The sequence below is a fragment of the Polyodon spathula genome, chromosome 9, assembly GCF_017654505.1.
Source record: "Polyodon spathula isolate WHYD16114869_AA chromosome 9, ASM1765450v1, whole genome shotgun sequence".
NCBI classification, from domain to species: domain Eukaryota; kingdom Metazoa; phylum Chordata; class Actinopteri; order Acipenseriformes; family Polyodontidae; genus Polyodon; species Polyodon spathula.
The window spans coordinates 43,036,047-43,108,135 of NC_054542.1; the positions used below are offsets into that span (position 1 = coordinate 43,036,047).

At 35.5% G+C, this 72,089-nt stretch overlaps 1 long non-coding RNA gene across 1 annotated transcript; it reads left to right on the top strand.

Annotated features, from left to right (window-relative positions):
* The first annotated feature begins 12,681 nt into the window (after positions 1-12,681).
* Positions 12,682-35,765, top strand: LOC121320588. Its single transcript, XR_005950863.1, has 3 exons — positions 12,682-12,789; positions 24,551-24,671; positions 35,592-35,765. It is a non-coding gene; the product is annotated as an uncharacterized LOC121320588 (long non-coding RNA).
* Positions 35,766-72,089: the final 36,324 nt, after the last annotated feature.

A 72,089-nucleotide genomic window follows, 5' to 3' on the forward strand; every position in this document is an offset into this window, starting at 1 on the left:
TAATAATAATAATAATAATAGTGTGTGATATAGTATGCATGATTATAGCACCTACGTCTACAGAGATGTTATGTTTTCAGAGTCAGAAAATTATAAATTAATTGCTGAAATCAAAGTGGTACTTAGCAAAAACACAGACCCGAGCCTCACTCAGTGGAATTAAACGTACTCTTTGTAGGAACTTGGCAGTTTTGCTCCTTAAAGAAAGCAATGATCATGCGTGTGATGCAGCACTTAAACAACCTTTTCAAATCTCACTGATTTTACCTTCTCTGTACACTGATTGGGTTTCCTATAGTTTTTACTTCAATTTGTATGCGTGTGTATTTGATGTGATCGATGAGCCCAATAAATCACGCCATGATTGAAGCAAACACACGCAAAGCGTATTATTTTCCTAAAATGACTGGAATCTAAACATTATAATGCTATTAATTTAATTGTTTGTGATATTTGGAAAGCACACAACCCTATAAATGTTCTCTCTCTCTCTCTCTCTCTCTCTCTCTCTCTCTCTCTAGTAACACTATACAGGTGCATAATTGTTTAGAAGACTGTCCCTAGCAAACCTCCACATTATTGCTAGTGCTACTTATAATCTTAAATCTCACTGTTCTAAATGTTTCAGTTCCTAAAGTTTGTACGGAATTTGGAAAGCATGCATTAAATATTTCTAGCTCCATGGTCTTGGAGTAAACTTCAGTAAGAACTCAAAAACTCACTGTCTGGAGTTCAAAGTAAAAACTGTAGCCTTTGGCTGGTGCTCCAAAATTGTTTCTTGTAATTTGATTAACTTGTTTGCATTGGTCATGCTCATTTTAATTTGTGTTGCTGTTTTTGTTTTGTTTTGTTTTTCGATTAATATACCACCTTCTTGATGTTATATATATACATACATATATATATATATATATATATATATATATATATATATATATATATATATATATATATATATATATATATATATATATATATATATATTGATGTCTGTTACTTTACCATTACAAAATAAATCCTAATACATGTTGACATGTAAAAAGCAGTATTTACTTAATGAAAAGCATGTTTATTTTACCTCGTTTTTAATGATGTGTTAATATATTAAACTGAAATTTACAAATGCATGTGGACGCAGATCTGTGATAGTAGCTACAGTTAATATTTGTATGTTACTTGAATTCTAATTGTTCAATTTTAGACAATATTATCATCAAACTAATGGTACACAGTTTGCAATTCTTGAATGTAAGAGAAACTCCCTTGAAAAAAAAGCGGTAGACACAATTAGTATTATTTCAGAATTGATTACAACAAAACCCAACTGATATGATTAATATCTTGTTAGAGTAAAGTATTTTAATGTATCCTATAGCAACCCTGAGTTTAATATTAGTTCAAGAGCGAATGGCTTCCTATGTAATTTACATTGCTTTATTTACACCCTCCTGCTTTTTAATGGAGTGCCTAAAAGGTTGATAATAGCAATAAGAATTAAATAACATAATTTACAAATTTGATTGCTTTGGAAAAAATTGTACTCTTATATAAAAATATAATATATAAACACATGTTACATAGTTAAGCCAAGACATATCAAGTGTTTGATCCATATCTTTTATCATATACTGTATGCTTTATAGTAGAAATAATCCACAGCAGATCGTTGATTCTCAGCCATTCAGAGACAACCATGTGGTTTTGTCCTTTGTGTCAAAGTGGAAGGTTATGGGTACCAAAGGTCATCTAGTCAAAGTTGCCATTGTAAAACTGAAAGTAATTCACGGTAACATCTTAGTTTTGTTTATTGTGTCTTCCAACCAGCAGAGTCTGATAAAAACCAATAGAAACTTAAGGGTCTGTGTGAAACAAATGCAAACTGCGTTTATCAAACACAATATATTGCTTCCTATCAATATTGGAACAAGAAAAAGTTTATTGGAAAACAGTATTATATATCATATAAAATATAATGAACAATTATATCTAATCAAGACTAGTAGGACCTTAAAGTTAAACACGATCCAAATAGCTATATTATTTAGAAATATTATTTATATTTTGTTTTCTATTCAGACTGGCAGCTGAATAAGTTAATTGAATGTAACTCTAAAAGATTCATTCAATATATTTTCTAGTTGAAAACATGTGCTCAATTGAATTTTTCAGCATTTTAAGACCAGTATAGAGAACACATAACCAATTTAATGTGGTGCTTGATAGGTTGAGGTGTTCTATTGACCCTCAGAAGACCCGTAACATAGCGTTAGGGGAGAAATAGTGTTTTTTCTAGCCATGTATATATTTTAATATCTTTGTGACTGTTTTAAATTTTGTTTTGGATGCAAAAATAGTAGCCTTCAAAACCTGAATCCTTCACAGAAGGCAGTTAGTGTGGCTCCTCCCACAATGGGGGCCAGAAGACCTTGTTTTTCTTTTTAAACCAAGGCCTTCAATTGTCTTGATGTGACCTTGGGGCAGGACATTCCAGCTCATTCTGCCTTAATCCATCCATCTGTAAAATTAGACACAGGAAAAAGGCCACAAGTAACAAGATATTGGAGCAGTTTTTAAAAAAAAAATTAAATTTTTCTATATGTAAATTTGAATATAGATTTATTTTGTATCTACTAAATGATTTTTCAACAGTAACTTATCACTGGTCTCGAAAAGTTTCGAGTTTTGACCCTGTGTACACAAGTAATTAACTATTCTGGATAATTAATAAATAATAATAATAATAATAATAATAATAATAATAATAATAATAATAATAAAATCTAGGTTAATTATATTATTTAGTAATAATCATTAAAAAATACATTAAGTTTTGGCATTTTTCTTTTTTTTTTACTCCCTGCACCAGGCTCTATTTATTGACGTTGTTTTGTTGATGTGCTTGCAACCTGTTGTTGCTCTGCCTAGTGTCTGGGATAAACCCTGCAAGAACTCAACAGCTACGAAATTACCATGCTACACACAATTCTAGATTAATATTGAATAAATAAACTAAATGAAAACGCATGGCCACTGAGGAATAAGCATATGTCTGTGTTAATCCCGTTATAAAAAGTATGTTCTTGATTACCCTAGTACCTGCATTTTATCTTATTTTGTTTTCACTGCAGGTGCCATGAACTACAAGCGGTTGTTTATGGTATGTAGAGTGTGTCGTGCCACAGGAAGTGGCTGAAAACCGTGACACCGGGCCTCTGATGGAAAACCGGGACTGTCCCGGCTAAATTGGGACATCTGACCAGCCTATCATAGAAACATATTGCTTACTAGTGCACTGTATTGGGAGAGTATTACTGTAATTCCCCCAAAAAGCAAGCATATAAATATAAAGCTGAGATCCAGTCTATAATGCCTACATTATTTTAGCTGCTTTTTGGTTAATATGTGCTTGAATTAAAAAAATGCTGGCGGCATAAAATTGGCCCAAAAAAAACAAAAAACATAAAAATGTAAAATAGCTCCTCGCTGGCTCCACATGATATCAGCTGCATATATTTAGAGCATTTCACTTTGCTGTTTGTCAACTACCCTGTGAAGATAAACGTTGGTTGAAGGCAACATTTTACAATATAGGGTTGAGAACAAGGTATTTTTTACAAGCTAAAAATCTGGAAATTGTGGGATTTCACACTTTTTTGCTTGTTCTAATGCAAGTGGACTCATGTTTGGCAGTATCTGTAAACACATGATCATTACCAGCACTACGAAAACAGGGTGGGTGCCAAATACCCTAGGATTACATTTCAATTACACTGTCCTTACAGCTGCTTTAAAAAGTACTAAATGACAAAACAAACAACAGTGATAAAATAACTGATGGTTTTTGGCATTAAATACACCATTATCATACTTTTTAAATAATACTAGAAGGATAGCATCACCATATTTCAATTTAATCGCAGGGTTAGGGTGATTTGGATAAATTCTATTTCAATTTCAATGTATTTTATTTATATATGGCTTATTATACCACAGTACCTGAAATCGATTTACATGTTTGTTAAAACAGAAAGAAGTATATCAATATCAAGAAGCAGTAAAAATTACAAAGCAATAATAATAATAATAATAATAATAATAATAATAATAATAATAATAATAAAGAAAAACAATAACAATTCAAATATTCTATATAATAAAACATATGCTATAAAATAACATTTTCATTGTATACTGAGAAAAGACCCACTAAAAATATGACTACAAAAGTTTTAGCACAGGATGAGCCTCATGGAATAGTGTGGCTTTCAAACAGGAGAACAGTACTGATGAACATGCTCATGTAGAGCAGTGCAAAGCGCATGCTGGGGGAGTCAGGTAACATCTTATTTGACATCTTTTTAGTCATTTCTATTTTTGTCCACTGTAACTTAATTATTTTTTCTTTTACTTTTACTGATTTTATGTGTTTATTTACCAAATAAAACTTCTTAAATGAGAACTGAATCAGAGTCAGCTATACTCTTCAGATTATGTATCTGACAAACCAATCTTTTCCACAAGTCTGTTGATAATTTAAAATATTAATGTTAAAGACACATACACTTGGTGTGGACGGTGGATTTCACAATCAGGGCAGGTTTGTGTCCTGGCTTTGCGATTCCACAAGGAGAGTTGCATTCGATTTGGCAGTCCTGCAGGTTCAGGGACTATCTCCGCTCTGTGCTACAGTGCCCCCTACTGGCCAAGCACACAGTGAGCTCAAGTGGACACCTGCAGTGTTGACGTTCATCCTCCGGGGGGTGGTAGCTCAACGGTGAAATAGGAGGACAAGATATATACTGAGTTATACTGAGCTGCTATGGGGTGATACAGAGGTATGAAAACATAATTGGACATTCTATGTACGGATTAAGTAATCAGGCACAATAAACTGGTAGGTATTTAAAATTTTGATCATATATACGTTACATCTCTACCACTGCTCAACATAGAAATACAAATGCAAATTTACAGTACCTTAAGACTTCGACATTACTGTATTTTAGCATATAAACTCACCATATTTGAGCAAATATTCATGCATAACCCTTTTCTTAGTGTTTATACTGTTTCTGTGAGCTGCATCATTGTGTATGTTTTGTTTTAATACAGGATTTACAAAGCCAAAGAAAGTTACATTTAAGCATACTGATTATTTGACTTATTGAAACAGTCTAAGAAAGTTTAAGATATTCCTCATTTTTACACTGCAAACTCACTCTTCCTTTGATATAGTTTAATAAAATCAAGATATGTAAGTTATTAGCCTACCACCTATATACATAAAGAACAGATAAAAAATTATCTTTATTTATCATTATATACAAAATAAAAAAGTACACTGTTAGATATACTTTTAATTAAGAAAACTAGGGGGAGGGATTGACGTAGGATTTGTTAGTTCTACATAACGTATTAGCCACACCCAAGCACTTTTACTTTTCATTGTGAACACACTAATGTGGCAGTTACTGATGTGGAATTCCTTCTGTTTAGGGTTAGTATCCAAATTATGACATAGATAAATGACAGCAGTTTATTATAGTTACCTAATAATATACACATACTGTACATTGCAATTTTTTAAGGGAATCTGAGGGGAAAATATAGAAAATGCATATTGATCTTAAACAAACTATAATTTAAAGACTTGCTAAAGCAGTTTCTAGCCACACTAGCAATAAAGGCCACAACAGGTACATTGTATTGAGCAGTAATGCATTGGAGACATGGTGAATGATCAATACCAATCCATGTTAAAAGCTCTGACAAATCATTTAAAGTAAGTATCTTTACTTTGTCTAGGGTTGGACTCAATCAAAATTATGATGGCATCATAGACTTTAATTCAGACCAAAATAACAATTTTTTTTGTATTAGTCAATAACTATTGTCAATGCCAGTTGAGTTTGGTCAATGAAAATCCCCATACAGATGCTCATTGTAATATTTACAGAGAGCTGGTAGGTACCAGGCTTTATCATTCAGTATTTGAAACCGTATACTTTCTATATCGATTCAACATTTTCCACCTTTTTAATGTATCCTAGTTGTAGTCTGCATGGTAATGTGCACCCAGATTAAAAACATTTACTGTAAGGATTTGTTAAACGTGTGTTGTTTTTATCACTTTTAAATGTACACTTATTTTTGATCACACTAATTTAAATATTGTGCAGGGATCCCAACAGACAAATCTGCAAGATGGGTTAAAACACTTTTTATATTTAAACTTGGAAAATGGAATTAAGTAAGGATGCACAGCATTTCTGGAAAACCTGTTAAAGTGTAGAACAATTCTCTTGATGGTTGTTGTAGGTTCAAAGGTATGCATATTTATGGATATAAAACCGAACAAACCTTGTAATAATGCATAAAGTCATTCTGAGTAGTTCCAATTTCGAGTTTTAAAAATAGCATTGTTTTTGTAATTATTTTGTTCCACAAGGTGTTCTGTTGAAGGTTATATATATATATATATATATATATATATATATATATATATATATATATAATATTTCTTTTCTTCACACATCATTGTCATGAATTGCATTCCTATGTTATCTTTACAGTTGATAAATATTTCTGTTTTTGCTCCCTAAAGGCGTAGCTTTGCAGACCCCTGAGGGATCTATGATAAGTATCTTCTAGAGTCCACTAATTACTGAATAAGCAAAATATTGTATATGTCTTCATTTTGTGTCATTGTTTTAATACTCTGTGTAGTTCAACTACATCTATCTGCAAAAGTTGTGTGACCTTATGATTTTGTTATAAGGAGTTTTGATCTAAGACTCCATTTACAAAATATAAATTTGAATCTGTTTTTATTCAGGGCACTGTTTATGACATGTATGATATATATATTTTATATATATATATATATATATATATATATATATATATATATATATATACACAGTACTGTGCAAAAGTTTTAGGCAGGTGTGAAAAAATGCTGTAAAGTAAGAATGCTTTCAAAAATAGACATGTTAATAGTTTATATTTATCAATTAACAAAATGCAAAGTGAGTGAACAGAAGAAAAATCTGCATCAAATCAATATTTGGTGTGACCACCCTTTGCCTTCAAAACAGCATCAATTCTTCTAGGTACACTTGCACACAGTTTTTGAAGGAACTCGGCAGGTAGGTTGTCCCAAACATCTTGGATAACTAACCACAGTTCTTCTGTGGATTTAGGCAGCCTCAGTTGCTTCTCTCTCTTCATGTAATCCCAGACAGACTTGATGATGTTGAGATCAGGGCTCTGTGGGGGCCATACCATCACCTCCAGGACTCCTTGTTCTTCTTTATGCTGAAGATAGTTCTTAATGACTTTCGCTATATGTTCGGGGTGGTTGTCATGCTGCAGAATAAATTTGTGGCCAATCAGATGCCTCCCTGCTGGTATTGCATGATGGATAAGTATCTGCCTGTACTTCTCAACATTGAGGAGACCATTAATTCTGACCAAATCCCCAACTCCATTTGCAGAAATGCAGCCCCAAACTTGCAAGGAACCTCCACCATGCTTCACTGTTGCCTGCAGACCCTCATTCGTGTACAGCTCTCCCGCCCTTCGGCGAACAAACTGCCTTCTGCTAAATATTTCAAATTTTGACTCATCAGTCCAGAGCACCTGCTGCCATTTTTCTGCACCCCAGTTCCTGTGTTTTCGTGCATAGTTGAGTCACTTGGTCTTGTTTCCACGTCGGAGGTATGGCTTTTTGACCACAAGTCTTCCATGAAGGCCACTTCTGACCAGACTTCTCCGGACAGTAGATGGGTATACCAGAGTCCCACTGTTTTCTGCCAATTCTGAGCTGATGGCATTGCTGGACATCTTCCGATTGCGAAGGGAAGTAAGCATGACGTGTCTTTCATCTGCTGCAGTAAGTTTCCTCTGCCGACCACTGCGTCTACGGTCCTCAACGTTGCCCGTTTCTTTGTGTTTCTTCAAAAGAGCTTGGACAGCACATCTGGAAACCTCTGTCTGCCTTGAAATTGCTGCCTGGGAGAGACCTTGCTGATGCAGTATAACTACTATTATTGATTAACCTGTTAAATTAAAGAAATCTTGTTATTTTTAGTGCCATCTAGTGGTTAAACAGAAAAGTATTTTAGCACACTAAAGTCTAGATCTAAAAAATTGTAAGCGCTAGTGTCACTTTACTGCACATTTTTCTTGAATGAACAATTTAAGTTTATTTATAATGTCCTTTTTTTCCAACAGATTTTAAATAAATAATAACACAAAACATAGTCCTTCCGCCTTGTGCTACAGATCAGGCCACTGCCTGGCTTCACAAGGAGGTCACAGTGTACCACCTATCTTAATCTACAGTGTAGTGCATAACGCATATACACACCCTAATTAAAGTGAAAGAGGAGGAATTAACTATTTCTTATTGCTCCAGAACTACTGGTTTCATTGGGGTTGGTTCAATTAAACAAAACCATGGCACATCCAAATAGTCTTTAGAGACTTTATATTTGTTTAAATTTACAAAACAAAACAAATAGATTTTTAAAACAGGATGGCAGAAATGGTAGTTAATTATGATTTTAGTGTTTATTTCTGATGACATACACACCCTATGTCATTATTTCTTATTCACTGAGTTTTATGGATGCATTTTTGCATCATTTTCATTGCTACAAGGCATTTAATAAAGGGACAGAATAGTATTGATGACTAATGATTTGGCACGGCATTAACTTAGTATAATATGGATAACGCACAATTGGGTGTAGCTCATAAAGACAAAGTTTACTACAATAGAAAATGTTTGATATTTAAATATCTCCTTATTTCTTAAAGAGGCATAATAGATTCAGTCTAGAAAAAAGACAAGTAAAACATGATGAAACATCTAGTGACTCAAATACAGTAATTATTTCTATTCTAAAAAGGAAAATATTCAAAATAATTTCTTAGTGATGAGACAAAGCTTTGTTGTTACATGAAGAAATGGTCCTAATTTGTACTGTACTCTGCCTTACTGATTAACAGAAACATAAGTTTGATTGCATCTTTTATTCTGCATTGAGAGATGTACAGCTATGCCCAAAAGTTTTGCATCACCTCAAATTTTAGCATTGAGACATCATTAAAATAAATATATGAACATCATTTTGATCTTTTATGTAACATCATTGTAATTCAAGAAACTACAAAATGATATCGCTAATGTCTACCTAAAACTAAAATAGTTGTACAGAATTTCATGTTAGATTTCAAAATATCACATTTTTTAATATTTGTGAGTTTTTCATTAAGTATATGGAAAACTCCCAAGCAGTATATGATTCAATATGTTAACATAACATTACATTATCACATCACACCCCGTCTTGCCCAGCTGTCCTGGCTACCTGTAAAGTTCAGGATTATGTTCAAAACTCTCCTGCTCACCCACAATGCCCTTCATCACACAGGTCTCGAGTACCTCCTCAACCTGCTGATTCTCTATGTCCCGACCCGCAAGCTGAGGTGCTCCGACTCTGGTCTGCTTGTTATCCCCAAGCAAAAGTGCACCACACTTGGACAATGGTCATTTAGCTTCATGGCTCCGGCTCTTTGGAACTCTCTCCCAGCTTTGGTGATGATGCTCCCATCGTCGACTCTCAAGACCCACCTGTTCTCTCTTACTTTCCATGTCTTTAAGCCTGATATCTGCTATTAGCTGCTGTGTTGCTGCTACTATGTCACGTATTAAGTTACTATCATGTATTATGTACTTTCCACAGTTTAATATATTATGTTTTGTTTTTGTTTTGTTTGTTTTTTTACTATATATCATGTGTTATGCATTTCTCTTTGAAGTATTATGGATTTTCTTGTTGTTACTGCATCTTGTAAAGCACTTTGTGATGGTGGTCCACTATGAAATACACTATATAAAATAAAGATTGATTGATTGATTGATTATTCAGCAGGTTTCATTTGACTTTATAAAGCAAAATGAGTTAACTCTATAGGGTGATGCAAAACATCTGGCCATAGCTGTAGCATGGTTTTAACAGGAGTGTACTATTAAAACTATTTTACTTGAGAGCTTTGAACATGGAAGTTGATGAAATGCAATGAATATCCTTTCTAAACTTGAATTCTAGGGGTAGGGTTCACCTGAATCTGATTTGCACATCCATGTGATGAAATGCATTTGGAATGAAGCATTTACCTTCTGCATTTCAATTCCTTTGAAATTCATAACGCCAATGTAAACTAATTCACAATAAAATATTTATAGAGAACTGAGTTCAAAGGCAAAGGCATAATTTCAGAGAGGATTAAAATAAACAACAGTATAAAGGTACAGGTACAAATGACTACTTGGAATAATAATTTATCTGCCCCTTCCTCCAACTAAATCTAGGATCATATTTTAATTATGGCACTACTATTGCAGCTTGTAGAAAGTACCAAATAACAAAACAATAATAACGGAGCAACTATTAAATGCTAATACTACTATGATTAGTAGTAGTAGTACTAAGACTAATACTAAAACCCAAAGCATCAGTGGATAATGGTCATGGTGACATGCACATACTTATTAATTATGATTATAGTGTCAGAAATACACCCAAATTATACTGTGTATCAGTGGGGGCTGGTCATTAAGGGCTGAACAGGCTCAGCCTCTCCAGGGACATATTCCAACCCGCTCTTAATATTCATTATTAGTTTCTCTTATCAATTCATTTCATTCAGTCCCATGTTCACAGCGAAGGTGCGCCCTCTTGCGTGGGATGTTGTTGACATTCCATGGTCAGCGTTGTATTCGACTGTGGCCCATTAGTGCAAAGAGGTAGTAAATCTGCACAGAGCTGCACAGAGGGGACTGAGATGGGATGGTGACTTTAGATAAAGGTGTGCTGACATCTAAAAAACTGCAGCCGCATCCAAAAACTGCAGGCACATCATTCAGAAAGCATCAACCGAAAGTAGAATTTTGTATGAAAGTTAAATTTGAGGCAATAAATAAATTATTATTATTTTTGGGGGGTAAATTCAGGTTCTGCTGAATGTCGTCATATTTGCGAGTCAGCAACACTTATTTGCAAAGAAAATGTTAAAAATAGGTAGAAAAGCTATATTTCTGTTTTACATTGCAGCTTTATTCAAACTCCTTTTTTTTAATTTAATTAAATGGATTGCAGGTTTAGTTAAGAAGGCCAAATTAGTTACAGAGTCCATTCCAAAGATATAAATGGATAAATACTAAAATAACACACTTTTAAAACCACAGTTATGCAATTGGATGTGCTGTAGGAAGAAAAGTAAGTCCCAGGGTTCTGAAAAATATAACATTACAGGTACCCATGTGTTCCTACAACTGTTTCATTTTTCTTTAAATTGTTAACATCCTGACAGCTTTTTACACTTGACAGCTTTTAAACTTTAAAATCTGTTTCAAAGCTCTTTTCAAAATATCTGTTTTAATGCACTAATAGTGTAAGGATTATTGTCCACAGCTTTAAAAAGGTAACGCAGCAATAACGATCTATGATGTGGTACAGAACATAAAAGCAGGAGCACTTGTTGTTATGCTTCTCTTTTCTTTTTAATCGCTCTTCCTGCGATGATTTAGAGGGCAGACCTGAAACCACAGAGCACTAGAGCGGTCATTTTGAAAAAAGCTTTGAAATAGACTTGAAAGTTATGTGTAAAATGTTGTCAGGATGTTAATAATGAAAAGAAAAAGGTACATTATTTAAACAGTTGTAGCAGCACATAGGGATGTCTTTGTTTTTCAGAACCCAGATACTTAGTCTTCATGATCAGTTTGACTGTGGTGCACTGATCACTGTGCAGCTCACAGTACCTGGGGAACCTGGTTCAAATCAGACATTAATTTAGAACTATGATAGCATATTAATCAATAAACACAAGCAGGAAGAGATACTAGACACTGCTCATCCAACATATTGATTCTGTGGCACTTCATATGGAAGGTATTTTTCAATGCATGGGGTTTCTGGTTTGTAATCCAAATAACAGAGACGCCTTGCAGCAAAAATGTCACAAATATATTGGAATGTTTTTAAAAAGAAGAGCCGGATTCCTTCCATGTACCTCAGGGATCGGGCGCATGTCACCGTCCACTGGGACAGCACCGTTGCATTGTGGTATGTTTTCTTGTTTTCTTTGTTTACTTGTATATCTAGTTAAATATAAATTAATATGTGATTTATTTGCAACATGGATCAACAGGACTTTCATTAATTAGTGACAATGTTTTAATGGTAAATGCTAATATAAAAGCATACCACGTTGCCCCCACGAAAATATCTTTTCCAAAGAGCCATAGATACATTTTCAATTGACGCAACACTTTTCAAATTCAGAGCAGGTGGCTTTCGTTACTATGAAACAAAAGCTTGTTGACTTTTATCAAAAAGCTCTTGCTTGTACTTTTATCGGCTTTCATTTACTTGTGTACTGATATGTTGGGAATGACGTCATTCTGTATTCTTTTCTAATAGATAGGAATCTTACTTCAAGTGCTTCACAGAATCTAGTGCATATAAATTGAGTAACACTGCTGTGCTGTCTGTCAGATTAAGATTCTGAAGGCAAACAGCTTGTGTTAGTGCTAAAGAAGAAAGGAAGAGGCTGAACAGGAAGCTGCATCTAATCGTGCCAGCTGTGAGAAACAGTCAGTGTGGATTTTGTGGGAATGGAATCTAGTTGTGCAAGAAAAGACCTCAAAACAACTGCAGCTAAAAGGATTCTGAAGTTACCAAACAGCTACAAATATAGCACTTGTACCTGCTAAAGGTAAAGGCATATTTTTAGAAGCATGAGCCCCCCTGCCCTGAATCAGTGGTACTGTATTGCTTTCCAAACAATTTAAGAATTGCAGGATATATATTAGAAGTAGTGGATGGTAAAGTTTGATGTCACTTTTTTTATTTACTTGGGCGGAGGTGCATTGCTTTAATTTGGTATTTATTTACAATTTCTAGAAGGATAATCCCATTCTTTTTTAGATTTAAAAATGATCTGAACTAATGCAGGTAAAAGTTTGCACTAGATACATATTTACTGTTATGCAAGAAATACTGAAACCTCCCAGGTTTCCTCTGACTGTTCATATTCATTTGTGCTTTTGTTATGCTTTCTGCTTAAAGTTAGTTCATTATAACTACAGTAGTTTTTAATATTCACTTTATTGTACAGTATTCTTGTTTCTTTATTCATGGTTAATCTTGAGGAGACATATTCACCACTACCTGTTTAAATAATCGTTTGCTGTCACATTCATCTTGGGAACAGCTTTCTGAGGCCATAAGAGCTTGCCAACTTGTGGAGCTTCTGAAATTCACTATTTTCTGTTTTCTGAGGTGATAAGAAGTCCTGATCTTTTATGAGTTATGCACCAAACTTTGCCACTTGGAGTCAGTCATTTTGTTGTATTACTGTTTTGTTGACGTTCACTTGCTTCATCTTCTTTGTGAGATTTCATGCTGTAGACAGAGATGTGCATTGAAAAAAAAAAAAAATTGGGTTCAGATATCCCTTTTAACACCAATAAGACAATCATAACATTTCAAATAAACAAATTCAAAGCATGATTAGGTTGTAAAAAGAAACTAAATCACACAATACCCTCTCGGCGGCTATTGAACTATGAGGAACCTGTGTTCACAAAACATGAATACATAATGTCAGTTTTATATCATAAGTATCCAGTGATGCTAAACCAGAGGGAGTGATCCAAATTATTTATGGACATTCTGTGAATTTGGATGACAAAGTGTTTGAAGAGACCTTCAATCTTAAAATATGCCTTCCACATCCACATTAAAAGAAAACAATGCATAGCATGAATTCTAGATTTTCTTATTTTGTTTTATTTATGACTTTATTATATCAAAATAACAGTTATTCAAAATACATTTTCTTAATAAATCTTTATTAAAAATAAAGAGGTACAGCATATATTTTGTAGCTACAAAGCACATCATTTGACCAGAAGGGGGAGCCTAAAGCACATGCTTTAAACAAAATGACAAACAAGGAATAGTGCTGCAAGCCATGAGCATGATGTAACCCTAACAGCTCTGTTCCATAATTGAGCTAGTGAAGTGAAAAATTAATGTAACTGAAGTAAATAAGTATAACAGTTAAGTAAGACTAAATGAAGGGCATACTCTTGAACAGCAGTATTGATACAATGCAATTCATTATTGGGCAATATTAACAATGTTACAGTATGTTCTCAAACATTGGTCTTTGGTTGGTGCTGTGGTACTGCAGCATCTTTTTGTGCTAGGACTAAACCAAGACATCAACAGCGTGTTTAGGTAATTCAAATAAATTGTGCAATTAAAGGCATAATTAGATGGTCAAAATAAATTGCTTTATTAAAGCTTTTACCAGGACATCTAGTGGGCTGTGACTGTCCAGGCACCTTTATTCATATGCATATTATTTAATACGTCCCAGAAGTTTGGCTACGTTTTTTTACTTTTATCTTATGGGAATTTATGGGTGTCCACGGATTCTACCCTACTGGATGCACTACTCCACTAAGTGGTTCCTAGTGATATGCTTCTCACCAAGTTAAAATGTTATGAAAGTTAGTGAAAACAAAATACAATATTTACACAGACTGACTGTCCTTTGTAGCAGATGTCAGTCAGCATAATTTCCTATCCCTCCCTTACTTATGTTTGATCACACATCACTTCTCTTTTTCTCATAAGAACACTTTCCTGCTTTCTTGCCACAGCTTCCAAATTGACTCATTCATATATAGCATTATTATCTTTGTCCTTCGTAATCCTGGTCAGAGCATTTCATTTGCTACATGCTCCATGTATAAGAGTTCCACCCACACTCTCAGTTTGCCCATGGGTTTTCTGTGATTACCAACATCTCTTTCTCTGTCATGATAAAAGCATTGTGAACAATTGATTTAGTGACATGTCTTTGCAAAAACCTTAGCACAATCATTTCTACTTGAAAAACTTTAACAGATGCACAATTTAAAGGTTGTAGGCATGTTCAAAAACAATGATACTTACAAGAAGCACCAAATAATATGTTTCCAACATAAGGTCCCACTTTACTCAGTTTCCAGGGAGTTACCTTTATGGTCACTATTTACTCTTCTTGAACCTTCTTCTTATTTGTGTTTAGGCCAAATGTGCACTTCAAAGAAAAGGGCAACCTAAATAAAATATATCAAAAACCTGTATTCTTTTTAAAACCATAAATCTTTTCATTTGACCTCCAATCAGTTACAAGCAGAGCTAACTGATTTGAGATTGTTTGGTTCAGTGAGACACAATACAGGATTTATTAGACACTGATTGTGTTTTATTCATCAAGAGCAGCCTATGAAAGCACTGGACTAGAACAGTTGTCTTCATCTGTCATTTACATTTTCATGAAGCGATTACAGTACATTAATTAGGTAATTTTAGACAATAAGATATAACAAATGAGCATTGTTGTGAAAAAATATCACGCTTTCTTAAGTCAGAGTTTCCATCCAAAAAGAGAACAAGTTTAAGGAAACTTATCCAATTATATTTCATTTTAACTTCACAAAAACAAGTACACTAAAAACATTTCCTTCCATATTTTTAACTAGATACTTTTTTTTACCAAGCTTTTTTTTCTAGGCCATCAAAATGACCTTTTAAACTCAATCGAACAATTGAAACCCACCCACACATGTATTAAGCAAGCCTTTTTAATGTTATAACATCTTTCATGATAAGCTTTAACTAACTACAGTAAGAAATGTCTTGAAGAAGCTTTTATAAATCAGCAGTGAGCACTGACCATACGCTTACAGTATGTTAATATTCAATTTACTTTGGAATTCAGAATACTTTTTCCACTTATGTAAACCACCTATTCACAATAATTTAAGCAGTATTCTAAATAAGTTGATATTGATATTGATCTATCTTTCAGAATAACAGTGACAAATCATTGTTCATGTACTATAAACAGAGTTTTTAAAAAAAAAAAAAAAAAAAAAAAATCTCTATCCCTGTGCACCAAGGAGACCTTGGTCCGTGCAATCTGGTATTTAGAAAACCTGAAATTGGTAGATGTTTACCTGGCTTCATACTACAGGGAGTACAAAATAGAAATACAGCATGTATTAAAAGAATACTGCATCAACATTTTAAAAATTATGTTCCGACAACAAAGAATAATGCTATATTCTTAGTGTTATGATCTTCTACATGCAGCAATAGGTGAATGAGCCACAACTCTTATTCTAGCCAGTAAACTGTACAGCTTGGTAGCATTAATATTCTCTTCTGATAAAGAGCATGATCAGTATTTAGAAGAATAAAAAATAACTGCCCCAGATAGTATAGATTGATTAACAGTGAACATAGAGGTTAGAATATCTGATGAAATAGGGAGATAAGACTGTCCCATAGTGTTTAGTTATCTTTTTCTTTATTCTTTGTGCACATGTGCAAAAATAAAGCCCAAATAAATATGATAATTTAAAAGATAACACTATTTTTCACCTAAAAATATTAAATGTAAATCAAAAACGAGACCAAACACATAATAGCTATGTCTACAAGTATGTTTAGCAAGCCAAAATTGTGCATTTGGGCTTGTTAAATAGTGTACTGTACCATTATTTCCATTATATGGTAGGGACTACTTGAAAACTTAAAGAAAACAAAGAAATCTCTTTCCTAATTCCTAACTTGTTTTAAAGGCACAGGCATAACCCAAGTATGGTTGCCATATTGGGTACACATTGGGACACATTTTACAAGCAGTAGTTATTTCAAAACATCCGTTTCTCAAATCGTCTCTAAGACCCAGACCTAAGTATACACTGATAATTATAATATACAAAAGCAATTGGTCTTTATCATTCTGAAACCAAAATCTCATAACCACAGTATGGCAGAAACATTTGGTCAATGGTCAGAATTAATTTAATTTTGCCCAAGGACTATATCCATAATGAAGTATGGGTATACAATATAAAAAACTGGAAACAAAGTGAGTGATGCAGATTATTGATCTCTGGAATGTGTCTCTGGGATTTTAGACAAAAGTCAATAGAATATAGCTTTCTGTTTGCACAAGATTATCAATAAAACTTCCTAATTGGAAATAACTGTAGGGCTGGGAAGATAAACAATCATCTCAGTGTGCTTCCAAAAACAATTACTTTATTCAATGTATCTATTTCAGACTGGATGATGAGCGAAAAGTAAGAACGGATTACTGTATTTAAAATGCAGCAAAAGATTCAGTCTTTATCTTACCTTAATCTTAATGGTGGTCAATGAGTCATTTCATATGCTGCCTGCTTTATCTAATTTGGTATGCAAATATAATTAATGTAGAATATGAAAACTGAAAGCTGAGGGTTTCCAGTGAATTGCTTATTGAAACTAAAATAACAAAGTTATTGACAATAATTGACAAAGTTGGGTACCGGTCACTGTAAAAGCACTGCACAGTAGTAGTCCTTGATTTTTTTTATTAGTCTCAGCCAATAGCATGTCTGTTGCATCCCTCATCTGTCTTGCTCTTTAATTTCCATCAACTAGCCCAGGGCTTACTGTGATTTTAAAATGTAGCTCTCACAAAGAAGCGCTTATATCAAACTCATATAAGTGAGCCACGGAATCTTAACTTTTACCATCAGAACTGTGATGGGTCCCATTCTGTCAGTCACATATACTGAATGGTTATAGCTGAACCACCACAGCCCCATACATAAGCAGTCTAGGGACTAAAACCTTTGCTTGAGAGCAGATTTAAACCACTTTAATCCATCTTTTAACCTTGTATTGAAAACAATGTGGAATGTTGAAACAGATATTCGAAGCCATTATCTGGGTTAGGGTTAGAGTGAGGGTTAGGGTTGTCAATAAGTGGCCACATGTGGTGATATCTTAACCTATTTCCTACTGATTTTCCATGAATGTTTCTAAACCTATAACACAAATATGAATATACTGTACATTTGACACAAACATTAGGTTTTATATCCCTGCAGCTAGTAGCTATGACTACCAGGACATGACAGACATAGTGACAATCAAATTACACAAAACATGCTGAAATGTATGGTGATGTACATGTTTTAAACCAAGAAGAAACAGATGTTAAGAAAAAAAAAAAATGAAACACAGTTGCATTCTTTAATGAAAGTTCTTGAAATATGGTATACCCTCTATTTGTACCACAAGGCAGACTGGGCCTCTAAACAAAGAAGATAAATGAGACATAAACACAAGCTGTAATTACAGAAGGCTCCCAGGGTGCACCATACCTACGCTCCGGACTCATGACTTCTGGCAGCTTAGTGATGAACTAAAAGAAGTCAACCCCATTCCTGGCATGGCTGATATTCATCTATTATATTAATAGAATCATGCCTTCTGTTTGGAAAGCAGGAGAAGAGAGATTGTTAGTCCTTCTGTGGTTGACAAATGTTCCCAAGGTGTGCAAACTGGAATTCAAAAAGTAATGAAAGGGCTATGCAATGAACAACCACTGAGAAGAAATTGTGTTAGAAAATATAATGAGAAATAAAAAAACCTTAGTGAATAAAGTCAGAGAAGCTGTAAACATTGAAAACAGCCCATAGGGAAAACCAAAATGTTAAATGTACAATAGGTAAGAGTTGCTTTGTATGCCATCTCATTTACTGTATGAGGTACAGATGCCTCATGACAAGCAGCTTCAAAACGGACAAAATGCTCATTAAACTAATATACCAAGACATGGAACAGTATACCTCATTGTCCAAACTGAAAAGATTTCCAGGATTAAGGATCCTTATATAAATGCTTATGTAATTATAATAGAAAAACTGTCCTGTTATATGTATTTGTTTTATTAGTTTCAGACATTGTATCTCCTGAGATATTATGATGACAGCATTTGGTTTTTAATCTTCAGACTTCAGACTCTTTAACATAGATCTTAAAAATGTTCACTTAGATTCATCTTTGCTTAAAGAAATGTTTACCGGTATTTATTTATTATTATTATTATTATTATTATTATTATTATTATTATTATTATTATTATTTTAAATAGTCATCTGCTTGTCTATAAAACAAGTGCCAGATAATCAATTAATTGAATTGTTCATCGTCAGAAATGTTGATAAGCTGTTTCTTTATTAGTATAGTAAACTCAACATTAATAATATTTACCAAGAAAATTTGGCAAAACAAGCATCTGCCCTGTACAAAATATGCACTTTAATGCCCTTTGCAGTGCTTTAGTGCAATACGGATACTTTTTTTATACCTACCTTACACAATATTGTAGCTCAGTTTAGAAACAAATTAAAACGTATTCAAAACACAATAAATATATCCAATGTGAATTTAAATGAATTACACAAACCAATAAGATCCAATTGTGCAAGTTTAAATGTATCCCAAAGGATGTTTCAAATCCATCAATTATATTGCCCACTCAGAAAATGTACAGTAGGCAGACAGTAGGCTGTTATTATTAAACAAATTACAACCTACCTTCCCTTAAAATGTATCTTAATAATTAATATATTAAATCATGTTTGCATGCTCTCTAGAAACATACACAGTAGCTTTTGTGGAGCGCATTCTTTAAAAATACACATAACCCAGTATCAAACTATATAATAGTTGCTATACATCCACATTTATTTGCACAACAATAGTTAAATATTACACATGATACTTAAAATAGCAAATCACATGATACTTAAAACAGTGATTCGGATAAACAGATACCACCCTGTCCATTTACTGTGAACAACAAAAAGAAAACACTTACAATGAAGGAAAACAGTATGCTCATACTCAGGGTTCCCTTGCCATTCAGCTCTGCAGACAAATAATTAAACTGGGTTTAAATTTGCTTTAAATATTTTAAAAACATTAGCTATAAAATTTAGACTGAGAGAAAGAAGCTGGTATAATCCGAACTGCAGCAGCTCTCCGGGTCTGGCTCTTTTGTCTACAGGTAGCACAAAAAACAAAAAAGGGGAGGGTCTATGAAAAGTTAAGAGGATCAAAAAGATAGGACTGCCAAGCACTTTGATCCTCAATAGCTCCATTCCTTACAAGCAATGATATCAAGAGTGTCACTTAAACACTGATTGACATTATATCCAGCCATCAGTTACTCAGGGCTATGCATCTTTAGGGAACCACATTTTTGTAATCAGGATATTGAATGATAAACGCATACTTGGAGTGTGGTGAAGGACACAATACTCACTCCATAGACTGTGGCAGAGCAGCCCTAGCAGTCCCTTAAACGAGCAGTCCTGTCTAGCAGTGGGGCTGGAGCTCTACTTTTTGCCAATCTTGCCCAAGCCCAAGCACTTTGCTCTCTTTTAAAAACAACCCTGTGCTCAGCATAAGACAGGGACTAAGTTATCAGGGGGCCTGTCACAATTAAATAGTGTGTCATTGTGCTTCCTAAGCCTGGAAACCTAACCCCAAGCTAAGATCTAGCTACAGTCACCTTGTGTGAACAGTATGAATATTGAAATAAATAAATACAGAATTACATTTATAATTCAGATTTGAATATATATATATATATATATATATATATATATATATATATATATATATATATATATATATATATATATATATATATATATATATATATATATATACACACACACACACACACACACACACACACACACTGATGTACTCACCTGCTTCCACGGTGAATGAAGCTCAAGTAAGTTGAAGATTGTTAGATTGTTGACAGTTTTAGGGTGATGTCATTAGGTTTATGATTTCTATACACAGCTTTGCTTCTGGTGGAACACAGCTGATCGAAAGATGTTGAGATAAAACATCTATTTGCAGCCAAATACCTTCAAGCAGGTTTGCCTCGAGGGCCGATCTGTCCTGAAAACTTCTACACAGGATTATTTCTACCTTCCTGTCTTGCGCACCCCAACACATTGCTTATCTGGATTTTATCAATCTTCACAGTGTCATGTATTTGACTTGTTTTTTTCAACAATTTCTTTTTTAGTGCAGTTAAATAGACATGAACACAACAGTATAAGCAGGGAGTGTTTTAGGTTTATTATTCAGTATTAAACGTTCTATTATTACCACTGTATATACATTACATTAGGGTTTTAAGATGCCAGTTTTCACTTTTCCCATTACCGGTATATGATTGAACTGTTATTATGTTTGGTTTGAGGTGACTCTCATTGACTGATACCGCGTCTCTAGTGATGTCTTATTTGTTTATACGTTGAAAAATTTATGGCCCATCACACCACTGATTCCTGATTTTACGAAATCTTTCTAAATAAAATAAAATTGTGTTTGTGTAGATTACTGTTTGGAAGGACTTTGTGAGGCTGCGAGTTGGAGCATTCAAACAGCTCTGCTATTATAAACCTTTCCAGTTGGTGGATAACTCACAAATATTAGCCTATAAATATAATTTAAAATTAACTTTATATTCAGCAACCAAAATATGAAAAGCACAGAGTCTTTGTTAAAAATGATCAATCTTACTACTGCAGACTGAATTTCTTTGCAGAACTAATCAATCAATCTATACACCTGCTACAGTAAATGACAAGTAAATCTACTTCATGCTATTTATTAAAACAGAAAGAAGCTGACGGCACAGAAAGTTAAATTATATTCAAAAAACGCTCTGATCACAGTTATTGTTTTAGTTTAACGAAACATCTTGACAATTGTATGCTCTGATATGATTTTTATTGGTATTGTGAAACAAAACCTTTTCAATGGCATTGAAGCACATTTGGATATTGAGTTAATAAACAAAACAATTTAAGCTAATCGTTATCTATATATATTATATATATATATATATATATATATATATATATATATATATATATATATATATATATATATATATATAATTGTGTGTGTGTGTGTGTGTGTGTGTGTGTGTGTGTGTGTGTGTGTGTGTGTGTACACTGTATGTTTTAATAAAAGCATTAAGGCAACTACCAAGGGGTGTTATTAACAAAATGTAATGCTTTATGTCATCCATAATGATGTCCTTAGCGGTGTAATAATCATGTTAATCAAACTGCCTGTAGTGCCTTAATGCTTAAATAGCTAAGGTAAGGAACCTATATATTATTGCCAGTTAGTTTATGTTGAATATGTTTTACTATGAACAGCTACTGTTAGTATTTTTCTTTTGAGCTTCATTAACATTAAGGTTAATGATTTTCATTTTAATTAACATCCATATGATTTTAATGTTTTATGTTAAGTGCAAGCCATTTCATGAAATACTATATCAAACAATATAGTCTCATATCTGTATCATTTTTGGTGCAATTAGAGGTATGTCTATCAAAAAGGTACTTTGAAATCAGCCAGATAACATCTCATGATTACACAATTATATTGTGTATTGCTCTACTTGTATCATTACCTTTAATATACTGAGATAAAGACATTTGTACCTATAGTGAAAACAACTCAGCACTCTTTCCTGCTACTGAGTCATGCTAAAGATGAAGATATTTCACCTTGTTCCAATTGCTTTTAGGGCAATTTTGTTAGCTATTGATCTGTGATAAGCAAGGTTTACTGTCTAGAAAACCTTAGTCAAGCAAGTAACAGCATTCCTACTGAGTAGACCTAGTAAACTACACAGTGAAGTGCCTGCTAATCAGGTTTTTATTAAGACCATAAGAAAGTTTACAAACGAGAGGAGGCCATTCGGCCCATCTTGCTCGCTTGGTTGTTAGTAGCTTATTGATCCCAGAATCTCATCAGGCAGCTTCTTGAAGGATCCCAAAGTGTCAGCTTCAACAACATTACTGGGGAGTTGATGCCAGACCCTCACAATTCTCTGTGTAAAAAAGTGCCTCCTATTTTCTGTTCTGAATGCCCCTTTGTCTAATCTCCATTTGTGACCCCTGGTCCTTGTTTCTTTTTTCAAGTCGAAAAAGTCCCTTGGGTCGACATTGTCAATACCTTTTAGAATTTTGAATGTTTGAATTAGGTCGCCGCGTAGTCTTTTTTGTTCAAGACTGAACAGATTCAATTCTTTTAGCCTGTCTGCATATGACATGCCTTTTAAGCCCGGAATAATTCTGGTCGCTCTTCTTTGCACTCTTTCTAGAGCAGCAATATCTTTTTTTATAGTGAGGTGACCACAACTGAACACAATATTCAAGATGAGGTCTTACTAGTGCATTGTACAGTTTTAACATTACTCCCCTTGATTTAAATTCAACACTTTTCACAATGTATCCGAGCATCTTGTTAGCCTTTTTTATAGCTTCCCCACATTGTCTAGATGAAGACATTTCTGAGTCAACAAAAACTCCTAGGTCTTTTTCATAGATTCCTTCTCCAATTTCAGTATCTCCATATGATATTTATAATGTACATTTTTATTTCCTGCGTGCAGTACCTTACACTTTTCTCTATTAAATGTCATTTGCCATGTGTCTGCCCAGTTCTGAATCTTGTCTAGATCATTTTGAATGACCTTTGCTGCTGCAACAGTGTTTGCCACTCCTCCTACTTTTGTGTCGTCTGCAAATTTAACAAGTTTGCTTACTATACCAGAATCTAAATCATTAATGTAATCATTAATTAAGGCCTAGACAACAACAAAACACATATTGAAAGGCTACAAAATGGCTGTGTACATGCTTTGTCTTTTAAACTAACAATCTTTGTTGCTGTCTGTAAATGTGGGCAGGCATAGCAAAGGACAAAACTAATTTGTGCCACATGAGAAACGGTAGGTGTGTAGTGAGCCATTGTGGTGTCTTAGCTCTGTAAACCAGATCTGCTATTCTGTTGGGATCAATAGCCAGAAGTTGAACTCATACATTTTTAATTTTGGACTGCAGGGCTGCATTACCACGCTTACTGGGCCATGAATTGCTTAAAAATGCAAACAATGCCAACAAAAAGCAGACCTTTTGGGCTGGAGGATGCCAAGCCAAGAATTGAAGAATACAGGCAGTGACAATAATAACAAAAGTCATTTGCAATAGAATGAACTAGCAGTGATGGCTTACATTGCTTCCATTTTCAGAAATATTTTGTTCAAGCTTATCTTATGAGCAATCCATATTTCTAATTTGGCTCAGTCCATTTTTTTATAGAGGGCATCCTTTAGCTGTCAACTAGATTGGCAGGTGCGCTGTTTGGTTTTCTTAATGTTTACTCTTCAGAAAGAGTATGCGATGTTATACTTGATCCCGTTTTTTAAAGACGAACTACATCTTGACAAGATGAAGACACAATCATTGAATCTTGACATTTTCTGTGAAATTGCGTAAATCTGATGTTAGCATTTTCTTTAGCTCTGCATTACATTACAACAAAAACAAAACAATATTCATCCTAACAGCTGAGTTAACTAAGGAGGATCTCTGATGATAATAATAATAATAATAATAATAATAATAATAATAATAATAATAATAATAATAATAATAATAATAATAATAAATGGAGGGACAGTTGCATTTACTTTTGCACATTTGTTTGCAAGCAGGTCACATCATGTTTTGTGGCTTTAGATCTAAGCTCTGGAGGAACACCCACAACAGATGGTCTCTTTGCTGTAATCTCCTTCCTGGCTATTTCATACACGAACTGAACTTGATGCCATGTCTATTTTTGATCCCTATATTGCTTCAGGTAAGTGCCTATCATCAATTTAGCTTTTACACTGCAACATTTGTGAACAATTTCACTTCTTGACCTCCCTTTTTGTTATTTGATAGCTCTAGCTGTTGCTGATCTGGTGCAAATACTACATGTATACATACATAGGCATGTGGGTATTGTAGGCTCAATGGGAGAAACACGAACTTGATTGAGAGTTAATACTTGCACTTTTTGTTTTATTAACACTAATGAACAGCTGTGATGCAGATTCACCCAGCTGGTCTAGTCACATATTGTAATTGTTGCTCGCCCAGCACCTGTCTTCTGTTTTGTGATACAAGAAGACCTAATTTTCTATATGCAATTTACTTCACTTGTAATAAAAACTATCCCCTTTTTTCTTAATATACTCTTGCATGGTTTATTACAGTTATTAATTGGGTTCTCTTTGAGACATGAAAATATGGAGGACATAAATTGTCCAAGTAATACAAGATGTATTGCAGTTACAGTGTAACTAGGTTAATGACACAGTCAGTAGTCGCTTCCTGCTGACAAACGAGGACGTAACTTGGTTCATCAACTATGTGAAGAACATTTAAATCCTCATTATAAATCCTAATTTCAGTTGAGCCAGTTAGAAATAATGGGTTGCATAGAAATAGATTTCCCGGGACTAAATCCCATCACATCGAACAATGCAATTGCTATAAGACTGAAAGCAATAAACTATTTAAATCTGGAAGCTGTTAATAAAAATGCAAATAAGTAAGACACTGTGAGAGGGTAGAGTCATCGGCAAGACTGTTTCTGTCAGGGAGAGAGACTCAGACACAAGAAGCTGTAGTTTAAGTGCTATTGTGCACATGTATTACAAAAACTAAACAAACAAACACCAACAAACAAAACTTATAGGCATAAGGGCCAAAATAAAAGGTTTAAACAAAACAGCACAAATCTCACACACCAACATTAACTCTCCTATTAACACCTGTGTGATTCCCTTTTTATACACATGTGGTTGGAGCCTCATTAATCATTAATTATTCCATTATGCCCCCAGCCACACGTTCTGGCAAAGATGAATTTAACCCCTGCCCTGCCACAGACACTTAATAAAGTAGAAGCAGAATTTCTCTTTACATTAGTGTTGGTAATTATTTGGCCAAACGACTGAAAAAAAACAAAAAAAAAACAAAAAAACAGAACTAATAAACAACTGCTCATTTTAAGATGACACGTGAAAAGGAGATCGATAATTCATTAATAATTCATTTCTTTACTGTAAAAAGAAAGTGTCCTTTCATTTGTCACCGATTGATTTCTGTGTGTTAAAATATTTATTAGGGTCAACTTTGTCAAATGATTTTAGGATTTTAAAAACTTCAGTAAAGCCTCCCAAAACAACATTCTTTATTCAAGGCTACATAAATACAGTTTCCTCAACCTAGTATCATAACTCATACCTTTCAGCCCTGAGATTAGTCTGGAGCTTTGCTGGACTCTTGCCAAAGCTGCAATGTACTTTCTGTTATTTGAGGACCAGAACTGAACACAATATCCTAAGTGCAGTCTCACCAGTGCATGATATAACCTCATCATAGCCTCCCTTGATTTGTACTCTCCACTCTTTTGATTATACAACCAGAGCATTCTGTTTGCCTTTTTACTTCTCCGCTTCATTGCCAGGTTGCTGACAGTGACAAGTCTAACACACTGGCAAAGTCCTTCTCATGATAGGTTGGTTCTAGTTATGTTCCTCTCATTAGGCATTTGAATCCTGTCACAAGCTACACAATCATAGATATCTACAGGTGAATCCAGCACAATATAAGGGGCGTTTTTCCAAAAAAGAAAGAAAAACTAAACTATTTACCTTGGCCTAAATAAACCATACAATTAAGTACCAACATAAACACCTATCTCAATGTAATAAGGTGCTCAGAAGGCTTTCCTCCCTGCTGCTACAGGTGGCGGAGTAAGAGGACACAACTATCATGGGGTTCCCATGGGGGTCAATTTATGACGCGCGCGCACGTTTGAGAAAATTACTCGTGTAAGTCAGGTTTGTGGCTGAAAAAAAAGGCCAAAAAGACGGATAGGGTAAATCTCATTTACTCGTGTAAATAACGAAACACATGGGAAAATCCATGCCCAGTTTCACATGGAAACCTGCATTTCACGTATAAATGTTAATGAACATGTTTATTCTTCACTATAAATATTGCAAGGGAGCAGGTTATTGTGGATTCCAAGACGGCAGAAAGTAATGGCTGAAGGGCAATTTTATGGTTAGCAGTGGTGTAGTTCATCTTAATGATAATGCGGGCGGCTTTTTTTAAATTTTTTTTTTACTGTGTTATATTGTATATCTCTTGTGTGTTTACAGTTCTGTATAAAACCACTTACCATGAACTGCGTTATGCCCTTGTTATAGTATGAAAGCAGCTGTTTGAGAATACCCTTGCTGTAAAAACGATGCTAAAGTTAAACACAAAGTGAGCTGCTTAAATGTAACTGAATTAATTCCTGTCCTTTTTTTTTTTTTGATCCCAGCTATGTCCAAAGACAACGCGTGTCTGCCCCCCACATTAATAAATATAGTTAGTGAACTGGATGTCATGAGCCAGCTCGATCGCACAAAACAGCGCAACAACATCCAATAAGTTGTTGATGCTCTCTCAGAACTGACCAAGTAAAACTGCAAATAAACGTATTGATTGTGTTTTATTTGTTTGTATCATTAGCATGTAGCACAACGGTAAATCCAACACAACTTAAAAGAAAGGTGATAATCTCTGATCGCATGAGCCTACTCAGATCACTGATATCCAATTGAAAATTGCGGCTGAGGTAATCTTCACAGTTGCCAAATCTGCTTATAAAAAGCGGAATTGGGCTTGTTTTTGAGAGTCACTCATTGTAATTTTCATAAACACCCACTCTAACATGGATTGCGCTTGTTTAGGGCTTGTTGTGAAAGGTAGTGCCACTTTTTTTCCCCATGAGACTGTAACCTTCCCCTTCTGTCTCACAGACAGCCATTGATTCCTGAAAACCTCATTTTGTTGTTGATAAGAGTTTGTGCAGGATACAGCAAGCAGTGGCAATTTGGGGAATTAATTAATGCACTTCAGTCCATTTCATCACTATCTTCCCTTTCAAGTGTATATAGTACTGTGTAAAAGTTTTAGGCAGGTGTGAAAAAATGTTGTAAAGTAAGAATGCTTTCAAAAATAGACATGTTAATAGATTATATTTATCAATTAACAAAATGCAAAGTGAGTGAACAGAAGAAAAATCTACATCAAATCAATATTTGGTGTGACCACCCTTTGCCTTCAAAACAGCATCAATTCTTTTAGGTACTGTACACTTGCACAAAGTCAGGGATTTTGTAGGCATATAGTCAGGTGTATGATTAAACAATTATACCAAACAGGTGCTAATGATCATCAATTCAATATGTAGGTTGAAACAAAAACATTAACTGAAACAGAAACAGCCGTGTAGGAGGAATAAAACTGTGAGGAACAGCCAAACTCAACTAATAAGGTGAGGTTGCTGAAGAAAGTTTACTGTCAAAAGTCATACACCATGGCAAGACTGAGCACAGCAACAAGACACAAGGTAGTTATACTGCATCAGCAAGGCCTCTCCCAGGCAGAAATTTCAAGGCAGACAGGGGTTTCCAGATGTGCTGTCCAAGCTCTTTTGAAGAAGCACAAAGAAATGGGCAATGTTGAGGACCGTAGACGCAGTGGTCGGCCAAGGAAACTTACTGCAGCAGATGAAAGACACATCATGCTTACTTCCCTTCGCAATCGGAAGATGTCCAGCAATGCCATCAGCTCAGAATTGGCAGAAAACAGTGGGACTCTGGTATACCCATCTACTGTCCGGAGAAGTCTGGTCAGAAGTGGCCTTCATGGAAGACTTGCGGCCAAAAAGCCATACCTCCGACGTGGAAACAAGGCCAAGTGACTCAACTATGCATGAAAACACAGGAACTGGGGTGCAGAAAAATGGCAGCAGGTGCTCTGGACTGATGAGTCAAAATTTGAAATATTTGGCTGTAGCAGAAGGCAGTTTGTTCGCCGAAGGGCTGGAGAGCAGTACACGAATGAGTGTCTGCAGGCAACAGTGAAGCATGGTGGGTTCCTTGCAAGTTTGGGGCTGCATTTCTGCAAATGGAGTTGGGGATTTGGTCAGAATTAATGGTCTCCTCAATGCTGAGAAGTACAGGCAGATACTTATCCATCATGCAATACCATCAGGGAGGCATCTGATTGGCCCCAAATTTATTCTGCAGCATGACAACGACCCCAAACATACAGCGAAAGTCATTAAGAACTATCTTCAGCGTAAAGAAGAACAAGGAGTCCTGGAAGTGATGGTATGGCCCCCACAGAGCCCTGATCTCAACATCATCGAGTCTGTCTGGGATTACATGAAGAGAGAGAAGCAACTGAGGCTGCCTAAATCCACAGAAGAACTGTGGTTAGTTCTCCAAGATGTTTATATATATATATATATATATATATATATATATATATATATATATATATATATATATAATATAAATAAAACGTCTTCTCCGCTGGTTTTTAGCCATGGTGATCTGTAATACCTGTTGGTCAGTTTCATTTTATACCTCCGAGTTTATTTTTAATTAACGAGTCGTTAGATACATTACTTCAAACATTATTCACTACTAATGACATTTGAAAAACAATTTGGGCAATAGCAGTAAACCACATTATTAACCAACCAGACACAAGGTATTTTGCTTTAGAACAATAGCTTAGATTCAGTTGTGTATCAGTTCTCTGCGCATGGAAACCACATTTTCACCAAATTTTCACCAAATTTCACTAGTAACCTTCAAAACAGCAAGAGTACTTTACACATAGCTAATTTACATATCAACCCCCACCTTTCCCATTTATTTGCATGACGTCGGGTGAAAATCCTGGTTTACTCGAGTAAAATACACGAAACCCAAAAAAACATTTTACATGAGACGTTTTTCTTGTGTAAATGTCTCGAGTTAAAAAAAAACAAACAAAAAAAAAACTTGCATGGACTCATCTTTGATATAAAAAATTAATATCAGACAGATACATTCTGTGAACTGCCTTAACCAAGTTTTATTTATATAAACTGCCACCTACTGATAATTGTTACTTAAAATACTAACTACAGTATATTGTCTACTCTTCCACTGGAAGATAAAAAAAATCACCCCCAAAATTTGCTAAGATTAAAAAAAAACTTGTCTCCCCAACCTTACTACCTCTTTGCGGTACTGTACACAATCTTCTTCACATGTTTCAATGCCTTCAAAGACGTACCACTGAGTAAAGCAGCTGGTCTAAGAGCTCCCTGCTTCATGTTCAGATAATGATGCTGCAGGAGCCACTTTGCTACATCCTGTCATCATGGGACACCATTTTGCATCAAATAATACAGAGAGGATTTCTCAGTTTTAGCAATGCTCCAAGACCGTCATCAATAACATTATGACATGGGAGGACTAATAATATTTCTGCCCCTTGAGCATTACATGGCATTTAGCAATGCTCTTGGAGAATCATATTTAACATTCCACCGAGCCACCCACACTATCCAGAGCTTCAGGGACATCACAATGTGAAAGGATGTTAACACACTGTTCTGGTCTGCACTGGAAAAAAAATAATACCTTAAAAAACCTGATATTTTTTTCTTCAGGAAAAAATGTCCTCAATTTTAGTGTCACCAAATCTTATAAATGATCTGCATGGCTGTTGATAAGGTACTGTTGCATAACTGCTGAATTCAGCATCCTCTGCCTTTATTTATGAACCTTGTGTTGGCACACTCACCGACTGCAACATGCAGTTGCTATAACCATTTTGGTATTAGCATCTTTGTAATTAGGAAGCTTCTATGATACATGGACAGTATGTGTTTGATTAGGTGACCATGGTGTGATGACGTGAAGCTACTTCCACACCTATACACTATTCGATGTGACCTGGTAGAAATACAGACTAGTCTGAGTTTTATATTTTTAAATGTATTTTTATCTCCTCAATATTAGATACAGATGGAGGTTTTTAAATGCATTTTTAAAACTAGAGATTCTATAAGAATGTACTGTATTATTTATTTCTTAGCAGACACCCTTAACCAGGGTTAGGTTTATATCAGGTAGGTTTATATCAGTGGTTTATATATGAATGGACTATATGAGTGGTTTATATCTGTATGGAATAATGAGTTTTAACTAGAGACTCTACAACAGAGGACCTGCAATACACGGTACAAAACTAGGATAGAAGCTATATTAAATGTGTTTGCTAGTTTACAGGTTCTCAACACAGTACTTCTATTTCTGGTTCCTGTTAAATCTAGATGCTGTTGCAATTCACAACTTTATAATTGATTTGGGTCAGAGGCTTGCTGACAGCAGAAAAACAGTAACTTGAGTCACAGACTAAACAGCATTGCTTCTTAGCCCGTTAAATAGCATATTTTCTAGTGATGGATAAGAAAATAAACATTGTCTCAATCATTTTAACCATATATGATGTGCTTTAAATAACAACACCATTGTAAGGCAATGTTTTGCCCTTAAATACCTTGTTTTACTTATAAATCTGCATCCTAAATCAGAAGACAAAACAGCAAGTAAAACACAGTAAAGATTAAGCATTCAGAGAGGAGTGATAGCTTTGCCAAGAGAATAACAATATACTGCAGTACAAAGAACTGTAGTGTTATATTTCAGCTCACACTAGATGGCAGTCTTACACACTAAACACGTTTCTTGGATCCTGATTAAGAATGCTGAAATTAATACAACAGAAAATCAAACATTGTGTTTTTAAAATTCATATGAAATGCTTGAAAAATCCAATGTTTCCAAAGGACTGAATAGCCACCACGGTTCCTGCTGTTTTCTTATGTTCCTAAAACAGATTCGTCGAGCTGAGCTTTGAATAGCTGTCAATAGAAACACACCATAGGTGTTATAGTCTACTAATTTCAGATTTTATCGTACTAGAAAATCATGTCCAGGTTTTTCAACATAACCTAAAAATTTAGTGGAAACCCAGTTTAAGAAAGCTGCACAATAGACTATTAGTAGTCACGCAAGGCCAAATTGGATCGCAGACAGAAACATTAAAATATACCATCCATGTTTTAATATTAATTAGGTAATCTGCATTTGGAATGGGAATTACTCTCCTACTGCACAGAAACCACAATTACCTGAAAGGTACTCCCAAAATAGTATAAGAAAAAAAAAAGTTTGATTTATTTTTATTTTTCCATGGAAACCCCAACAATGACACATGGCGCATGAGAAATAAGCAGAGATTTTTTTGTTATTGAATATGTATACACTGTATGATTTTTGCTGTTTGAAGAAAATCTTGACCAATCCACTGACAACAATAATAACAAATTTAAAACTAGGATGGTTTCTTCATAATATCAGATATCCCCAAAGTAACGAAAATGGAATGGCAGTTCATAGTTCAGCGTCAGCGAAGGCTTCATTTTTCTTTTTTTATTCTCAATTGCATTAAATAAAAGGTGGTTGACAAACCTATGGGAAATGGTCTTTCAAACCTTCTGCTCTTTGGTGCTTCCATCCTTTCACTATATGTACAGTTAAAGAATCTCAGTTGGATAGTCCTGGTCATTAAAATAAGGTACATAAGGGCCACTTGGACTTGAAAACAATATCCTGTTTCAAGGTCTACCTTCTTTTTAATATCTCATAAAATGATGTCTTTCTTGTTTAAATGACCCCATACAGAATTGCACTCGCCACTGCTGACATAAATCCTTGCCAAGATACTGATCATTTTAGTGCCTCTTAGGCAGCCAGTAAAAAACCAATCATTTGCATTTTTAGAAATGTCTTTTCTTTCATTTTACATCTTAAGAGCATTGGGACAACACATTATTTAGCATTTTCCATCCTAATAATTATCAACAGGACCTGTTTCTTATGTTTCATATATCTACATCTAACTGCCAATTAATATGGTTTCTAATGATGCATTTGCTTGATTTGTGAATTAACACAGTTGTGACAGGGTACAACATGCTTGTTATTGTCAGAGAGAGAGACTCAGACACAAGAAGGTGCAGTTTAAGTGCAATTGAGCACATTTAATTAAACACAAATAACAAACAAAACACATTAACAAACAAATATGCGCAGTAGCCAAAATAAATGCCTTGTATTTTCCCTTACTCGTTTCTCCCACGCTACACTGCTGCTCCACTCTCTGCACTGACTCCCTATCGCTGCTCGTGTCCAATTCAAAACTCTTGTACTCACCTATCGCTGTCTTGACCTTTTTACTCCCTCCTATCTCCAGACTATAATTTCTCCCTACACCCCCTCTCGTCCCCTCCGCTCCTCCACTACCGGCAGATTAGCTGTACCCCCCTCCGCTCCAACGCTTCCAGAGCCTGCTCCTTCTCCACCTTTGCCCCTCAGTGGTGGAACAACCTACCCACGAATATCAGGACTGCTCAGTCCCTGACCACCTTCCGCTGCCTCCTCAAGACACACCTGTTCAGACAGCATCTGTAAACCTCACAACTCTCGACTATACTGGACTATATGGCACCCAATTGTACCAGTACTTGCATCAGCATGTACTTGCACTGAACTGCTCCATACCTTGCCGTATTCTACTACTGCTCTCAATTATACCTTCTTCCTGTATCTTGTGCTTGACTTCACTCTTATAGGTATCTGTATTCACATTGTTTTGTAATTGCTCTTATTGAAATCATTCTCATCCATTCATCGTACTTACTGCATGCGCATACTGGACTTATATAAGCAAATATTTTTTATAGAAGTTAACTGCTCTTTGTTGAATCCGCTCTTACATGTAATTATTTACTGTGTTCTTTATTTTTTGCTCTTATTTGAATTTGATCTTTTGCTACTGATTTTATTGTACTTTACAACTGTTATTATCTGTAATGTGATACTTTACAATGTGATATTTTGTAGTGTGATACTTTGTACTGTGATATTTTGTAACAATTGTATAAGGGTGTTTGCTATGAAATATAATAATAATAATAATAATAATAATAATAATAATAATAATAATAATAATAATAATAATAATAATAATAAAAAAGTTTAAACAAAAAACAAACAACTGGACATTCACCTTACAATTCTAACACACCACACCACACCACTCATCTAAACACCAAGCTTAACCCCAACAAACAGTTGTTGTCCTTTTTATACACCTGTGGCTGGCCTAATTAATCGTCAATTATTCCATTATGGCCCCAGCCACATTCCCACATGTTTTCTAGCAGGGAGGAATTTAACCCCCTCCCTGCCAACCCAATATCCCCCCCCCCCCCCCCCCCCCCCACACACCCCACCACATACTACACTGGCAAGACTTCCACCCTGCCACAACAGTACACATCAAACAGTTGTTACATGTGACACTACACTGTTGTAATTAAAGTATGCAAATGACAGATTATCCATCTCAAAAATGATGCCCAAAATGAATGACCTTTATTTTTTCCATATACCCTGAGTTAAAAAGGAAAAAAGGAGGTCAACTCCCCCGAGCCCAGCCCTTAAAGAAATATGTAAATTGTTTCTGACAGTCCTGGAGGACACATGAACACTGTCTTTACCCATTCACTAAGTAGTTACCATTTTTTCACTGTCTTGCTCATCGTTTTGATTTCCATCCTCCTCCTGATGTTCTTCAGATTTATTGTTACATTCGAAAATGAAATTGTGAGCTTAACTAGCCAACCTCTGATCTCAAATGCATAGAAGAAATCCTTTAGAACAAAGTTGCTTCACAAATTGTTCTGCCTAACATACAATAGCTACATAATCTATTCAGACAAGACATGACTGTAAAGAACCCTTAGCATAAAAGATCCTGAAAGTGTCTGAAAAGATATGGAAATATATATTGGGACAGCTTTTTTATTTTATTTTTACCAGGCACTGCTACCAGTTTAATGAAGATGTGACATTCTTGTAATCACATGACCCCATCACACAGAAAAGATCATCTCAAGATCATGGCAAGATGGCAGAAAAGAATACATGTGAAATCCTCCTTAACTAGAATGTGGAAATCATTAAGCTTGAAAAGAATGTGGATCAAAATCAGACAAACTGCCAGGTCTGTCTATCCAACGGAATGAAAACAATCCTGCCTCTTAATAGTGTGACTTCTGCTAATAAAACTCTGATTAACAATGAAATCTACCATTTTAAATATTGACAGATAGCTTTAATAATTGAAGATTCATGTGCAGTACTTTGTCCAGTTTCTTTTCTAGTTGAAAAAAAAAGGAACGAAATTATAGCAGGCTGTGATGCAGGGTCAGACCTGAAGTGGTCTAAGACGGATGTGGAATGTTCAGTATTCAAGTGGCTTGGATTCCCATATAGATTACTGATAGGACTAGTGTTTCCAAGGTCCTGTTTCAGCAGTAGCAGGCTGATTCTGACCTGATATACCCTCTACAAAAACAACAAGAAATTCACTTAATTACCCTTTTATGTGGTACTCACTCTTCGTTTGTCTGCAGGGCCTGTAAAAACAGAATAAAAGCCTTTTTACGTGAGCGCAAAGACAAACACACATTTTCAGAAGAGTGTATTTCTAATGGCATAAGACAAGCAAGAACCTACACAGAACAAGACGTCAACAGCTCCTTCCTGCAGTAAAGCTGATTCTTTTTAGTTTGATACCATAACAGTTATTTTATTCCTCTCAATTTGTCTTAAAAGTATTTATTTTTAAAGTAGGCGTAATCTAATGTCAGTTGGCTATTTTGCCATGCTGCTGTGGCAAAACAAATTCCTCACCTAAAGGATGCCATCCAGTAACGGGTGCTGTGTATTTCTGTGACAATTTGTGTTTTCAGTATTCTTGACCATTGAGCCCTTCCCAAACCCAATGAGGACTGAACGTGAATTATGCCCTGTGACAGAATGGCTGAGCAGAGACATACGCAGACCAGGAAGCTGGTACAGAGACACAGGCAGGTACTTGTGGGTTAATGCGTTGTTACACGTTTTTATTAAAAATCTAATAATTAAACAAAAACAACACTCACAGAGCAGAAATAAAAAGGTTTAACAAAACAATCACGAACACAAACACCAAGAAAATACTGTGCTGGTACATTGGTAATCAATGCAAGCTATAAAAGATATTGCATTGGTAATCAATGCAAGCTATAACAGAGATATTGCATTGACACATTGCTAATCAATGCAAACTATAACAGAGATATTGCATTGGTACGTTAGTAATCAATGCAACCTATAACAGAGATATTGCATTGGTACATTAGTAATCAATGCAAGCTATAACAGATATTGTATTCGTACATTGGTAATCAATGCAAGCTATAACAGAGATATTGCATTGGTACATTGGTAATCAATGCAAGCTATAACAGATATTGTATTGGTACATTGGTAATCAATGCAAGCTATAACAGAGATATTGCATTGGTACATTGGTAATCAATGCAAGCTATAACAGATATTGCATTGGTACATTAGTAATCAATGCAAGCTATAACAGATATTGTATTGGTACATTGGTAATCAATGCAAGCTATAACAGAGATATTGCATTGGTACATTGGTAATCAATGTAAGCTACAACAGATATTGCATTGGTACATTAGTAATCAATGCAAGCTATAACAGATATTGTATTAGTACATTGGTAATCAATGCAAGCTATAACAGAGATATTGCATTGGTACATTGGTAATCAATGTAAGCTATAACAGATATTGTATTGGTACATTAGTAATCAGTGCAAGCTATAACAGATATTGCATTGGTACATTGGTAATCAATGCAAGCTATAACAGAGATATTGCATTGGTACATTGGTAATCAATGCAAGCTATAACAGATATTGCATTGGTACATTAGTAATCAATGCAAGCTATAACAGATATTGTATTGGTACATTGGTAATCAATGCAAGCTATAACAGAGATATTGCATTGGTACATTGGTAATCAATGTAAGCTATAACAGATATTGCATTGGTACATTAGTAATCAATGCAAGCTATAACAGAGATATTGCATTGGTACATTGGTAATCAATGCAAGCTATAACAGAGATATTGTATTGGTACATTGGTAATCAATGCAAGCTATAACAGAGATATTGTATTGGTACATTGGTAATCAATGCAAGCTATAACAGAGATATTGCATTGGTACATTGGTAATCAATGCAAGCTATAACAGAGATATTGTATTGGTATATTGGTAATCAATGCAAGCTATAACAGAGATATTGTATTGGTACATTGGTAATCAATGCAAGCTATAACAGAGATATTGCACTGGCACATTGATAGTCAACAATTAGCTTTCTGAATCTATGGAAGTATTTAATGAAATGAATTATTTTTAGGGAAAAGTTGAACATGATGTTAAAAGAATTATGGGTGTTTAAGTTCTTGCCATTCCGTCAATGTATTTTTAATTTTAAATTAAACCACCTGGCAAATTTGTATTCAGCACAGCACACCACAGAGAAACCAGGAATAAGTTTCAATTACTTTTAATATTCATCTCACCAAAGATATATGCCTGAAGATACAGTTTTAAAATAATTTTTAGTCCACTGACAGTGAACTTGGAATTTTATACACATCTCAGCTCGTGTTCATTACAATAAGAATCTGTTAATAAAGGTACCATTCTGACCATAAATAACTGAGATCAAAGCTTATCTGAACTGAGGCTAAGATGTTCCTATGAGGTCCTAAGTCATACACTTAATGCAATTAGGAGATAAGAGAGGAATCAAAAGAACATTGACATATAATCTAAATTACTAATACCTTGTTTCTGCTATAACACTTAAGGCATGGCTGCATTGACAATTTTGAATTGTGGATTCATAAGTGTTCACAGTTCAAATGTTGTCTCTGCGAGCAAAACAGGGGAGTACAACATACTGTGAATTAATTAGCAAATGTGTCTATGAAATTCTTGTAAGTCAACTCCTGGCTTTTTTACTTGGTTGCATTTTTGTTAGTTTATTTTTTGTTACTTATGTAATCACATAGCTGACAATAAGTGTAAGCATATGTGCCTGGCCTATGAACAGATTTATAAGTCACTGTCATTTAAATAACAATACACAAAATCTATACCTGTTACAATGTGATTTAAGTGTTCTTCAAATGGCAATGGGGCAAGACATTTTTGTTTTAGATTGTGTGACCAACGTGCATTTAAATTTACATTTTATTCAAATAGAACCAGCTGTGTCCATCAGTGGAAGCAATGATGAAGGAAAGAAACATGCCCCAGACACAGTTTTAATGAAAGAAACTATATAAAATGAAGGTCACATGAAATTGAGGGTCAAGAATAACCACTTGGGATCAACAGCAAAAACTAGGGTTCCATTTGAGTCTGAAGTACAGCAGTAGGAGATATTACTGAAACATGTGTCTTGATAGGGCAAGCGTTAACATTGCTAAGATAAACAAATAGTCATTTTAGGAAAATGGGAAAAACAGAAAGGATACTGTTACACTACAAAACAGAAAAAGGAGAACATGGATAATAGGGCTATTTTCTATCTGATAGAAAGGGTTTGATGCTTCCAAACAAATGTACTTTACATACAAAGCAACACTTCATGAGTCTGGCATTCACCACTGGCAGGTACTTCTAACTTAATGGCATTTGATGCAAAATAGGCAGGGAAATGTCATTAAATTGGCATATAAACCAGTATTTTATGCTCATTGTAGCTATCAAGTAAAAGCCACTTTATCTCTTGTAACAACAATGCTGAGTAGGTATGAATTGCAGAATCCAAAACATAAAGATCAGCAGCTTTCTGGACTTGCTCGGTCTCATCCAAGAAGTTGATTTATTTATTTTACTTATTCAATCTTTAACAGGAAAAAAAAAACAAAACAAAAAAAACCAAACAAACAAAAAAAAACCACTGAGACCGAGGCCTCTTTCACAAGAGTGTCCTGGCAAGACGACCAGAAACAGACATCAGTAACTTCACATCACTAAAAACGACATTATACTCAAAGACCATCTCATCATCAGTCTGAAAAGTGACAGGTAATGAATGACTCAACTGTATAAACACAAGTTGTTTTTAGCTTTTAACATAGTTTGGCAAGTTTATTGACTCTGCTGAAGATATTAATTTTTTACTTGTTGACTTTATATGACTGTGGCATGGTACATATTGAAGCAGGTGCCAGTACTGTCATGTTGGGAAAGCCTTTCAATAAGCACATACCATAGACAGGTGTACATTTTCACCAAAAAAGACAATTATTAACAGAGATGTTTGCTTGCTTGTCTTTAGGATTGAAGTAATGAATGACTTAATTTGCCCCAATCATAACCTCTGACATATATCCCCATAACAATCCAATAAAACCAACTATAGCTTGCTAACCTGGAGATATGCAGAACTTTGTGTCAGTCAATTAAAACTTAATCATAGGTGTAGCTTGATTGGCACTTTTCTCATAAAAAAATAATTACAATCTCACTTACTTAAATTTCTTGTTTCATAATCTTTTAAAAAACATTTTACTCCCTCTAAGTGCTTTGAAATTAACACAATCGAGAAGCTGAAAGACAGATATTTGAAAAGATGTCTTCTGTACAAAGAAGTTATTAACATGCTCTTGTAATTGAAGGACAGAATATATAGGCTGCTGATTTGCCTCAGTGGTCAGAAGCAGTCAGAAGTAAGATTTGGTGCCATGGTAACATTTTAGGATTAATACCTGGATTGTTAATGAATGTAGGTAGAAAATACCACTTCTGTATCCATTTAATACTGAGCAGTGATCTTTCCAACAGTTATAAGATAAATGGTAGAATTGGAAGCTATTTTAAAGTGTTATCATGAAGGTCAGGATGCACCAGATGGTCAAGAGTGATGTTTAAAATCAAGTGATTTTCAGTCCTGCTATGGTCAATTGTATAAGACCATGGAGCCTATTCAATTGATCTAACAGTGACCGAAAGCAATACAACACCGTTACTGTTTAGATAATTAAAATAAAGATCTTTGTTTGCCAAGGTTATTTTAATCATCTAATATCTAACTGCATTTTGAAAGAGTATAAATGTCTGTTTAAATGTTGTAAACAACAGAAAGAGAAGATTTCTGTGGTGTTATGCATCACAAATAAATGAACTCTTGTTACAATGATTTGTGTTTGTCTAAAGAATTCAGCACTTTTAATAAAACTTGTGCCACTCGGCTTATTAAATACTCAATTTATGAAGCAGGAATTTTCCCTGTCTAGATTTATTAAAATGAGCAATTAGGTTCCACTAGCACTGCATATTTTTCTTATAACTAAATTTCATGGTGTGGTGATTTTTAACAATTTTTCAGCCAGCATCAGAAGAATATTTGATTCTGGTCATTTTTAGCTTGTTAAATTTGCACCGATAAAATGAAAACAAAAAGACAGGGTCCAGCTGCATCTAAAGTAAAGATCTAAAGGTTACTTGTTATACATGGGGGATGGTAACACATTCCCATGCAGGCACTGTCATTACCGGTACTGTAATTAGTCCTTACACATTTTATTTGATGTATCTGAGTTTCCTGATTTGAAAAATAGAAGTCTCTGTTTTGTGTTACAATAACTATATATTTATGTTTGCAAAATATGATGACCATACACCCTACAAAAGCCAATAATCAGCTTATTTCTCCAAATATTTTAACAAATGTATTTATAAAAAAAAAACAACAACAGATTAAATAAGAAATTAATCAGTCAAGTGCAAATTCCAGCATGATATTCTTCCACTGTACTTCAAGTAATTTTTTACAAAATACTTAATGATGCATAGGTCTTCTTTTTCTAGTGCTTACTAAACTTTCTAGCAGGTATTTTGATATTCAGCATAGGTCTTTCATACATAACACACTCTTTGGCAAAAGATCAAACAAATAATTTCAATAGTGTTCATGTTCAGGTCCTGAAAGTGTTTTTCAACCCCTTCTGAAGAAACAAAGTCACCTCAAGGCTTTTCAATCATAGCTTTGGCTGAAGGAAATCTTACCTCTATTTGTAGAAAATATACGATTGAAGCTCTGACGTGTAACATGACACATGAGTCTGAAATAGCACGCCTAATGTGCTAAGAATAGGGTGCACATTGTAAAATAGATGGGCTGTTCTACACCTCTTCAGAATTACAGGAAAGTCAGTTTTGATAATGTTAGGCCTCAACCATAACTTTTTTTTAAACCCTGAAACCAATAATTCATTAAACATGAAGTCTCATCTCTTTAGCCAAAAATACATCCTTCAACATTTTTTTATTATTATTATAGATTCCAATCAGGTCATGATAGTACCTTGTGGACCATGACCCTGATTGCTAAAATACGTTTGTATTCTTCCACCCCCAGGAAGATGCTCGCCAAGTTTTATCCTGGAATGCCCACAAGAAGCTACTCACGTTTTTATTACAGTCCTGATGCTTTAACTTAGACTTTACAGAGTTTTTAGAATATTCTTTGACTTATTGTGAAGCTCCTTAGAGAGAAAAATACAACATGGAAATAAATTATTTATCCACATTTACCCTCTTTACTGCTGAAAAAAGTGTCAATGTAAGCAGGCATTAGAGCACGCCGGGTTTGTAAAGAGTCTTTGCCGTATTACTAGAAAACTGCCTTGTTTGGAGCTCATTTATAGGTTAACTTGACCAAATGATTCGAAATGGTCAATTCAGCTCCTATGCATATAGATTTTGGAACTGTATTTGTTAAAATTGCATGACAAATGTAGAACACTTCAAATACCAACTGACAACTGAATAACCTCTCAAAAGAATTGGTATAATTGACATTAGAGATGTTCCAGTCCATTAACCCTTTTGATTTTTAAGTCTTCACAACATATTTTATCGCAATGTTTTGCAATCTAGTTCTGAAAGTGTGTATCACTTTTTTTTTATCTTAAACATATTGTAAAAATAAATATTTTGTAACTATTGTTTCTTTTTCTTTTTTTGTATTGTATTTGCTTTTATTAATAAAACCTCAGAACCCTGAGACATGTTAATAACTGACACCTCACCATGCAGCTTCTAGTTGTGTACCCTGACGCATTACAAATGAAAAGAACTCACTGCTAGACTTTTAAAAGATTTCTTTCTTTCTTTCTTTCTTTCTTTCTTTCTTTCTTTCTTTCTCAGATCGCGTGAAATTACTACAGCATGTTTTATCATCAAGAAACACAGGGCAAAATAAATAAATAAATAAATACATTTTTAAAAAACGCGTTATTGTATGAAATTTGTGGTATAGTACCGGTAATGAGAGCTTTAGTAGCAAGTGATTTTCAAAGAAATCAGTCCTCTTTAATTTAACACAGGTGTGCTTTTAAATTCAGAACAGGGCATGCACTAGTATTTATGTGGTTCACATCTTATATACAACTACATTCTTAAAACACATGCGGTTTACCCATTAAACACTTTTTGTATTAAACCTGTGTGTTTCGACTTTGCTTTTTAGTTTTTGATAAGTATTAATTGTGTGTATTGCACTGTTGTTAGGATTAACAGCCTTTGAGTATCATAAGCTCCCAAGGCGTATGTGCAAAGATCAACTTTCTCTTACAAAGGCATCACAAAACTAGAAGAAAATGCAGAACAATGAAGATAAATGACCAACATTTGTGAATCTATGTGTATTGCATGCTATTAAAGGCACTGTTGTGAATGTGGTTTGTTAGTTATTTTTGTTATCAGTGGTCATGATGTACAGCTATGGCCAAAAGTTTTGCATCACCCTATAGAAATAACTAATTTTGCTTCATAAAGTCAAATGAAACCTGCTGAATAAAGTTACTTAACATATTGAATTACATACCGCTTTGCAGTTTTCCATATAAAAACTGACAAAAATTGAAAATGTGACATTTAGAAATCGAACATGAAATACTGTACTACTATTAGTTAATTTCATTACATTATGTTAAATAAAAGATCTAAATTATGTTAATATAGATTATTATTATTATTATTATTATTATTATTATTATTATTATTGTTGTTGTTGTTGTCTCAATCCTAAAATTCTAGTTGATCCAAAACTTTTGTCCATAGCTGCATAATTAATAAAATAATTGTTTTAATTATTTTTCACCGAGTACTAACTATTTTCTTGACATAATGATGTATAAAGATTTTTTTTTGTTGTTGTGTGGTTCAGTTATTCAAACTACACTCTTCCAGTATCCGGCTACATTGTAGAATAAAAATAGACTACCAGTATACACACAATTGAGATTTTTAATTAAAAAAACAACTTTTAACCTGTCTTTAGACCTAGAGACTCAACTGCACAAAAAGCTGACCACAGTGGGTATTTTATTGATCTACACAGTGGCAGATTTAAATACCACCACCATTGTCACCATGAGACATATATAACAATTTAAGTTTGACTATAACTTAGACACTGTGCTTCTGCACTTAATGCAATTGTAATAATGAAGATGAGGCAGCAAACATTAGTTTGTTTATTTGGTTGGAAAAAGAAAAGATTATCCTGCATTCCAGTCATTATCCCGTTCAACTACAGTACACTTATAGCACCAATAATGTCACATCAGACTGAAACACTCAGTATTCCATAAAATACTCAGCATCATCAGCAACACTGATTGAAGCTACACTATTTACTGATTTAAACATGACATAGGATTGAAATATTTTTGAGACACCACTAGCAGTTTCTTGAGACATCACATAAAGCAAACACACATATTATTCTGCAAATCAAGCCATTCACCTGCTACTGTATACTATTGTATTAAATAGCTGTCTATTAATACTTAAATTGCTGTAAATATGAAAACACAGAGATTGTTTCTCCTGTTGGGTTACTAAGCAGGAAAGCTAAATGAAAAAGCTGTCACTCTCTGTATTGATTCTAAATTTGATTTACATCAGATGCACTGTTCTGTGTGACAGAATGACACTACAGCTGGAAGATGATTGGCTAATGATACTGAGTGAGTTTCTAATTGAAGTTAACGAATGCTCATATACTGCTTAACAGTACCTTCAAGATACATATTTAATCTATTTACCTTAGCAAGACATGGCTTTGAACACAATCTAATTGATATGGATTCAAAGTGAATGAAAATGTATGTTGAAATTGGGTAATTTCAATAATTTAGATGTGGTTGTCTGCTGTACAATTGTTTAGAGCAATGCTTAATTTTTAAGAACTACAGTGCTAGGGATAAAGAAGCAGTGGAACTGGAAAGCCATTTGAAGTTATGAATTACAAGATCTGGGCTCCTTCTAGCTGACACATTATTATTTGGAATGTTAATACAGTAAGAAATAGTTCAGTAAGCATAAAGCAAGGAGAACAGTGAAGTGTGTGACATATAATTATTATTATTACTGTTTTATCACCAAAAAGTAAAGTGCACAAATTGCATATTTTTTGTTACTCTTCACTCACCCGCGAACCCCGTTTTAATTTTAAAATGCCAGAAAAAAATCAACTATGTTACTTTAGCTGTCAACTAGGTAATATATTTCTGTAGAGCACTTAAACAACCTTTTCTTCTCAGCAAATTCAGCTATTTGAAGGACATTTTTTACACAGTGACTTACTTACAAGGTTTGTACCATTACACAACATGTCAGGAAGTGTTTCCCTGTGAAAATAGTGCCTGATTATGGAACCATTCACTGAGTAGAATAGTGCCAGTATTAAACAATTCCCTTATGGATGTTTACTGTAGCATACCATGGTAAAAAAAAATAAAAATAAGCAAAAGCAATTAGAGCTTCAAACTAAGGCAAGTGCAATGGACAAGAAAATCTAAAATATTGTACTTTGTTCACCAGTGACTGGATGTACATAGCTTTAATGATGCCATTAGCAGTATTACCCATTACATTAATACACTGAAGACCAGTGAGTCCTTACAGGCAGAGCGTGTACTGTAGCCATTACATGATCTCTATTATGTCTCTCTATTACTATATGCGGCTGTTAGCAATTATTATTATTACTCATATTACTCAGCATCAGCTGCAGAGTCACAACAATAGGGAATTGTCAGGGTGTGAGTGGCATGGGGAAGAATAGAATATCCAAATACAGCTTGTGTATTTCCAAAATGACCGTCTCTTTATTTCTAAAAGTTACAACCCTTACCAACAGTGGTATTGGAGGAAGACAGATGGCGGATTGCAGTCCCAAACAAAAGAAAAAGTTCTCAAATAATTAACACTAATCACAATGTACATTCCAGGCATGGGGTGAGGTGGCAGGGAAGTGCAGGTGCTTCACGGGAAAGTCCAAGTGCTGTGCTGTGGCAGTGTAGATGCTCCGGGAGTCGTGCTGGCTCAGTAGCTTCAGCACCCGGGTCCGTAGAAGTCTGCCAATACAACAAAAAACATATGCAGCACTCCGGCTTGTTATGTCTCAGTGTACTCACTTAGCTGCGTCCCCTTTGTACTGCTAAACCCCTCCCTGTGATCAGTGCGGTGCCACAAAAAACACAGTTGAGTCATTCAGCAGTCTTACAGCTTCGCCCTTTCCCCAAGATGGCCGACTTCCGGATTCATCCTACCATCGAGTTGGCCCATCCCAGTGAAGGTGTACCACCAACCTTACTTAGCGCCACTCCTGGTCGGGAGGTAGATTTGCAGCTCATTCTTTCATTCAGATTCATTCTTTCCCATTTACAGGAATTTAAAATTTTTTGGAGAATCAGAATTTTTACATGACACAGTCCAATGGCAAATCAGAAGAAGCTAGCAAGAATAATAACCAAACAGTAACTATAACAATACAATAGAAATGCACCCACAAAAAAAAAAAAAGATTTACTCTCAAGAAAGTACTCTACTGTTACTTTAATTGCTATAGTGATAGGTCTGTCCATATACATGACGCATGTATACAACTAGTTTGTGGATAGTCGTAATGTAATGTCAATGAGCCAAGCTTTGTCTAGTTATATCATTATAAGCAAAGTTATCTAAAATACAAAATACTCATTGTTAGTTATTGGTAGACTAAATAATCTTCTATGTGTCTGTTTATGTCTATGTTGCATCTCTCAATAAACATAAACATCCCTCTGGATTACAATTTGACGCTGCGGACTACAATGTAACAGTCAGGTTCCACCCACTAGTGGTTTATACCCATCTACAAAACACAAATAAAATTAAGACTTGTGAAGATTAAAATGTCAGATTCCGAAATACAAAAGAAACTGACGTCTACTACAAATACTGCAACTATTTCTGTTGTACAAAAGTATATTTCTAATATTTGTAAAGATATTAAGTGCAGATTGTGAACATTACTGGTTTATAATATATAAAAGAGCATATGTATTTTAAAGCAATGCAACAACTTGCAATGCGTATGCAATGGACAGAGATTGCATGCCTTCCGTTTGTTTGGTCATAGACGTTAAACTAAACCTCACAAAATATGAAATATAGCAGTTTAAACCAATTTGGAAATGTCTCTGTGTTGAACCATACTTTATATAGCAGACATTGCATTCATTGAAGACTGAGTAAAATTTAGCAAAAATAGATATATACTCAAAACAAAAGCAAAGTATAAAAACTCAAACCAGTTCAGCAAATGATCCCTAACTGCAAAAGACAGTATACAGCAAGCCCAGCGGATTGTGAAACTACATCCTCTGACAATACTGTACCATACCACCTATGAAATGCCAGTCTACCAATCATCACTCTTCACAATTTGTTCTGGGATGCAAGCCCTTCAATCCAGTGACAGCTCAGTTTGTATGACCTATTGATGCTGATTATCCTGAAGAAAGTAGCTGTGTTTCTACATGCAAGAAGATTTAGCAGAAAATACTTAGCCATTCCCCTAAGACATTGCTGATGAGAGACATCTTGTGAAATCCCTTATAGAGAGAGCACAGCTCCTTGTGTTACTGAGGGTTGGACCACATCCACTGCACATCTTTACATATCCCACATATCTCTACCTTTACATCTTTACACATCGCACACATCTCTACCTTTACATCTTTATACATCCCACACATCTCTACCTTTACTTTTAACATAAAGTTTGTGAACCACACAGAACCCACATTTAGGTTTTGTAGTTTGTCTGAAGACATATACCAAAACTAATCTGTGGAGTTTAAATCAAGTGAAATCAAGGGTCAATTATCTATCAATGTGTTCGTATTTCTGCATCATGGTGGGTTTTATTTTATAGATTATTGAAGCACAGAGAGGTGCTAAATTATTTAATTGCAAATTCTTCTCAGCCAAAAGCCAATTGCTCTATTACTGCATTATGGGCTTTTAAATTGCCACTCGAGGCCTATACATTAGCTAGAGCATTCCAAGTTGGCAAGATTAATCATACCACGTATATTTCATACCCATACCATGTATAATTCATAATTGAGGATCTATCTATCTATCTATCTATCTATCTATCTATCTATCTATCTATCTATATCTATCTATCTATTCTATATCTATCTATCTATCTACGGTGCCTATAGAAAGTCTACACCTCCTTGAACTATTTTCACATTTTGTTGTGTCAGTGCCACAGAGTTTCATACATTTAAATGAGGATTTTTCTTCCACTTTTCTACACACCATACTCCACACTGTTAAGGGGAAAAAGGTTTTATTGAGAAAAAAATTATATATTAAAAATACAAAACTGAAAGATCATAATTGGGTAAGTCTCCACCCTCTGAGTTAATACTTGATGGAAGCACCTTTGGCAGCAATTACAGCTGTGAGTCTGTTGGGATAGGTCTCTACCCACTTTGCACACTTAGATTTGATAATATTTGACCATTCTTCTTGTTCAAGCTCTGTCAAGTTCCTTGGGGAGCGTTGATGGATAGCAATCTTCAAGTCATGCCACAAATTTTTGATCGGATTTAGGTCGGGGCTCTGACTGGACCACTCAAGGACATTTACCTTTTTATTCCTTAGCCACTCCAGTGTAGCTTTGGCTGTGTGCTTTGGGTTGTTGTCATACTGAAAGGTGAACTTCCGTCCCAGTTTCAACTTTCTTGCAGAGGGCAGCAGGGTTTCCTTAAGGACTTCTCTGTACATTGCTCCATTTATTTTCCCTTCTATCCTGACAAATGCCCCAGTCCCTGCCTATGAGAAACATCCCTATAACATGATGCTGCCACCACCATGCTTCACAGTAGGGATGGTGTTCTTTGGGTGATGCACAGTGTTGGGGGTGTAGACACTGTATATATTATTTATTTATTTATTAGCAGACACCCTTATCCAGGGTGACTTACAGTTGTTACAAAATATCACAGTACAAAGTATCACATTACAAAATATCACATTACAGAGCAGTTATAAGGTACTGTAAAATGAGTAATAAATAAGAGGAAAATAAAGAATACAATAAATAATTACATTTAAGAGTGAGTTTGACTAAGAGCAGTTAACTTATAGTACAAATATTTGCTTATATGAGTAAAGTCCATTAAGAGCATATGATTACTGGATGAGAACAATTTCAAATAAGAGCAATTACAAAAAATGTCACCACGGATACTTATAAGAGTAAAATCAAGTACCAGATGCAGGAAGTAGTTATAATTAAGAGCAGTAGTAGAATATGGCAAGGTATGGATATATATATATATATATATATATATACTATATATATATATATATATATATATATATATAGAGATATAGAGAGAGAGAGAGAGAGAGAGAGAGAGAGAGAGAGAGAGAGAGAGAGAGAGAGAGAGAGAGAGAGAGAGAGAAGAAATTCGGTGAAGTGAGTTTTGTTTGTGTGATACATGTGTAACTGGCAGTGTTGTGTGAATCACAGCCATTACAGATCCTGTCCAGTCCCCTGTTGGTAGATGAGATGAGGTTAAAAGCTCTAAAACAAGAGATGGCTCTTTTGCATTGTGGTTTAGATGATCGCTTGCAGTGCGCAGGGTTGTGGGTTCACACTCAGCCTGCCCAGTTTACTGCTTAGTCGGATTAATCTATAGTAGCTACGGCTACTGCACATGCCAGCCATCACCATGGGGTTTTCAATATTATAAGAGCTTTTTCTCAAGTGCCTTTTTTCTTTAATTGTATTACAAATTGATAACACACTATTTTAGAATTATCCTAGCTATTTTCCTTAATTTATTCTGAGCATATGTGTGCATGAACAAGTGCGTTTGCAAACCAATCATTCAAACAGACAGGGTACACAGGTAAGTTGATGAACCCACATATTTATTCAAGCTGCTCACTAGCTCATTAACTCCAGCAGACCTCAACTTTTCTGCAAGGTTAATGTGTGTGCCAATGATCTCTATGATACATGAGCCCGTGTACAGCCCCCACCACAAAATCATTTCTCTGAAAAAGCTATTAACAGTCGGTAAGGGGTCAAGCCACACCTGAACCTTGTATCCTTGCTGTTGTAATAAAACACATCAGAACACAGTGTCACGCAAACACTCATTTTAAAGATGCATAGATGAGCCAAAACCCATTTTCAAGAACAACATTTAACTTAGAATACCATATAACTGTGACTGTGGATCTGGTAAAGACTATGAGGCAAATATTCAAAGGTCTTGCAAATGTTCTTATCTTTCTCGCAACTTTGCTTGCGTTGCGAATGTTTTGCATAAAATCTCAAGTGAGTAAAATCTAAAAGAATTGCTGAGAAACTGCAATTAACGCAGCGCTGTGGAAAATTTATAAATGAACATGAATTAACACAGGACATCAACCACAACTAGATACTCATTTGTTGAGGACAGCCTGTTCTAGACAGATTCACAATTGTGCCATATTCTCTCAATTTCTTAATAATGGACTTTACTGTGCTCTGGGGGATATAAAATACCTTGGAAATGTTCTTACATCCTATCCCTGATTGGTGCTTTTGACGAACCTTATTCCGGATTTGTCTTAGAATGTTCCTTCGTCTTCATGATGTATTTTTTGTTCGGAAATGTACTAACCAACTGTGGGACCTTCCAGAGACAGGTGTATTTAACCTGAAATCATATGAAAAACCTTAATTGCAAACAGGTGGACTCCATAAACTAATTATGTGACTTCTAAAGACAATTGGTTGCACAAGAGCTTATTTAGTTGTGTCATAGCAAAGGGGGTGAATACTTATGCAATCAATTATATTCTCTTTTATATTTGTAATTAATTTAGAACAATTTGTAGATTTTATTTTTCACTTTGACATTATGGACTTTTTTTTGTTGATCAGTGGCAAAAACTCCCGATTAAATCCATTTTGATTCCATGTTGTAACACAATAAAATGTGAAAAAGTCCAAGGGGGTTGAATATATCAATGTTGGCCTTATGGAGTCATCTGACTGCCTTTCCACTTTTTTATTTAATTTTAAACCGTTTAAATGCCAAACCATAACAAAACATAGAATAATAGTTTTTCACTTTGACATTATTGGACGGGGGTGGGGGGGCAAGGTGTTTAAAAATAGTCTGGTAACATGGTTTGGTATTGCATAATAATTTACATTAACAACTCAGTCTTAAGCTAAAATCTGATGAAAACCAATACTGTAAATGTGCCTCCATTAGGGTTGGGGGGGTGGGGTGTCTGTTCATACTTTTATTTAAATATAGATGCTCAGAAATCGTACCTGCCCAAAAATCTCTAAACAGCCAGCTTCTTATCCTTTTGATCAGCTTGGTGTGCTTTCCTATAGTTTTCAAAAACATTATATCATCTGAATGGATGACTCCTCTGTACTACTGCATTACACTTATTGAGGCAGTTAAGGTTTAAAAATAATACAGATGCACTTTTTTTTGGTTTGTTTTCTCTCTGTTTATTATTTAAGATGTGTAAAGTTAATTAATAACAATTAATTAAGAATGGATCATTTTACATGCATTCTGAGACCAAAAAAAGTCAAAGGTTAAATGTCAGGGTAATGCATTTTAACAAGACCAATATCTATTTACATATTTGTTCTTAACCCATTTTTTTGTCTGAAAAAGACAAAACTGAATTTTGTTTTGTGAATTTTATCAAAGACATACTGTCTGCTTTATTTAGCCTTCTATGGCATACAAGAAAAAATAATATGGTGACCTTTCAATTTTATAGCTTTAATACATTTCTTTATATCTATTCTTTGAAAAAAATGCATGTCTTCTGGGACCATTAAGATACAATGAATTATATGCAGTAAAAAGCGCTCATGAGTAAGGGTCTGTCAGCACACGGGTTTCCTACAAGAAATCAATTTTTAGGAATTCAGAAATGTTCTCTCTATTTGTGTGCCTCAGTTACTCTGTGTTTTAAGCAGTGTTAGCCCATTCAGTCTATTTCTGACCACTTTTTGGCAGCACATTTCATGTAGACATCTCTTAGCAGAATTTGTGAGAACTGCTGCTTGTGGTGCTTTTTTCAGTGTGTTTTTTTTTATATTTGGGATATGATTGCTTGTTGTGATCAATTCAACTTCCTCTGCTGGACGTTTTTCTCTAAACGGAATGAGGTTTAAAAAACATAAATTAACATATTTTTAATCTAAGAAGTTATATACTTGCCTCTGTGTTTTCATCGTGTTTAACTGTAACTCCCCTTTTAAAATCACCATGAGCACTGCTTAATGTGTTTTGATTTCTGAATTAAAACAGAGAAACTGTAATTGTGAAATTAGTTTGTAAAGGAGAGGCGAAAAGTTGGTAGGAAACACTGAAAGCGAGAAGCCCTAGTGTGTGTGTGTGTATAACTCGTCTCGACACGTAAGAGGCAGGATGTCTCTCTGAGAAAATTAGAGGTAGTCAGTTTTTATTTGTTTATTAAAAAAAAGAAAAAAAAACCTTAACTGAATATATGTTTAAAAATAAAATGTAACACAGATCTAAAGATCAGTTTATTAATTTTTCTGAAAAACACTGTACAACTATTGTTTTTTTTTTGTAAATTCAAGAGCACCCTTTAACTTTGCCTTTAATTTATTTTTCTGCACATATGACTGCTTTGCACATATGATGTAGAATCTTACACTAGTACGCACAATACTCTTTCAAATAAACTTGTTCTGATTTCGAATGTGCGCTTCTTAAGAATGGTATTATTGTCATTGCTTGCGTTCCAACACCTCTTTCTTTACAAAGTAAAGTATAAATCGACTAAGGACTTCTTCAGTAGACAAGTCAAGGAATGTTATACATTGTCTGTATATTCTGCCTGCACAATATTTCCTCTTTTTCTGTTGCTCTGTTAGCATTTGCAAATATAGCTGTCTGAAAGCCAAGTTCTCTCTTTAACTAAAAACAGAGATTGTCCTGACATACTTCCTGCGTAATAATTAAGAGGAGGGTATCCAGTCTTAAGTGATTTCCATGCAACATAGTGTTTGCGAGCAAATCAACTTTTGAATTTAGCTTGTGGTGGTGAACTTGCGGGATTATTCATGACACCTCCTCCGAATTTGAGGGAAAAGCACTCGCGAGAGAACAACTCGCAAACCCATTTTTCCAATGCAGCATCTATTTTGAATCTCACTCAAAAGTGCAACTTTTTTTCCCAAAAGGAATTGCAGAAAAAATCTCTACAACTCCCCTTGCGACACATGCCAGGCGTTTGAATATTTGGCCCTGTGTTTTCCAATAAAAACATCCTCAAGGAATAAAAGGAGCAAATCAAAATTACTGTCACCAACATGGAATGAGCAGCTGACAGATGTAGCATAAGCCCACAATAATTGCTTTATCTAATGCCTGCATGAAAGCATTTTCAAAATCACTGCAGTCTTTCTACAGAGCAAAAAATGCAGATAAAAGTGTCATGCATCAGAATAATCACGCTGGTAAAATGCACAAAGAAATGCTTCTGATGAAGATCAGGATGTCAGCCAGAAATGACCATTAATGACCTAGAGTTTGTTGATGACAGTATGCAACTGATGTATCGCTTTAATGGTGTTCAAAATCTAGTCCTATCCTCTGCCACAACCATCAGTACAATGGGACTACAAATCAACCCGAGGCATCTAAAGTCGTGGCAAATGCTACAATAGCATGATTAAAAGCTCTCACGTCCCATGGACAAGGATTTTTAATAGGTTGAAGGTTTCCGTTTAAAGTGACAGAATAAGTCACAGCTCTCTTGCAGGGACCAAAAGACAGGGTCATAAGGTCAAAAACGGTTCCACTAATTCTGAAGATAAATCTTTCTTAACATCTTGTTAGTCTATCCATTTGCACTGTAAACTGTGGCTCAACCTAAACAGGTTTGATGGGCATTTAAACAGTTGTTTCATCAATTTCTAATGCACTGGGAACAGTAAAAAATACATTAATATTTCTCAGCCAGCCAGTCTGCCACAATTAGTTTTAGTGTTACATCTTGAGGTGTAATGGCCCGTTCAAGGGCTTTGTAAGAGTAAATGTATTGTAGAAAACTGCTTTTGACTAGGGCTGTGCCAAATTATTATTTTGTAGTCTAATATTCTGTTAATTAATTCATCTAATAAATAAATCGATTAAAAATTATTAAAGTTCAGAGGCTTCTTTTTTTTTCCTTTTTTTGTAATATCAATGTATTAAACCATCTATATCAAACAGTAAAATGGCAAATTCTCTTTATATACTTGTTTTTAGGTAGATATTAGTATGATTTGCATTTACCCAATGGTAACAAGCAAACCAACACTATTATATGTTCATTATATATTCATCAGTACAGGTTTTTGCTCTTGGAACTTACAGTACAGCTACAGTAACTGATAACAGCATTCAGCAAGTCCAGCTGCTGATATACAGGTATCCTCTTCATAAAGAACACTTTAAACTGCCAAATACATAAGAACGAGTATACAATCTACAGCATTTCCTAGACTTGTCGAACACATTATTCTTTCATATAATAACACAATGAAATAAGACAAATAAGAACGTACTAACATGTTATGCTCTATTTCCTTTTAAATATTCAACAATTATATTTTCTGGGTTAAGATCAACTGAATCCCATTGAATCCAAACGTAATACCGATCCACAAAAAGGGAAACAAAACTGAACCAGGTAACTACAGACCAGTAAGCCTGACTTCTATTATATGCAAACTTATGGAAACTATAATAAGATCCAAATGGAAAATTACCTATATGGTAACAGGGTACTGGGAGACAGTCAACATGGTTTTAGGAAAGGGAGATCGTGCCTAACTAACTTGCTTGATTTTTTTGAGGATGCAACATCGATAATGGATAATTGCAAAGCATATGACATGGTTTATTTAGATTTCCAGAAAGCTTTTGACAAAGTCCCGCACAAAAGATTAATTCACAAACTGAACACAGTTGGGATTCAAGGAAACACATGTACATGGATTAGGGAGTGGTTAACATGTAGAAAACAGAAAGTACTGATTAGAGGAAAAACCTCAGAATGGAGTGTGGTAACCAGCGGTGTACCACAGGGATCAGTATTAGGTCATCTGCTATTCCTAATCTACATTAATGATTTAGATTCTGGTATAGTAAGCAAACTTGTTAAATTTGCAGACGACACAAAAATAGGAGGAGTGGCAAACACTGCTGCAGCAGCAAAGGTCATTCAAAATGATCTAGACAAGATTCAGAACTGGGCAGACACATGGCAAATGACATTTAATAGAGAAAAAGTGTAAGGTATTGCACGCAGGAAATAAAAATATACATTATAAATATCATATGGGAGATATTGAAATTGGAGAAGGAATCTATGAAAAAGACCTAGGAGTTTTTGTTGACTCAGAAATGTCTTCATCTAGACAATGTGGGGAAGCTATAAAAAAGGCTAACAAGATGCTTGGATACATTGTGAAAAGTGTTGAATTTAAATCAAGGGAAGTAATGTTAAAACTGTACAATGCACTAGTAAGACCTCATCTTGAATATTGTGTTCAGTTGTGGTCACCTCGCTATAAAAAAGATATTGCTGCTCTAGAAAGAGTGCAAAGAAGAGCGACCAGAATTATTCCGGGCTTAAAAGGCATGTCATATGCAGACAGGCTAAAAGAATTGAATCTGTTCAGTCTTGAACAAAGAAGACTACGTGGCGACCTAATTCAGGCTTTCAAAATTCTAAAAGGTATTGACAGTGTCGACCCAAGGGACTTTTTCAGCCTGAAAAAAGAAACAAGGACCAGGGGTCACAAATGGAGTTTAGAAAAAGGGGCATTCAGAACAGAAAATAGGAGACACTTTTTTACACAGAGAATTGTGAGGGTCTGGAATCAACTCCCCAGTAATGTTGTTGAAGCTGACACCCTGGGATCCTTCAAGAAGCTGCTTGATGAGATTTTGGGATCAATAAGCTACTAAGAACCAAACGAGCAAGATGGGCCGAATGGCCTCCTCTCGTTTGTAAACTTTCTTATGTTCTTATGTTCTTAAATTCAATCCCATTGCGGTTGAAATCCAGGGATGAAGTTTTAATGTGGCAAATGTGGCCATAACTGTCTTTTCTTTCTTTGGCAACTCTACTAACTACGGAGGGCTGGGCCAAACAAATGCATTAAGTAAACTTTCACACTTGTGATCTGCAAAAGCTGTGGGATGCCTTCTTTTAACGTGCTCCATCAACGATGATGTGCTAAAGTATTTAAATAGAACCCATAATGACAATAAATAAATAAATAAATACCTAGCATTTCACATGTTCCTGTTTCCCCATTTTATTTTGCTCTCTCATTCATAAATTGCATCACTCAGCCAGATAGCAATTCTAGGGTGTGGTAACTAACCGTTACTTGGAAGGCAGTTATTTGTAGAATTAAGGTTAATGTTAATATTAAGCAGTTTACAGACCAAAAAAAATTACAACAAACAACCTTCAGTTAATATGCTTTTAGTTTTGAGCGACAATGGGATGGAACATTAAAGAGAGACCATTGAGTACTGTTAACAGTATATTCAAATTTCCAATTGAATATTCACTGAAAATCGATTGTTTGGCACAGCCCTAGTTTTGACCTCTACCTTTGATTACAGTGGAGGTCCAGTCTAAGGGTAAAACAGGAATAGAAGGAAGGCATTTCATTTTCAGCAAAATAAAAAAATACATCATTCATACAAAAAGCAGTGTTTTTTTCACCAAATTGCTGCCTAAGAAAGGATTTAATTCACCACCCTACCCTGTTTATTGCACAAAAGATGAATTGGTATAATAACCAATATTATAAACTTTCAGCCAATCGGAGTGCACCTTTTGGCAGAAATTATATGACCAATCCCTTAAAAGCACAGTAGAGAAATAATAAACCCCATTTATAAGAGAGACCCATTGAACAGGCAAGGCCATTACATAGCAAACCTAATTAAAAGAAAGACCTATAAAGACAGCAAGCACATTATTTCTATATGGTCATAGACAGTTTTACACAAGCTTATGTAGCACCCAGGAGGGGCACTCATTCTTTTTGATCGGGGTGGGATCAGTCAGGCAGAATACCAAAAGGAAATAAAACAACACCACAACAATATCAAGGCAACCAACTTTGTTTTATTAAATAAAGGTGGTTAACTATATTTAACAAATAGGACAAGTCTAGAGTACAATAAAAATACATGTTAATTATAATAAAAAAAAAAAAAAAAAAACTAAAGTGCAGTGCTGCTCAATACAATTGCAGAGATGGGGCTTACTAAAAACAACAATAAAACCAATGCTTTAAAAACTCCATGTCTCCAGCACTCCCCTAAAACCCCAAATACTTTAAAATACTAATCTCTAAAACACACAAACACACACACACACACACACACACACACACACACACACACACACACACGGAGGGAGACAGGAAGCACAGCAGATACATTCAGTAAGCATCGGGAAGAATGCTGACAGCTTACAGTGACTAAAGTAAAAGTTTTTTTACAGAAATATATTTTTAGATATTCTAGATTTAAATTGTGATGGTGGATTTAACCAATGATACTATTAATAAAAGTATGCATTAATAAATATTTAATTAGTTGGAGAAATGATGGGAATACCACCTGGCACAAAAAGGTATTTAGCTTTTTGTCTTTTAGTCTATAGATTTTACTCTGAGGCACGATATTAAACCAGACACTTGGGGATCCTGTTGTGAACTTACAATAATGAAAGCCTTCCGCAGGTGAAATGTCACTGTGAATAACATTTGATGATAGTCTAAAACGGGGAGTGGAATGTAGGCACAAAACTGTTTTTTTTTTAAATGTAGCAGTTATAGGTTAATGAGGGTTGGACAACAATCAATCATATGTTATGCAAATTGAATGGTTTCTCCCTGATCGGAGATTTGAGGTTCTCATCATGGACAGGTTTGTAGTTTTATAGATATTTGTTTTATTACATTAAAACATAAACAGACAAGTGTATCACAAAATACCTAGAGCAACTGTAAGCAATGACCCATGTAGAACGAGTCCATCTTGACATACTTGGCCTAACTATACAGAAGGTCATGATTTTACCGGTAAAGCAATCTTAAAATAAACTACTGATCCATTAAATTAAAGCTCTGATAACTGTACGCAATACATCTCAGCTAGAAGTGTATTTAACTTAATAAAAATGGATATAAATGATGTGACAGAGCTGTTGGTGAATGTATGAAAGGGAAGTGATTTTCCAATCAGCTATTTATGTTGATGTATTGACTGTTTTCTAGTGATGACCTTTTAGGTCGACCCTTTTAAAAAGACCCTTGAAGTACACGGTAGAGTGAGAATTCCTGATGTGTCACACCTCAAGGTCAAGCAGCAGTCTTTTTTAACATTTGTTTTTAAATATTTTGAAATGGAAACTTGATCCCATTGTAAAATTACATGTTTAAATGAATAAGGATTCAGTTGTTTTTTTCATGTACCCTTCTAGACTACAGCAAACGTTTTATTTAAACAATTGCTATGCTTTCATTAATATCTCAAGTTATATGACTTACAATATGGATCCTCAAAGGTGCTCACCAAAAAGCGGCCTTGTGTCCTAGTTTCAGAGACTTTACCGCTTCTTAAGGAATCTTTAATGTATTTCTGAAAGCCAATTCATTCATCGATCTATTATAAGTTGCTGTACAAAAGAAAGCTTGTGCTATACTCTTAATTCATTCATGCAAGACATCCATTACTGTCATACAGAAATAGAATTAATAGATACAAATGAAATCTCAAACTCACTTAACTAAGGTTTATTATGCGTAAGCAAGATGTAATTTACGTTCCGATTAGTTTAGATTAATTGAAATGCTGAAAGTTACACTGCTCACTATTTCTATTACTTGATAGGGGAATATATCACCAGTCTTATTACTGCTTTGGATAATTTCATTAAATATGAATGCACATATATTACACTTAAGCACATTATTTAACATTTGCTATAACACACAGCTGTGCAGGATTTGTTTTAACAACATGTTGCTAGGAAAGAAAGTAAAATCAAAATTGCTGTAGTTTCTGACCCCTGTTATTTGTAGACAGCAACATTGAAGCCAGATACAGTACTCATAAACTCAAATTAAGTTACTACACTAATCACACCTTTACTTGGCTTCATGATCCTGTAGAATCTCATTACAAAAACATACTCTTGATCATTCTTCATTATAACCTGGTAGGTCTGGATCTTTTTTCATTGTATGAAATGAGAAACCATCACACCTCTCAGTACATAAAAAAACAAAACAATACATGTTAGTGCCCAAGCTTAGTTGCCAGATTAGAATGAAATCATTTGCAAAATTAAGTTAAAATTGTATAAATTAACATAAAAACCAGTAACCCTAAAATGCTGTAGCTATACATACATATCAAGTTTGGTAGATTTGAAGGGTAGAGGAACAGCTATAAATCAGCTGGTTAATATGTGTGCTTTCTAAACACAGAGAATACCGACTGTAGCTTTAAAAAATGTTTAGCAACCAACCTATCATTCCAATGAATAAATACATGGTTCTGATAGATATATAAATGTCTCACTTACTGTCAATTACCTTGACAGAATAAATACACAGATTCTATAGGAAGTAGCTACTAATGCTGATAGGGAATGGGAGGTCTAACTGGCATGGTAGCATATATAATTAATTGTTCTTTAAATAATTCTAACATCTTAATAATATTATAAAAAAAAAATAAAAAACCTCACTTGAATTAATAATGTGCCTTGAAAACAGAAGGATGTGTTCACTGTTAGTAATGGTCTTAAAACTGAGTGCTTCAACATCCTTTATTAATATCGCTGAGCAGCAGAACAATGATGTCCCCATTTTAAGCTCCACAAACCTGCTTACTGCACTAAAGTTCTGCTGAGCCCCTATGGCCTAGTTAATGGATCACAAGTTTTGTGAATTTACAGGAATGTATGACAGCCGTCAGTATCCTCACCGAATCTGTCAGCAGGAGGCTCTGTTGATCTATGTACCTCCATGCGACTGTAGCTCTAATTATTGAATAATAATATATTATATAGCAGCAACAACTGAACACTGACATGTTGTTGATAGCCTGAAACAATCTGTTCCCAAAAGCAACACAGACATGGTGCTGCATTTCTATTAACCATTATAGTCGAGTAATTGGTGGCATTCATTATTATCTAATTACCTGTAGCTACTTGAATACAAGAAAAAAAAAAAAAAAAACATGCCGTTTCCCCTATTTTTGGGAACCACTGGACAGATACTATTAATATGGAATTGTAATTTATAGAAATCATATCTGATCTTACTGATTGATTTAATTCAACACACCCAAGATGTTGTTGTTTTTTTTTTTTTTTTTTACAATTGAAATGTCCCCTAAACAAATTGTACCATCATCTAGACAGTTACACCCTTTCCTGAAAACATTTGCCTTAATATTATGAGATTTAAGGGCGCAAGGAAAGGTTGCCACTCACGAGGAATCATGTTGAAGCGCAAACAACAAGGTTGACGAAGCACATAGAGAGATATAGAGAGCTCTGGAGAAATGTTTCTATTGAGAGTCAATGGAGCCGTGTCATAGTTTGCAGATTTTCGCTATGTTAAAAAAAAAAAAAAGAATCAATCTTTTGAAGTAAATTTCACTTTTGGCTTAGGTCTCTTGAAGAAAAAAGGCAACATTGGCAAAAAATGACAGCAAATCAGAAGTAAATGACTAAGAAAACCCCAGCCCTAGCAATTTCCTTGATGAAGAAAAAGCTGCTCTTTATTATCATAATGTCATTTGTTAATGCAGTGTTTAAATAATTACATTATTTGAACTTTTTTGACATACATAGTTGCAGGGTTTCGTTATATTCATAAACATTAATTATTTTTACTAATACATACTTCCAGCCTTTGCAATATAAAGCTTATTTAGGATTGATATGGGAACTGTGATTTGGAATGTGGTTTTATTAACTTCAGTGCTGCTATGAAAATAAAGACTTTTATGAAACCTTTTTAAATACATTGGCCTACACTTTATATTCCATAATTTCTGGAAGTAATTTAGTTCAACGTGTTTTAAATTTGAATATGCACTTTATACTCTGCTCTCGTCTTCTGAATATCAATGTTTATGTTACAAACCTGACATACAAAACAAAGGTATGTGTGACAAGGAGAGCTGTTGCTGGTTCTTGAGTGCATGTGTGCCTTTATGGAAGCAGCTGGGACACGCACCAGGAGATGCGTTGCTAAGCAACTAATTGAGCACATAGGCTCACTCGACGCTGAGTTGATCGGGAGATCCTGATTGGCTGGGGGGGCGTGCCCGGGGATCCTGCGCGCAACTCCAAAAGTGTGGACGCTAAGCAAAAGCTTGCTGGGTTGACATTGAGGATGAGAGCGTCCGCTCCCTGGAGAGAACTACTACACAAAATCCTTCCACTCCAAGAAGATGCTTGTGAAGGCATTGCCCAGCCGAGGTTGTTTGAGGATGCTGGGACTCCGGGAGCCCAAAAGTAGGTCAGTTTAGGGGATGTTGATCCCAAACAGTGTAGAGAGGGTTTGCGTAGCGTAGTAGGTTCCTGGAGCTGGACGCTCCTTTTAGTGGGACTAGAGCTCGCCTTGTGTGGCAAACTTTTATATTTAGCTTTGTGTTGTTTTCTTTTGTTTTCTTTATTAAATCTGACACTAGGACTACCGTTGATGGTACCCTAGTGGCAGCACTTGTGTTGTATTAAATCTGCTCCACTGCTCTGTGTCTGATTCAGTATTATTCAGTGATGATCCACACATAACAAATCCCACTGTTACTACACAAAATATGGGTTTGACATACTTGCCAACATTTGGAAACTGTTCAGCAGTATTATACACCTCATACACATGTCAGGGGTCATACTCAAAAAGACACTCATCATATAATAGACGTGTCCCCCCAACTCAACACGACACGACCATCACGACAGTAAAAATAGACATAATGAAGCGTTCTTATCTTTTTATAAGTTAGTGATGAGCAGATGTGTCAGCTGCACGAAGAGCACAGTGTGTGGTTCTTACTAACTGTACTGCGCAGAATAAATTATTTTTTTTTCTATGGGTAAATATCGGGACTTTCTTCCTATGCATCGAGACATGGGACGTGCTAGGAAATGAGACTGTCCCGCCCATATAGGGACTGTTGGCATGTATGGTTTTGTATCATTTTGTAACCTTTAGCAGGGGTATAGTGGCAATGCAAAGTAGTGCAGTGGTGAACAATACCATGTACTACATTTTATGGTTAATTAAATGAAATACCAACTGAGTCAAAATGCATACTTAACTGTTCTAGATGGCTGCTGGCTTATTTTAACACCTGTCAAGACGTTTTTGATTTAGTTAAAACAACACAGACTTTTTAAACTGATGGGTTAACATTTTGTGACCAAGGGAAATTAAAACAAGACACTAAGAATGTTTATAGCTGCAAGTTGTTCATTGAAGGGGTCACACTTGCCAGCAAACAATGTGGATAGAAAGAGAAGGGTACGCTAAGTTATGGTATGCATGTTAAAATGAGCATCCTTGTATTCTATTTTCAAATCCTATTGGGCATAAATTAATTTACTGTGCAGTTTCAATAGTATGGAAACCAAAAACCGAAGAAAATGATAAAGAGCAGAATAAATTAATTACCCAAGTGTGAAATGATATGCAAACATATTTTATCACAAGTAGCACATTCAATACCACAGAGAATTTATGAGCAAAGCACAATAAGAAAATTGCTGACAAGTGAATTGCCCTATCTGTTTTGCTTAAGATAAGATTTTTCTAAAAGACAAAACACAACTGTTTTATCAATTAATGGTTGAGAGAATAATTGGTTGTTTTTGAAAAGGCATACATACAAAAACATCCATATATGTTTTTTATTTTACACACACATATTATTTTGAGTATTATGGTTGTACTTTCAAATACATTTTAGATTCAATGAGTTAACTATAATATTAATGTGCTAAAAGTATTTTTTTTTTTTTTGTATAGAATACAACGGCAGAATATATATCATAAATATTCAGCTTTTCCAAAGGATGCTGACTTCACTTTGTGTACAGCAACTACACTTCAGTGAACTGTGAACTGGACACTAGGGATCTAAATATTGAGCACAAATATGTAACGCTTTTATGCCAGATGATATTATTCTTCCTAAGAGTCCTTGCACAATGTATGCAATGACCTCTTAGCAGCTACGTGTGACTGTTTGGTTTCCAGATGATGAACTTTCTGCGACTTTCAATGAAGGTCATTCAAGGGTATCGTCCAAGAAAAAAATGATGCTTTTTGCCATTTATTTTTCTAAGTTGCCTCAGAAACCATTTGTGGTGACTTTATACTTGCCAGGCTATATTGTATGCTAAATGTCTTGCTGACTGTGACATTGACCCTATATGTCTGCCATTTAAAAAGAGGTCCATGACTGGTTAAAAAAAACCTTTCACTGCCACATTGTTTTAACCTCAGGTCATATCACTTTTAAAGACCAAAATGAAAAATTGTTCTGTACAGGCAGGCAATATCAGTTCTTAAGGCATTTTAAATATTGCAGCATGGATTTTAACTAATGTATTCTGAAATGGTTACATTTCTGTCTCTTTTTGGAAGATAATATTCCTTGTATCCTGGATGGAGGCAAAGGATAAAATACCTGACGGTAGATACCTGATAATCCCTACCGCTCACATATAGACCATTATGCAGTTTGATTTTAGTGAGTTTGGGGGCTCCTTAAATTCTTTTTAGGTGTTTTATGTAGCATATGTGCTTCTCTTGGGCTTTATTTTTATTTTTGTATTTAATTGTCCCTGCGTTCATCTATCACACACATACGCACACACATACACACACACACACACACACATACACATGCACATGCACACAAACAAAGAAACATTTTTAGTTTTTATATATAGGCCACTCAAAACTAAATATGAATTATCTTAAAATAACAACATGAATATATTAAAATGTATTTTAATTTCAAAATTAAACTCATTATACCTTGAGCTTACAAAAAATAAAATATACATTAGCTTATGTCTATATTAGCTATGTATATGGATTTGTTCACCATCTTCAGGACACGGCCAATTTTCTGCGATTCCAACAACTTCACACCTTTCTTTTGACATGTGTGCTTCTAGTTCTAACAATTTATCTCTGATGCTTCAGGCATTTCAACAGACATTTATTCTATGTGACTTACACCTTTAGCCCTAACTAAAACTGTTTGTGGTTCTCATGCACCCCCTGTCTAGATTAAATCCTTTCTAATCTCCCTCAGGGTTCTTTCTAAGCTCAATGCCAGAACAGCTGTGCCCCTATCATTAAGATGTAAGCCATCTTTCTTCTAAAACATGATTTTCCCCTAAAGGTGCTCCAGTTATCTCTGAATGCAAAGCCCTCCCTTCTGCATTTATTGTCTAACCATACATTTAAACCAATTATTCTGCTAAGCCTATCCTTCCCTGCTCAGCACTGAAAGCACCCTAAAGAAGATCACTTGACTTATTTTCAAGCTTGGCAGCGAGTTTAGTGAACCTCTCTTTCAGTACCTCTGACCGGCTCTCACAATCAGGGCTGGCTTTGTACAAGCCCCGTTAGTAACCCGATACACATCGGGCACTAGGGAGACAGACAGTGGCACAACTTTGGTTTCAAAAGTGTGTGTGAGGGGGCAGTTTCTGTGGCTGGGGCATGCATAAAGATTATGAAATAATATAATAAAATCTGAAATAATAAAATATGTTATAAAGAAACATAAGAAAACTGCATTCATTGTATGTCTAATTAAAAGACCCAAAGAGATTCATGCGGCAATCATTCAAAACAATACATTCTTGGCACAATATTGTCATGAGTGATGAGTGTGGCAAATAGCTATATTATTCAGTCACTTTTGAGTCATGGAATTATGAAGCCATGACTTAAGTCTTTGAAAAGCACTGAAGCTCCTCAGATCGTAGCCTGGATCCAGGATCGGCCCCTGAGGCAGCATTGAATGCTAGAGTGACTGTGGCATAATGCAGATTTAATGGAAGGTATGATAACTGTCCTTGAAATATATTTCTAGAAATGTTCAGGTTTCCCCACAATTTAAATACTTCAGATAACTACAGTTGCTATTAAAATTATACTAGTGGTGTATTGGTATAAGAAGAAGGTGTTTTTAAAAAGTATTTTCAGCTTCCATCCACTTAAAAGATACACATATAGCCTGAACGTCAAACCACAGCATATAGAGGATAATGTAAATAACACCAAGCTACAGACAGTGCCAAACTTTAAAAATGTAAGAACTCAGCTTTACTATGATGAATACAATCATGTTCATTATGCTACTTGTTTATTTATTAGTTTAAAATGTTTAATAAAATGTGACCTAGAGTGAGTTTTTGTAACATTGATAAATAGAGATCTGATCGTCTGTGCAATAAACACACTAAATAATTTTGAATAAGTAATATGTCGTGATTAACTTGGTATAATAATTGTGCAAAAAATTATTGGTAAAGTATTTAGTTTATATTGATGGCTATATTTATTTGCACACGGCACAAAGGTCACTTAGCTGTTTTAAGTTTACTGTTTCAGTTTAAAATGAAAAGTCAAACTGTAAGCAGATAGAAACTTCAATGTGAGAACATTACTAAATAACACGAGCTATGGTGAATTACAAACTTAAACCATTTGTCTGTGTTTTGGATACAGCAACGTAGTGCATCCTCCTCTATCTTTGCCTGATCCAGATCCTCATACTAAAACACCATCTCATGATCCAGCTCCAGTGATTCCAGATCCGATCCCAGTTTTCTTCCCATTGACTTCTATACTGACCGGTGATTATACCAACAACAATTATCGTGAAATAAAAGTTTTAGTACTCCTGCAATGTGTGGGGGACATTTCCCCATCTTTCAAAAAGTGAGGGGGAACTGTCCCCCGCGTTTCCTGTGTAAATTACGGCTATGGGGACAGATACAGTAACACTCATGTTTAATGGGTCCCTTCTACAAAGCATCCTGTCTACCTTATAAATGGTTCACCCACTATAACTGTATACCTGTGTCTGTCCCTACTCTGTTCTGCACTGTACTACTAACTGTATTACTCTTTTGACCAAGGAGCTAGCTTTTCTACTTGCTTTCTGCTCTGCTGTTCCTCTGTACAAATACCTGTTAACTCTCCCATCACCCACCACACACTACACCTCGTGCACCAAACCAAATTCACTCCTGATTCTTTAGCCAGGATCACAAAGTTTAGTATGTTTTCTGTTGGACAGAAATTACCCCAGGTTTTTCAAAACGTATATATAGGTTTAGTTGCCGAGAAGAAACATGCGTTTAAAGATATATTTAGCTGACATGGTCAGCACTGAGATTGCCAAAACAAACTACAGGTTCACAGGCAGTAGTACACACACATATGTTATGCCTACCAGTTTTAACCCAAATTATTTTATTTAACCTGGTACAAAAGATGTAATAGAACCTGCAAGACCATTGGATTACCATGTATTGCGTGGTTCAATCACATTGTGCAATTATCTACATGGTACTGCTCAACCACAAAATGGCGATTATGATGGATTACAATGTTGAAAGTAGGGTAAAGCATCCTACATTGCTCCAAGGGGACTTGATATTACTAAAGATTCAGCATGGTGTTGAAAGTGCTGTTGGTTGGAGTGGCACAATAGTTACATTTATTGCTCTGACAGGAAGATGAAGGGATCACAAGAAAGAACTGTTAGTTTCATCCTCTTGGGGATAACAGATCATGGAAAAGACATGGGATTTTAAAACAGCGATTTACAGGCCTGAAAAACGTATTGTAAAAGTAATGAAAAAATTGCTTAGAAAAGGTTTGCACCATATGTTGTTTAAGACTACCGTTTTGTTTTTCCTGTCTGTTTGTTTCCTTGGCTGTTTCTGCAGATTTTATTTGTATTTTCTGTGGTTGCTAAGTAACAAACTTGGCAACGAAGGCATATACGTCATTGCTTAACCATTGCCAGAAAAGCAAGGGGGTATATATTTTTTATCGTGGAAAACTATAAAACCTGGCGCTCTGCAGAGTACCCACAACCGTGTCTGTTAGCACTAGGGCTGTCCAGTGGTTCTGTTCAAGGGCCAGACCCATAATTGGAACCTGACTGGTTCCGGATGCCAGAGAGTGTCTTTCTCCTGACTGAGGAGATCCAGGCGAAGTGGAATCTCCTAGGGCTGGCCTTGTATGAGCTGGCATAGGATCGAGAACCAGACTCTCCTGGGCCATCGAAGGGCCACTAGGAGAGCTGTTGCTTTCTCTAACTGGACCTTCTCCAAGAAGGCTGGAAGCAATGATACTGGCGGGAATGTGTAAAGGAGCGTACTGGGCCACTCGTGGGCTAGGGCGTCGATGCCGAGTAGACCGCCAAAGCAGTGAAGGGAATACCACTGGGGGCAATGTGTCATCTTTGCCGAGGCGAAGAGATCAACTTGTGCCTTCCTGAACCATTCCCAAATGCGCTCCACCTGCCTGCGGATGGAGTCAGCACTCTGATAGATGAGCATCCTCCCTCGACAGGAGGTCCAGAGGACCGGAGGCCGCCCTGGTAGTTGACATATGCCACCACTGATGTGTTATCTGTTTGGACCAGCACATGTTTCCTGTGCAACACTGGAAGTGCTGGAGAGCCAGGAAAACAGCCTGCAGCTCCAGCATATTTATGTGCAGGGCTGTCCAACAGCCTGACCAGGTCACGCGGACTCTGCTTTCCCAGACCACCCCCCAAACCAAGTTGGAGGCGCCTGTAGTCACCACTTGGCAAGTTAATGCTACTTCCATCCACACTCCCCCGCGCAGGTGAGAGGGCATCCTCCACCATCGTAAGGCCGAGGAGCATGTGTGAGACCTTGTCAGCCGACGGTGTCTTTCGTGCTTGGGGGTGTAAGTGGAACACATTGAGCCATGCTTGGAGCAGGCGTATGCGTAATTGACCCAGCTTGATGGCTGATATGGCTGTGGCCATCAGACTCAACAATTTTTGGAACCGCACCAGGGGACCTTCGATCCCTGTTGAAACAGGGAGAGGCAACCCTGAATAGCTGCTACTCTGTCGTCCAACAGGTATTCACACATCATACTGGAGTTCAGCTGGAGTGCCAAGTATGTTGTGCACTGCACCGGTATAAGCCAGTATCATGCACTTCAAGTGCACTAAGCACCAAGTGCTCCGAGCACCGTGTTCACCGAATGCACCGAGGCACTATGCGGTGAGTACTTTGTGTATTGAGTGTACTAAGCACCAAGCGCACCGACATGATATGTGTCAAGTGCACTAAGCACCAAGGACACCGAGGCACTATGTGTCGAGTGCACTAAGCACCAAGTGCACCGAGGCGCTATGCGCCGAGTACCGTGCGCATCGAGTGCACTAAGCACTGAACGCACTGGGTGCACCGAGGCGCTATGTGTCGAGTGCACTAAGCACCAAGTGCACCGAGGCGTTATGCGCCGAGTACCGTGCGCATCGAGTGCACTAAGCACTGAACGCACTGGGTGCACCGAGGCGCTATGTGCCGAATACCATGCGCACTGAGTGCACTAAGCACAGAGTGCACCAAGGTGCTGTGTGTGCCATATGGAACGAGTGCACTGAGCACTGAGCATCCTGCGTGCAAGGAACGTTGTGTGCACCGGGTTCGCGTATGCACAGAGGCCACAGAGCACCGTGCACAACAGGTGCAGTAATTACCGAGAGCACAGTGTGCACCAGACACCGAGTACAATGGCCAACGTGTGCACTGAGCACTGCGTGCCCCGAGGCATCAAAGTACCAAGGGCTGAGCGTCCTCCGAGGAACCAAAGGACAGGTGGGCAGCTGAAGCAGTGGTGCCTACCCTAACCGCGTGTAGTGACAAAAAATGATTTTAGCTAGTTGCTACACAATGCAGGCACTCGACAACAATAACTATATATATATATATATATATATAATATATATATATATATATATATATATATATATCTATATATATATATATCATATATATATATATATATATATATATATATATATATATATATATATATATATATAGCTATAATGGCAGCCTATCGATCGGCGCCACTTCCGCAACGACGGATTGCTGCCACTTGGCAGCCTAGCCGCGGTGGAGGACGTGCTCCCACATGAGTGAAAGGCTGGAAAAGATGACAACATTCACTCCTTTAAATCAATACTGTACAGGCAGTGAATTCACATACCACAGATAGGAAAGCAGCAGTCTGCAACACAACCACACAGGTTGCTGAGGAAGAAAGAAAGAAAAAGGCTAAATCAGGAGTCACTGATTCTGTGAAAGCGGCAAACCAGCTTTCAGTCTGAACTGCAGTAGACTCGAAGCTCATTTTCACAATAAGCTCAGATACCAAAACAGAGGGTCTTACCTTACTGTCTTGATAAGCAAAAAGAGAAATGGCTTCCTCAGCATGACGGTTTTAACCCCTCGGTAGGCGGGACAGAGGACGTCATCCCAGGAAGGGGCCTATCGGCAGCTCTGGTGTAGAGAACTCAGAAAATACCTAGCAATAGGCAGGCATATCCCATATCTTATGTTGTTTGTGGTCGTCTTCGAATTGAAAGGGAACTGTGGGCACAATGGGCACACAAATTACTTCTACATCTAGTTCCGCCTCAGTTGTGAATCAAGACTTTTCTTTCTTTTTAAAACATTTAGACTAAAGTGTGTTCTATTTTTTTTTCTACAAATTATACCAATAAGTGAATTTATCCCCCCCTGCCCCCAAGCTTTTTTTTGTCTTATCATTTACTTCAAAAAAGGGCCCACAGACTTAGTGACACATGTTGTCTTTATCTTCAAATGATTAATCACTGCTGTCTATCATACTTGTGAATTAAGATTTGAGGTGTGCATTGGGCTGCTGTCAAAACCTGCTTACAAAATAATGCTTGCTCTGATCTTAAATTTTGACTGTTATAAATTTGAGCAAATAATAATTTTTCAGTGTTCCAACCAATCATACAGTGGGGACATTAATACGAGGTAGAAGTAGGTGACTATTCCATATCAGTGAGCACAATAGCCATTTGAATTGATTTTATTTTTTACATTATTTTAACCAATTCCAAGACAGCATAGCATTCCCTAAAATGCAAGTAGTGTAAGAAGCTGCAAAAGTAATTTTAATTTTGAACTTGAACCAGAGATCATACGTGCTAAAATATGTGACAATGACCTTTCAACTCTACCAGCTTCATCTGCTCTATGTCTGTATACATGTAAAGTAGGTGGCAGAGTTGAAAGGTCACATTGTCATATGAATTGAATGGAATGACAAAGGCACTTAGAATGTATAGCTCAAGCTCAAATCAGCTCAAAGATAGACATCTAGAGAAAAATGACAGAAACTCAATATAGGAAAAACAGAACCTGATTGCTGACGTCATTATCTCTTAATGAAAATGTGAAAAGCTAACGGAAATGGCATTTGAAGCTACTGTACTTACACTTTAAATAACAGCTTGTTAAAACTCAACGCTAAACAAACAAAAAGAAAGATTCCTTACAGTAATTCAGATTTTTATTCTTTCTGCTGCTGTTTTGATAAAAGAAAAATATAATAGACAAACATGCTTACAGATGGAACAACAATTTTATCTTTTTGTAACCTTTACTACATGTATTTTTAGATCGTTATTTTTCACCACTTTCTGCTGATACAGCTCCTATTGCTTTTGAAAAAGCTATTTTTGTTGGCCCCAGAGTTGTTAAAGCACAAGCAGCATAGAGGACTGTAAAGATATACTGTAGATAATAGCCTTGGTTAAGTAATAGGCAGACACTATACTACAGTTTATAGGAAAATAATCTTCTCAACACTTTTGCTGTTTAATGTAAAATACTATTCATATTTTTATTTCTATTTTTTTTTATTTCAAACAATAACATTAAGCAAGAAATTAAAGATACAAGTTTTTACCAATTTGTATTAAAGTGAATAATTAAAAAATGCCACCTTTAAGCAAAGCACTATATGCTTCTCTTATTGGAAATAATTTTCCTCTGCAACGCCTACTTTACAGAATACTATGCAAATATAGGGGGTGGGCAGATTTAAATTAGCCATGCTGACGGCCCACTAAGATTCTCACGCTCTTAACCATGAAAGTCCCTAAAATACTGTTTACATGAGCAGATAACAGTTTCACCAGAAAGAATCTGCATCATTGTGTTTGACGTAAATGGATTTTAAAGATCTGATTTGCTGATGGATAGTGCCTGGTTTTTTAATATTTTGTTTTAGTGCTGTCGCCCACACTGCTTTTCACACATCATCTGTGGAGGCCGGGAGTTATATCTTTATTAATAATAAACTGGGCCAAATCCAAATGCTGGTTGAACAGGCAGTGTTTTGATGGTACTCAGGCAAAATATTTTTTTTGTTATCAATATTTAACTATAACAGATTACAATACAGTAGTACTTCATAAAATATGGACAGAATAATTAAAACAACCATTGACTGTTAGTCCCATGTTTGTACTTTACACACACTGTACAACTGTAAAGTAAACCACCAGATAACAATTATAAAACACTTGAAGCAAGTATGCCAAGCCAAGCACAACAAGCACAGGTGCAAGAAGCAAAGACAAATATGAAAAAGATTTGATGCATCACTTCCAATTTGAAATAGAACTGCATATGCTTAAACAACACCATGTATCACAGCCTTTACAGTGAACAGGCAGTGCATTCCAGATCACGTCTCAGCTCCTTGCATCATTGCTTGATTTGTAGGGTAATGTTCGCTCACCTTTAAGGCAGCATATAACAAACCTTGTTGCTTCATTTCTCATATGACCGGCTTTAGTCAAAGTGGTTGATTCCCAAACTTGAAACTTTTTTCTTTTCTGTAATCAGCAGAATGGAAATGAAAGAAGTAATTTACAAACCGCTAACCAAGATCATGCAGCAGTCTCTTGACACAGGGGTGGTACCGACAGACTGGAAAATTGCAAACGTAATACCGATCCACAAAAAGGGAAACAAAACTGAACCAGGTAACTACAGACCAGTAAGCCTGGCTTCTATTATATGCAAACTTATGGAAACTATAATAAGATCCAAAATGGAAAATTACCTATATGGTAACAGGGTACTGGGAGACAGTCAACATGGTTTTAGGAAAGGGAGATCGTGCCTAACTAACTTGCTTGATTTTTTTGAGGATGCAACATCGATAATGGATAATTGCAAAGCATATGACATGGTTTATTTAGATTTCCAGAAAGCTTTTGACAAAGTCCCGCACAAAAGATTAATTCTCAAACTGAACGCAGTTGGGATTCAAGGAAACACATGTACATGGATTAGGGAGTGGTCAACATGTAGAAAACAGAAAGTACTGATTAGAGGAAAAACCTCAGAATGGAGTGTGGTAACCAGCGGTGTACCACAGGGATCAGTATTAGGTCCTCTGCTATTCCTAATCTACATTAATGATTTAGATTCTGGTATAGTAAGCAAACTTGTTAAATTTGCAGATGACACAAAAGTAGGAGGAGTGGCAAACACTGTTGCAGCAGCAAAGGTCATTCAAAATGATCTAGACAAGATTCAGAACTGGGCAGACACATGGCAAATGACATTTAATAGAGAAAAGTGTAAGGTACTGCACGCAGGAAATAAAAATGTACATTATAAATATCATATGGGAGATACTGAAATTGGAGAAGGAATCTATGAAAAAGACCTAGGAGTTTTTGTTGACTCAGAAATGTCTTCATCTAGACAATGTGGGGAAGCTATAAAAAAGGCTAACAAGATGCTCGGATACATTGTGAA